Source organism: Puntigrus tetrazona, chromosome 18, assembly GCF_018831695.1.
Source record: "Puntigrus tetrazona isolate hp1 chromosome 18, ASM1883169v1, whole genome shotgun sequence".
Classification (NCBI taxonomy): Eukaryota; Metazoa; Chordata; class Actinopteri; order Cypriniformes; family Cyprinidae; genus Puntigrus; species Puntigrus tetrazona.
In genome coordinates this window covers 9,165,066-9,237,154 of record NC_056716.1, presented here as the reverse complement: position 1 = coordinate 9,237,154, position 72,089 = coordinate 9,165,066, and the positions used below count along the sequence as shown (strand labels likewise).

Sequence of the window (72,089 nt, the reverse complement as noted above, 5' to 3'; positions counted from 1 at the left end):
TAAAGAAACGTGCCACAACAGTTCCTGTAAAAAAGTTCACGCTGAGGCGCGTGCCTGCAAACTATGTGTGATTTAGCAATTTGCCTACTTTCAATTTGCTAATCCCACACGTCCTTTCACGCTAAGAAACAGCCTTCCTCGAGAAGTTTATATAGGTAATGTGTCTCGCCACACGAACTTGTGACAGGGTCTCAAACTCTGCAAAAATGTGTGGACAGAGTTACTTGGTTGACGCTACACTTCAGTGTGGAAGGGTCTCAAACTTGCAAAATGTGTGGCCAAAACAACTGAGTTACTTGGTTGGCGTCATAAATATATGTTGCAAAAAACTGACTTTTAATTTATGGGTGAACTATTTCCTATCATATTAAGTATTTGTTAATTCTGTTGGATTTATTTGAATTATATGATTTATATGCAGAGGAATAGTTTTTTTATATGCAAGAAACTTCTCCTAGGTTTGAATATGTGAAAAATTGATGGAACTAGGGAATATATTGTAACAAATTAGGATTTTCAGTCGGTTCTTTCACACAAAGCTGTCATATAACATCAGAAAACTTACTACAGACTATTACGGTGCACATTTATTATGCACCCAGAATGTTATGATCACACCATTATAATATGTAATCTTAACAGTCTGAAATAGATTATATGAATCAAATATATCAAATATGATCACACTTATAACAAAGTATTACTTATTAGATTTTAAAAATTCATACTTCAGTCATACATTTATTAATTTCATAGCTAATGTTATATAATCACACTTCAATCAGTGATTGAATCAATAATGGGGTTTTTGGACAAAAACCTGTTAAAAAGTTCTCAGAGGGTCTTTCTGTCCATCCACCACCATTCTGTAAAATCATAAGTGAAATTAATGACAGAACTGGATAAATGGATGGATGAAATGTCTTAGACAATTTTGGGTCCGAATGTTGAGCTGCTTTTCACACTCCTACCACTCAGGGGCAACAAAACACTTTGAAAACTACCTTAAAGGACAATGTGGTGAATAAAGCGGGGTAGGGGCATGAATGGAAGCAGAAAACCCATCAAGTGCAGTTCAGAACTGCAGTCTTCATTACTAACCTGATTACCATGAGCCTGCAATAGTTTGTGATGCACCTTTTGAATGCGGTTGCCATGGGAACGTTAGTGATGGTCTTAGCCCTCATAAGCTGCAGTCTCTTTGACAAATTCCTGTAGCCTGAGCTTATGCTGTGCTCTACTCTAGCATATAGCATATAAAAACAAACAAACACACACAAGTACTGTCATTTAGCTAAAATATGGACACATAATTACATGACAAAATCAGTACTCAGGTTCCCTGAGATTCAAATTACAGTGACGTATATGAGAGTGTAAGAATGACTGAATTATTCAGTATGCACATTAAACATTATAAATTGCTGTCGCTATGGTAACGCTGATATGCATTAGCAAGGGCTCTGTTAGAGTTCGTCATAGTGATGCCTGTTGACATTTAGTGCTAAACATGCAGAGAAATTGCTTTTGAAAACAAGATGGTCACACGTGTTTGGGAACTGCATAAACTGACACAGTTTTGCGTTTTCTAGTAGCCACTCTTTCTCTCGCTTATGCAGGTTTGCTTTTCTCCAGTACATGTATTGTGTTTGACAGCAAGTGTTTGCTTGCAATCATTGGCTTCATATTCTGCTGACATATCTAAATCTAAATGGCCTAAATGGAGAATCTCTTGTGCTTCTCTGCAGCTGTAGAATGTCAGAACAGGAAGCCTTCAGACAGTTCTCAGTTTTAAATTAAATAAGGATGTTAGGTCTAGTTTGTTTCTTCTGTGTTACTGAGTAATATAATATAATATAATATTAATCAATCCATGCATTTTGAAAGCTGCCATATGTAGGGTTTTAGGAGCCTTGATGTATTACTGCTTAAAAAGTGATAATTAGGTGTGCTATTTCATTGCATTTTTTTTTTTTTTTCTAGCATTTTTAAAACCAGATTTTTCCATTTTAGCTTATGTCATAAGTCGTACATTGAGTCAGAAGTCAGCTATAATCTAGGGTGTTATTTTTTTGGGTGAACTATTCCTTTAATGAATTAGCAACTCAGTATTTTAGTAAGCTTTTATTACATTATAAGCTTTTATTACATTCACTTTGTCTTAACTTGTGTTCTCTTTGCTATGTGTTTCGCTCCTGCGTGTGTGCCCATATTTGGTTTTCCCATTTTCCTGTCTTGTTTTGTCATTATTGTTTTGGTTGTGTTGCAGGTGTGTGTCTGTTTAATTACCTAGTTAAGTCCTAATTTTTTCCTACTTAAACTCAGAGTTTAAGCGTCTGTGTTCCAGTGATTGTACCATTAAAGACTGTTTTGAGTTCATTCAGTGTTTCCGTGTTTTAAGGAGAGCAATAGCAGTACTGACAGAACAGCCAAGCAACAAACAGTTTGTTATTTTAGTTGTGTTCTTCCACTGAGAGCCCACTACCAGTGTGAGAGGAACGGACTGTCACAAAGCCGGAGACCAACAAGGCAGTCAAGGAAAGAGAGCTAGCAACAATGCCCATAGCTAGGGAGCTAATTGTGGATGGTGTAAGGGTGGAGTGGAGCTCCACCTTCGGTACCTTGTATTATTAAACTCCACTCCTCTGGCTGTGCCACGTTTGCTTTTGGTGAAGTAACTGGATATCTGGGACTGATGGACTGATTGGGAGACTATCCTGGCGAACAATCTGCCCCCTCTCCTCTCTTCTAAGTTCCAGCTGGTCCCGGACAGCCCTCCTTCATCCACACCTAGACAATTCCCATCCTCTTACCTGCTCCAGCCTCCTTCTCCGCTGTCGTCTGGCAGCACCTCTGCTTGTCCTAAGTCCACCATCAATATAGGCTGAACCACCCCATCCTCCAGAGTCACCATGTCCATGAACTCCACATGTCTCTCTCGTCCCTCCGACTCGGCATTGTCTGGCGTCGACAATCCTGCGTCTCAGGACTCATTCCTCTGGCTGTGACGCACTCTGTCAGTTTAAAGGTAGATTTTAAAAAAATATTATAATATGGAATCACCTGGCTTCTCTATAATTCAAATATGTTAAGGAATTGTTAGGCTTCATTAATTAGGATAACACTTCCCTTAACACCCAATATACTTGCCACACTGTTAGATGAATGGAAACTACAATAATATTAATCAGTTTTATTCCAATTCTGAGGTCACCATAGCAACCAGATCCAAACTGTAAACGGATCAGATGGTCACTGCAGCCACCCAGATCAAGTCTATCAAGACCAGATGGTGCATCAGTGCCTAGAGAGCGTCAGCTGAGACCTTAATAGTTAGTTGACCTTCAGAACTGGTCCAAAAAGCTAAAGTGTCACCGTCATGGGCTTTCTCTTGTATCCCCTTTGCACTCTATTCTCACATAAAAGCAATTTAACTAAAATGTTTCAATTCAAGTCTGAAAATTTGGGAAGTGTTATGGGAAGCCTGACAACTGAGTGGGGGTACAAATGTAAGCTTAATTAAAAGAGCAAAGTCAAACCAGGCAGGGTCAAACCCCAGCCAACAACGTCCCTGGGCAAATATCAGGAATCAGGCAAAGTGCACGCAGTGTGATCACAAACCAAGAAAACAGCCAAGGCAAACGGGCAACAAAGAAATGTCTGCTAAGAGTGAAATAAGCAAGGTGTGAGTGTGTGCAGCTTAAATTGTCCCTCTTATGGGTTACAGGTGTGTCATTAAACATTTCCAAGACAGGAGGTTATAAAAAATGTCCGGAATTGAATGGCAAAGGCATAGGATGGGATGGACTGCCATTTAGAGGCTTTTGGGCGCTCCAGCGGGTGACCTTGACATACAGTCATGTTGATAGACCAATACCACAAAATTAACCCCCATGCTTAACCCCCAACTCTAACATGCGGTAAAGTCACTGTAATACAAAGTTGCTTGTAGCTCTTTGCTCATAAAGGAATGACAACAGCAATATGACAAAATACACAATGTATCTTCCTTTGTGTTTGGCAAAAAGATTAGAACGATTGTGAGAGTGATTACTGGGCGTTGATCATGACTGGCATGAGGCCAAGGATTCTGACATCCTGGGGAATCCATGATTGTTCTTTGGGTTTGTATGTCTCCCATTGGACTAGATATTCCAGACAACCTATAAGGTATTAGGAGTCCAGGATCACTTTCATGCGGTATACGGGACCATCAGCAAGACTTTGATGATAATGCATCCCATCATCTGCATCCCAGTCACTCTTGCTTTCCTGGAACTAGTCATTGACTGGTACCTCAAATAGTTCCCATGACCATGAGAAGAGAGGGGGATGGAAGCAGAGTATACACTGGAATGATAGGAGTCTGGTTGGTGGTTCAGTGGATCAGGAGTGATGCAAAGGTGAATGTGTTCTTTAGAGCTTATATGCGGTGGTAGAAACTTGCAAAGCCTTGTAAACCAAGTCAAGTATTGCAATGTGGGTGATGATGATGATGATGATGAATAGTGGGATGTTTCTATATCAAATGCAGAATGTGCAATTATATAATATTATGTTGTATAAAATAATTTGACAATAAATCAAATAATTGAAAATATCAAAAAATAAAATAAATATCTGTAAGGTTTAAAATCTGAAATTGTCACTGAATTTTTCAAGAAATACTATATTTAAACTACACTACTATATACTATATTTAAAATGACTCCCTTGGAATATATTCCAGATTGAATATTACAAAGCACATTCTACAGTGAAAGATCATACAGTATGCAACCCTCTGGGAACGTGAATAATCTTCATCTGATTAATTATTCGCATTATCTACTACACACAAAAGACACAGAGACATGCAGACCCTTAAAAGATAAACAGTGTCAACCTCTGGTTATAAGTGAAATTAACACAAGCAGGTGGTTGCTAATGTGTGCATATCTTATCACACAAGCTAATTTTAAACCAGTGAACCACAGCAACAACAGACTGATAGTGTTAATCAGTAGACTGAATATATATATGTATGTGTGTGTGTGTGTAATGACAATTTGTGAAAACAGCATCAAGCATTAAAGTAATAGTTCACCAAAAAATACAAATTTATTCTTATTTATCCGTTTTTTTTTCTGTTTCAATACGGTAATTTCAGATTTGAGGCATTTTCAAGTGCCTTAAAAATTTTTTTATTGATTTTAATATAGTAGTGTTGCTGTACATTACAGAAGTGTGTCATTAAAATTACATTGCCTGGCCTGTGGAAGTTACAACAGCAACATGATCAAATATCCTAACACTTGTTTCACACTGCAAATGTCAGTGGCACGCAACTGCTTTTTTAGCACTCATATTAGCAGACAAGAGTGTTAGCATCTGATGTGTAAGCATCGCATCAAGCACAATCTGCTTGTTAAGTCTGACATCACACATCATCATTTTGGGGTTCCAAAAGCTCTATTAGATCCCAAAAGCAAACAAAAATAAGCAGTGCTAATATACTATAAACTTGGGCTGTGCAAAACAAATGAAACAAAAATATTCAGTCATTATATCTATGATGAAATCTCACATGGCCAGGCAGTGATTAACTTTTTCTAAATTGTTAAAATATCTGTATTCTCCATATTGGAGCAAGTTAATATATACAACCTTGGTTAAATGCATGTTTGAATACCAATATCTGCAATAGGCTTAAAAAGATGTTTTTGCTGAACTAATGCAAAAAGATGTTAGCTAACAGAACTTTAAAATGTTACCATAATTTAAAAACCTGTAATATTGACTAATACATTTAAAAAACCCAACACATTCTCACCTGTGAAAGGTCATTCATTCGATTTCTTCAAAATTTAAATATCTGTGGTTTTTACAACCAGATAATGTGGTGTCATCCCGTAAAACATCTCTAGGTTACTAATTTAACTATGGTTCCTCAAAGGAACGAGATGCATGATGCTATGGGAAACACCTTCCAGCTTGATGGCTCCGAATCATGTGTAAAATTAAACCACTGAAATGGTGGGATGTCATAGGTGAGTGACGTCACTGGCAAGAAAGCATTAAACCATGTGGAATGCTGCTGGCTTCAGCTTCTGTAATGAAGCAAGCACTGGCAGAGCGCGCAAGTCCAAACCATAAAATCTGACAAACGTATGGGGTAGACCATCCTGCAGCATTGCAAATCTTGGCCAACGAGACCCCAGATAACGGGGCATTGAAGGCCGCCACACCTCGCGTTGAATGCGCCTCGGCAGAGGATCATAAGCCTAATTGATGGCATTCACTATCCACTTGCTCAGAGTCTGCTTAGTTGCAGCAAACCCCTTCTTGGGGGGACCGGAGCAGACAAGCAGTCGCTGGCTTTTTCTCCACAAGGTAGCTCTGTGGACGTACATGTCTAGTGCTGGATATATATATTCAAGCTTCAGTTGGCCTGGCTCCTGAAAGGAAGGAGGATTAAAGGCCTGGATTATGAATGGCTGTGGTATGACTGTAGGGACCTTAGGACTGTAACCTGCTCACGGGCACAGGAACACCTTGCCATGCCCGGCACAATCTCTAAAAAAGAAGGGGCCAGTCTGAAGGTCACCTACTCTCCTCGGGAGAACACAGTGCTAGCAACAGTGTGGTCTTTATCATCAGAAAATGATCAGAGATCACCGCTATGGGCTCAAATGGTGGCCCACAGAGGACCTCTAACAGCACAGCCAGATCCCATGTTGGAACCCAGGATCGTACTGGAGGCCTCAACCTCAGCGCACAACGGAGGAAACGTGTCACCAGATGGTCTGATGTAGGAACAAGGGTTTCCTGCACCAGACTAAGACACATAAAAAATGGCAGGTTCTGTAGTCCGCAGTCTCCTCTGCACTGCATCTGCATCTGTTCATCCCCAGATTTCACTTTTCTGCTTTGACATCTTTTTTTTTTATCTCTGGAGACACTTTTACACACACACACAGAGCGCTTTGCTGAATGGCAGAAAGCTGAAGCCGGCAGCCTCCCACTTGCTTTTATGCTTCCTGGTCAACTGCCTATGATGTCCCACCATTTCATTGGTTTGATTTTATACACGATTCAGAGCTGTCACGCTGGAAGCGGCGTTCCCGATGTTTCTGGAGGAGTCAAATATGTATGCATGTATGTTTGGGATGCCAATAACCTGGAGACAATTATAAAAGCTTTGCTTAAATGTGAGCTATAAATAAACAGTGCTCATATATACATATATAATCGTTAGGGCTCCATTTCCCACTCCTACAATCTCAGTTGTGTTTCAAACTGTATTTCATTTGTATACATCACCCACATTAAATTCCCAAACAGAATCATGCCAGAAGCACAACACATTCCCCATAATAGCTATATTACTACTGATCAGTGTTCCATTTAACATTCCATATTCTGATATGCACTCTCTGTACATTCCCATTTATTGTCTTTACTGCATAGCAAGGAAACAAACTAAATGTAGTTCTTCCATATCTACAGTGCAGAAATTCCTAACACATATTTTGCATTTGCCAGAGCAGCATTTTTTTTAACAACTGCATACACAGTACATTACACAGAAAGATGCCTTTAATACTACTTTGCCTCCAGAAGAAACTGTTAACAAGAACATCAAGGGGCGACCAAAGGAGCAAGCTTGACCTTTCTAGACCCTTTTTATTCACACCGACTTGAATGTGATCAACACTGCCACATGCCAAGGTTACACACACACATACTGAAGGGATCGCTCATAGCAGTAACTGTGTGGATGATATTGTGACACCAAAACCATCATCAAAACCTCATTCAAAGACCCTTGTGGCTCTCTCAGCTCAGTACCTGTAAAGCTGCTTTCATATCTGTGGGCCGAGAGGTGTTTGTGGTAGTCAGAGCCAACCTCTCCACAGGCATCAAAAGAGCCCAGACTATGCCCTGAAAATACAATTCAACTGAACAGTGATCCATGGAACATTTGGAAGACATCCGGTGTGATCACAGAAAGCTACTGAGAGAATGATTTGACCTGAAGCATATATGTCTTAAGGAATCCTCCTTCATGAAATAAAAAAAGTACATTTCTTATAGTTTTACAGTTGGGTGTACTTTGCTGCAGCATGTAACTCAATTAGTGTAAAAGTAATAAGTAATAGTTAAGTGTAATTGTAATGGAATTGGTCTGTCATAGTGTTAAAATATTGGTTATTATTACTGGCTTCTAATTTCCTAATTAGTGCACACAAAAGGCTTTTGTGTACTGTATGTGAGTGCAATTAAGAATTCTTGAATTAAGATAACCAAGCTTTTCGCTCCTAGTCCAAAAAACAGATAATTTCAAGGCATGCCATGTGCCTCTGATATAGTCATATGCTCAGTTATCCTTCAATGCATTATCAAGGCAGTAAATGCAGTTTGTAATTTAATTGAAAACAATATAAGGATAACATTATGTCAGCATTTTAAGTCCATGGTGGCATCATTTCCAGTCTACAAACAGAAGCCGATAAAGTCTCTGGTAACTCTAGGATTGGCATCCTGTATTAAAAATAGGAGAACAAATGGAGAAGGATTTGCGTAGCGGCTGTTCATTTTATTTCAGGCAAAGATGATCCATGCAATGTTACTGTTTCAATATTAGCTATAATTGTAATGCAAAAGCTTTTTTATAGTATCACGATGTTGTTACATTAATGTCACAAAAAAATATTAATATCTAAATACAATATGTTTTTGCAAAAAATTTGAGGTCACTGAATAATAATACAAAGCAAACCATAAAAACCTGAACCATTACACTACTAATGTTCACAAATAAAAAGGATGTGTAGAAGGGTCCTGTTGAGATCAAATTTTCATGGTCACAGTTGTATTTCCTTAGCTTATTCATGCTGTGATGGGAAGCATTTTCTGTGCTTTCATACGAAGCCAAATCTTATCCCAAAGCAAAGCTCTTGTTTCTCTCAGCATTGTCCCATGTAAAATTCATGCATTGGGTTGTAGAGTACAGGTGTTTGCTGCGAGAGGGCATGATTGCCTGCCAATTCAGAACCTCACATTTTTTTTTCTCACTTATTTTCCCCATATTTGTTATTTGTGCCTTCCTTTCCTCTAAAACCTTTTGTATTAAAGATATTCTTGCTATTACCTTTTGCTACTTTGTTTCAAATTTTTACCTTTTACTACTGTGTTTCAAATTCTTACAGCATGAAAGTGGATGTGCAAGGTATAAAATGCTACAAATGCACACATATTTTGTTAAAATATACAGTCGAGACACCATGTTTGAGGTAGAGAGTTATTATAGAATGTTTACAATTTTTGATTGTCGCAGTTCGTTCAGTTGTAAGCTCACGTACAGCAATGTAGTGTTTTCTTGAAAACGATTTAATCAAAACAGCTTGTGACATTACAGAAAAAAATAATTAAATTCTGTTCTATTCTGAGTAATTACACATGTTCTTACATGAAGATAAAATTAACCTATATGTGATGAATAAAGTCCCTGCTATGTAATCCTTAGGTTGTCAAAATTAAAGGATTATCCCTGAAACTAAGAACAGAAGACTCTAAAACTAATATGACGTGGCAATCAAGCTGATCCACATTTGCCACGACTGCCGGTGAATCGAACTATAAATACATGAACGTTCACATATGTTTAGCTGAGCGCTATTAGAAAGGAGAGGTTGTCTGAGAGGAAAACATGCTTCATCGTTCGATAATGAATTGGAGCTCATGGAATGAAGACGAAGAGAGACAGACTTGGTTCTCTCACAATAAACCAATTAAAAATAAGAGCTCGGGATTGCACTGCCATTCATCAAGCCTTACATCACCATGACAACAACTCCCAGCTCCAGCGGCTCATGTGTGTTCCACAGAGACGAAGGAAAAGATATCCATTCTGTATATTAGAGTCAAATCAGAAATGCAACACCTTTGACAGTTTGGCATCGCTACCTGTGAGGTGTCATGAATAGAAAAACAAATTACATGCAGGAGATCAAACCAATCCAAAAATTAGCTGCAAGGTGAAATTGCTCCTCCGGGATGACAGCAGAATTCGCCACACATATCAGGGCTCTGTGAAATCTATTTCTGGCTTTGTAAACTGCAGGCAAGCATCAGTTTTCCAGGCTTTGGCTGCATTGTTGCTCTGCGTGATAAAACATTCTCGCCTGTGGCTCACATCAGTGTGTGTTTCTGTGGCAACAGCTTCCCTCAAATCATGTGTGTGTTTGCTGGTGTGTTGGAAGCATGTGTGTGCGTGTATTCTCTAAGCGGGAAGTTGAAATCCCACACACAAGAGGAGGAGGCGACCATCGATCTATTCTTCCAGAGCTGAGCTGAGAGCTGGGAGGTGCAGTGGGGAGCTCTCGGCATAGCTAACATCCCATCAGATGACTCCCTTATGCTTATCAGGATTTGAATAGGATCTCAGCTCCCTAACAAGCCTCCACAGTCTCTGCTGCATATGTCAAGAGAACAGAATGTAACAGTTCTGCTCTACTGGAGAGTCACTAAGGCTGCTGTATTAAGATGTTGGAGTGCATTGCTTTCACATCATCTTTTATGCACTGGAATGTAACATATTTTAATTATACAGCTCGTTCTTTAATAGAATTTTTTATATAAAGAAAAATTAAATGTTTACCCATGCCACAAATATACCTGTGCTGCTTGTGACTGGTTTTGTGGTCCAGGGTCACAAATGGTTTCTAAACCAGTCTATTGACATAATATTGGTTTTGTATAGCGTATGTTCACTGCATGTGTCTATATGTTCTGTTTATGTCTCCTACACAACTTCAGAAGAAATAAACGCATACATGAAGTATGTATGAAGTATATGAAGTATGACTGAATGTTCAATAAATCTCAAAGCTTTAAAAGCACCACTTTAGAGAGAAAATAGAGGAAGGAGAGTGTAGTTGGGATCCATTTTTGTCAATAAATTTGATGAGTTTGTTGCTAGAATTTCTTTTTTTTACTTTTTACAGCAGTCACTGTAATTTTGCCAACATGATATTTGTCTCGTTATGACTTTTGTAGCTTACAGATATGTCTCTTGCTCTCCATAGCCTCACCCAAATGGTGCAGGCACTCATTTAAAGACAAAACTAGAGCTGTTAGCTCACCTGTGAATGAGAAAACCCTTTCCCAGGTGATGGTTTTACTTGAGCCTGACCAAAAACTATTGCAAGCTGCTATTCACTATTCTAAAATTTGAGAATCCTTCCCCTTCTATAATACTAGGGTCATGATTATACTGAATAAAGGTACAGTGTACCTCGTGTTCGCTGGTTCGTACTGGTCATCCAGATATTAAATATTCATGAGATGAAATGGAGGGAAGTTTTAACGGTTTTATCCTTAATTCCATTCAGTTTTTCAGTGCAAGCAGTGTACTTAAGCTCCCCCGGGGATGAGCATGAGCCGATGAGGAGAGGCAGTCAAACAGAGGAACACTCAGTGTGGAAATGATCCATTTACCCAAGTTAATCGCTGCCTTCTGCTGTTCAAGGCCACCTAATGGGTTTACTAGTGCTCACTCTGCAAAACGCACACACACACACACACACACACAAACACTGCACGCTCATTTGCCTATGCAGTCAACAAAGGATGTATAGTGTACCGTGACATCTATTGTTACTGTGTATGTTAAATTATTAATTTCTAAAAATAAGGTTGCATAAAGCTGCTAATTTTGTGTATTGTAGTCGTGGATTGTTTCCTTATGACACACTATGCTTCATTAATTAATTATTAGGCAGAAATGGATGGCCACCGCTTTGAGAGTGCAGGAGACCCAGAGGGTGTTTTCCAGAGAGTGAATTCCTCATTTTACAACCTCTTCCTCAGGGCATTTGGGATCTGTACATCCTAAAGGGGAAGCTTTATGTAAAGTTCACTATATCTGACAAGGAAGTAAAGCTTAGCATAATGTCGCAGGCAGGATGTTCATTATGCTATCACTTTTTGTATATTAATAATAAAGCTGATACATTTCTCTTTTGTATAGATTCAATTAAATTAAATTGGGACATATATCATGTTATATCTGAGACAGCTTATTACTGTAATTAATAAGTACAGTTCAGGCTCGGAAGGTTTTACCCAGTGGCAACCTACTATGGTTTTTGCATTATAATTGTTATTTGGGAGGTGCCAGAAAGATACATTAAATCTCGAACTAAAACTCATCACGAGAAACTTTAAACAGAGCACACTGCTGGGACATAGATGAATCTCTTCACAAGAGATGTCCAGGGGTGTCCAGTCATGCTCCTGGAAGGTCACCGTCCAGCAGAGTTTAGCTCCAGTCCTAATTAAATCCACTTGAAACAGCTAATCAAGTTCTTCGGGATTACAAGAAAAGTCTGAGCAAGTTTGCTGGAGCAAGTTGGGGCTAAATTCTTAAGGATGCTGACCCTCCAGGAGCAGGAATGGGCCACCAGGTGTTGCATTTAAACAAACTCCTCCTACAGATTTACACAGATTAACACCAAATTTGGTCAGTGTAATCTCAAACCCTTTGTGATGTTAAATCGCGAAGATGTTGAGCTTTTTTTGAATGGTGTGTCTGTGGAGGTCTGACTTGTGATCTTAAAAAGAAAATGTTCGATCTGCACCAAAGCATGTTTGATAAGAGTCCTGTCCTGAACACATGCCCATATTCAGTTATAGTCATAGCGCCACCTGCTGGCAACAGGAAATGACAATTCTTACAATCTAAACTCCTCCTAGAGATTTATTGACATCAACATTATAACTTTTTTTTTTTTCTAAAGGTCTTTGTGATGTTGTGATGAAGATCATGGGTCTAGTCACTCTTGGAACTATGTCATAAAAAGTCAGATCTCCCCAAACGTTCACATATTCGATAAGAGTCCTGTTCTGAACACATCTAAAGGCCAATATTATCATATCACCACCTGCTGCAAACAGGAAATGTTATACACGCATTTAAACATGCAATGTCCAATCTGCACCAGACTTTATATATATAAAGTATTGACCTGAAGATATACACATACCAATGTTCAGTTATAGTATAAGTGCCAACAGCCAGCAGCATCTATCTATCTATACAAGTCTTTTATCCATTGTAATTAATTCCATGCTTCCAAAGCTAGCTACGATGGCTGAAGAATGTTATTCAGAACTTTCATAAAATGTGATATCAGTGATGCTTGATGGTTATTTGCACACAGTAAACAGTGATGTGAAACTCATGTTGAAGGCAGATATGACTGCTATGTTACACTGCTCCAGGAAAGACACGAACTGCTTGACAATAGCTTTAATAATTCAGAAAGCTTGCCTGGGAGATCGTACCTGAACATCACAACCCTGTTGGAACAAATGACGCACACTGCCTTTTTCATATCTGGGAATTTGGGAAAGTTTCCAGTTAATGCTTCATTACATGATATAAAAGGCTAAAGAAAATAAAAAGTGTGCCGTAAATAATTTAGTGTTGAACACTGTTTTAATCGTGTGCCGTAAATAACTACTGGTAATTTTATTAAGAGACTATGCATTACACGCCCCTTAAACTTCTTTATCTATATGGATGCTGTACACGTGAGGCAAGTAGGGAATATAAAGGAGCTCACGTTCAGTGTCTTTAGACCGACTTAATTTAACTTCACGGTTTAAGAAGTCTCATCAGTTCAGCATGACCCTTTAGCTACACAGCATTAATTGAACTGAATGAAGCTTCTTCCCAAAGAAGGTGCAGTGTATGTGACCTGCAAAAAATAAAAAAAACACGAGTCGACCCTTTCATTCACCCAGTCGCTCTGATACAGCTGCAAGCTAATATTTAATGAACGACTTAATAAATATATAAATTCATAAATAAAGCAGAAATACCTCTGCAAATCAGACTACTTTATGTTTGATGTCTTCAACTAAAAATTTCTATATTGTTGTATTCAGGCCACAAGGCAGCCTTCTTGCCCAGAGATTCAATTATGTTATTTAAATGTTAGATTCATACATACCTTCCTGCCTACACAACCTGTCTGCGAAAACAGCAATTTTCAGTTTCCGTGACTCTTGCAGTGTAACATAGTAAGTGTGACAAATGAGGACTGTAGTCATAGCTCACATGTTTAGTCGTTATATGTATTCATAGCAACGAACCTGACACAAAAGCGGCCCTGCTATGAAAATCTACAGAATTTCAGAATGCAATTTTTTTTTTTAATGAGCATCCATCCTGCCGTGTACAACAGTGAGTACAACACGAGTTCTCAATAAGTGATGAGCTATTTGTGAATTATTCATTAATTTGTAAACATGGATGTGCCTTCCATGCTGTTCGCACTTTCAGTTTGCGAAATAAAGAAAGTAAAAGCAGCATTAACATGAAACTTGATGCTACAATTCCCATTATGAACTGTAAAAGAATAGTACACCCCACAATAATAAATACAGTAAATAAATTATTGCATTTATGTAATGAAAAAATTGCTTAATTACGTAATTTTACTTTCTTTATTTCTGCAGACTAACTGAAAGCGCATGGAAGGCACATCCATGTTTACAAAAGAATGAATAATCCATAAATAAATGAACGAATTCATAGTGGCTAATCAAAAACAAAGTGGACTATGCGATTATGTGAACCGACCAAAATTCCTATGTCAATATGCCATTGCATATTGAAAATAAACATTATCCTCTGCCATTAATTAGAGTCGTTTACAAGGCAGAGAGCTGAAACTTCGCTCATTTGCGCGCAAGCTCACGATCATTTACGCATGTTTTCTGTTCGTACGTTCATTGAATCAAACATATGCGTATTTGAGGTCACATTTAGGATGGTTCCTGTGCAACATTTTATAAACAAAGCCCAAGATCTCTATGTGGATCATACTAGCTGTTGTTGGATTAATACAGTAAATAACGAAGGGAATATGTGTTCTTATAGACACGCTACAGCAAAATACAGAAATAACTTAAAACCATTTTTGCTGGTGAAAATACTAATGGTCTTTCTACAAGGCTTTTGCACAGTACTGTATATTATGGTAGAATTTTCACCATAATAGTGAGGTATTTCTTTGAGAATGGCTATATCAATATCTGCAGAGCCCTTTGAGGCTGTTACCAGGTCAGTGGCTTGTTTTTTTGTTTTTTTTGCCTTTACCTGACTCCATACGTAGCAAGACACCTACAGGAATGGTCAATATATTTTATAAATGACCAACCAAGAGCTCCAGCCGTTGAATAAAATCCATTTCGGCGGTTCAATAGAGGCTGGAAACACTTCCTTACGTTTTTCTTTAAGATTCCCGCGCAGGCTGTCTTTGCTGAAAAGCCGCAGACAGATCATGTTGCTTCCGAGCGTAAACGTCTTTGTGAGAAGGAAGACAAACTGCAGTTCGGTAAACGTAATAATGTGGCATGTCGTGACTCTCGAGAGCTGCTCGAGTCGTAAAAAGGCGGCGCTGCACAAACTAGATTTGGTCTGGCGAACTATATCTCAAGGCTGGGAATATGCGTACGGAATAAAGCCTTTTGTGAGCATTCATCAAGGCCGCAGCGATTGTTGCTATGAAACAAGTTGTCAGAGCCACTGGCACTGTCACATCACACACACACACACACACACACACACACAGGCAGATGTGTGAACATTCTCCCCAAAGAGTGAGCAGCGATGTTAACAGGTGCAGTAACCTACAACGCTCTGGAGGTACCACCCCACTGACGGGGTTGGCAGCTCTGCTTCCGTCAGCCCTCGGTTGGGAGTCTGGTGTTGACAGGCCTTGGGGAGGGTTACGCTGCACCCCGCCGAAGAGAGAACAGGCATTTACAAGAAAAAGCAAAATGTGTTTAGTAGGCAGATATTAATATAGCCATTCTTAAAGAAATACGTCACTACTGTGCTAAAAAAAATCCTACCATAATATACAGTACTGTGCAAAAGTCTTGGCATTTTCACCCCAAAAAAATGGTATTTGTGTATTTTGCTGTAGCTTGTCTGTAAGAGCACATATTCCTTTCGTCATTCATTGTATTAATCTAACCACGGCTAGTATGCTCCACACACCGTTTATAAAATGTCGCACAGGAAACCGTCCTAAAATTGATCTCAAGTACGCATACGTTTGATTCGGCGAACGTACGAACAGAAAACATGCGTTAATGATCGTGAGCTTGCTCGGAAACGAACGGTTTCAGCTCTCCGCCGTGTGAACGACTCCTAATTAATGTCAGACAATTAATTAGTTTTATGCCAAGAAATCCAACAATAACGTAACATGAAACTAAATATGGAAAGCGTGTGTTGACTTTAGCAGTTATTTGTTTTTGTTTTTTTGTTAGTTTTTTTTTTTTTTTTTAGTTTTAGTTTTTTCTCAGACTCATGGACTCCACTTAAATAGAAGGAGATTTGTTGGTGTTTAATGTTCTGTAAGATTGAAATTTATAGTGGTTCATGTAATGTTACCATTGTGCTGAATACATACAGTATAAATGCTGAATGTTGCTTTATATCGAAAGCAATAACCACCATGCTATAGCCAATAGTGTAGTTGCTATTTTAAGTGGATTTAATTCTCGATGTGCATGCAGAATTTGGGGTATTTAAATGCATGCAGTAAATTATACAAAATATTAATAAATAAATAAATAAAACACTCCATCGTCTGAGCCACAGACAGGGAAGCATCCTGGACACATCGCCAGTCCATCACGTGTAATAAATTATTTGGAGTGGCAGGCATTCGTGCATACACCTATGAATGGGTCTATAATCCCTCCTCTGGGAAATGTGTATCTCAATTTCACTGTGCATCTGAGTCCCAGTTTTTATTAAACAATATTTTACAAGCTTCAGAGTTAAACCGGACGAGATAACATTACCATGCCAATTAAGAATAAATTAAATTATATACATATTCATAAGATACGGAGTAACCTGGGATGTATCAGGGACTGAAAATCTGCGAAGCAATATTGCGCTGGTAAAATACTGTACCATCAGAGATTTCTTTATAGCTCCCAGGCATTAACTGGCGTCCAAGAATTTATCAGCTTAAAGTGTGCAGCGCATTGCAAAGATACTTTAGGTTCGGCGTCTAAGGAATTATTAACGAGATGACGATCATTTTTCTACAGATTCTTGGGTATAACAGTTTTAATTACATATACTTTTATCGTCCTTTTGATAGCTCTTATCTTAATTTGCACAAGTTACCCCCGAACATGCATGGTGTCAGTATTAGAAAACCAGACCTTTTGACAGGGACATTTGCCCAAAGCAAGGCTAAACAGCACAGGGCACACAGACTAAATGTCTAGTACCTTGAAAATGAGTGTGAGTGATTTTATTAATGAAGGGATACTTATATGCTATCAGTGATTTTTCTCCTGTATGCATGACAGGCTTGTTAGCTGCTTTTCCTTCATGCCACACCAAAATGTAGTTCTGTGAAGAAATTCATACATTCCGTTGGCTGATATTATATGGTTTAACTGAAAATATGTATAAGCTAATTATAAGCTCATATTAATGCAGTACATAACATATAGATTAGCAGTACCCTGAATACAAAGATTGTGGGGGTGCATTCGATCACGTGGCATTAGTGCTGCTTATGTACCAAACTGTTTAATTGCAATCCTCATGAGAATAATACATCTTCTTAATTTTTGTAAAATAAATAAGTTTATTGAACGCAGCCGGTATTTTCTTGACATTTGCACGGGTTATTAAATTAGTTTTGTCACTGACATCCTCTGTGATTTCCTTTCGTGTCATTTTAACCAAATATTTCGAAATATTCTTCACACAAAGCTATCGTATGACGCCTGTTTTCAGTCTGGAAAAAAAACATAACTACTTTTTAATCATGCATTTTCAACATTCCCCAGCCTCAAGGAAAGAGTGAAACAAACACCGATGAATGATGTTTTCAAAAAGCTTCGATGTTGTTGGATAAAAGTCTTCTCATGAGACTGTTTTGGGCATTCAGAGGCAAACAGCAATAGTTTAGCTTTTAAAGGAGGACAGGTTTGACAACAATTAATTACAGAACGTGAAGTCAGTTTGTGTCACAACGTGTAGTTTGTCATCTTCTAGGTTTACTGATTTTTATTCCACATTTTGCACTTTTCAAGCTTTGTAAAGATGACCTCAATATCAACAATGATGTATTTTCTTCTAAAGAAGTGTGTATATGAAGCTTGTGGCGTTCTCTCCACCAAGGTGCATGCATCTTCATTATTGGCTCTGGACAAGGTCTGTGCACTTGTGTACACAGTGGGCTCACACACTCCATTGGCACTTCAAGACTTGCAGGCTGAGGGTGACAAAAAGGCACATACACACACACACACACACACACACACACACACACACACACACACACACACACAATACCCAACTTGTGATTTAAAGATCAGCTGTTTCATAGCATTCAGACTGCTAGCAAACACTGTTCATTAGCCCTGGATCTACATCGGCTATCTGCAAGATTCTTCACTTAAATTAATAAAATATTTAATTGATTTTACACTGCTCCACGCGTCCCCAGACCATAAATCGGACGAGTAATCGTTTAAATGACTAAAAGTAACGTATTAGCTTGCGCTAGTGGGCTACTAACTCGATTCGGACTAAGAAACGCAGAAGGATTGCGCTCGTGCTGATGAGTAATTACGTGGCGATGAGGCTTGTGAGCATGCGCACTGTCTGCAGCACCACGGCGAGCGCGGACAGCGAGCGCCTCACACTCCAGCTCGCGCGTGTATGCGTGAAGATTCAACCGGTGGCTTTTCATTTCCCGACTCCGCTCGCGTCGCGACTCAGCTTTCCCGTCTCGCAAGAACTTCACCGCGTCGAATAAATCCCGACAGGAAAATTTAAAAGAACAAGAACAACACTCGGGAGACATTCCCACGTTACAGAAAGCCGGGTTCGTCCGTGAGAGTGGGATGCCGCGCGCGAGATGATGTTTCTCTGTGGGGGGATTGCGCTTTAGAAGCTCCACAATCCAGAAGGATGCTGGTGGGAAATGCCTGTCGACAGAGAGGACGAGATTTGTCAAAAAGCGCTAGAACTCTTATCGGATCTTTGTTCTAAGGGGGAGGTTCAGAACGAAAACTGTTTGGATTTCATTTATTATTTCCGAGACCTTGCCAGGCCGAGGTATTCGGACTCAGGTAGGCGACACTCCTGCACAAAACGGTTGCATGCGTTTTTGTTTTTTTCCCCGAAAGGATCATGAACTAAGCGAATACATTGAAGTATCATCGCAACTTCATATATTTATTGTCAGGTAGTGGCTTCTTTTTCATTTGATTCAGTATTGACTTGTTGCTCAAGATTTTATCCACTGTATTTACTGTGACACTGTCTTTTACTCGACGTGATATTCGGTGTCGATTCAGTTTGGTGTATAGACTCAAATACTTTTCTCAGAAATAAAATGCTACAATCTGTAAAAATGCTAATGGGACAGCTATTATAATTTCGCACTAATTAAATGAACACGATTATAATAGCCTATATAAACCGTTTATAACATATAACATTTGCGGGTTAGTAAACAAAACATAATAATCTAGCTTGTAGGCATGAGAAATGAATTGAGGTGGTTACAAGGCATCTTATTAAAATGCACATCCTTAATGTTATGTCACTTAGGATAGCCTGACCCACCATTCTCTTCTACTTTGACCGTGTTTCGTCATCATTAACTTTTTTCTTTAGGTAAAGTCGGAGCCGCATCTTCTATGATGAAAATCGCTGCATTTGAGTTAAATACGGCACCCGTTACTTCTCGTTTATGCAGTGTGGATAATCTTAGGTTGAGAAAATACGAAAATCCATTCCAACAGCACAGGCCAAAAGTGCAGCACTGGGATCTGCCTGCTTAGATTTAAACGCTACAGCACCTGCTGAGCAAGAGGGCAGGAGTCTTTTGTGCTACGCCGAGGAGTACCAAGGGATTTGGTAAACGGCGTTAAATCTACCACCCACCAGTTATGTTTTTTTTTCTTCTTCTTCTTCTTTTCTTTTCGTAGAAGAGCTTTTATAATGATTCCTCTGGTGCAAGTTTCATTTATAAAACACAAAATAACCAAATTTCAGGACCAGGTGATGGGCCTCTTCATGAGATACGGCTTTGGTATAGGTCATGAAATTTCGGAAACATGTCTTAACTGCTTGACTACACAGAGCCAAAATGCGAACCCCTTCCCCCAGCAGCTCAAGAATCATAGAAGCTATATCGCTATCTCTCTCGCACTCTCACACACCAGTCCCCTGGCTGCATTGACAGCTGTTCGTGGTCGGTTTTGTCAGTTCACTGAGAGCCAACAGCCTGCACCCTAACCAAATTCAACCGTAGTGTAGCGTTAAAAGGCTACCCCTGAGACGTGCCATTTCGTATTTGCAACAAAAGAGCGACACACTATTGGCAGTAAAACATCAATAACAGTATTCTAATAACACAAATTATATGTACAGGGGTAGACTTACAGTAGGAGTATGTCGAATGCTTGATTCTGATTGGTTGACCAATGTGCAATTGTTTTACAGAAACTTTTACCATTGTGCATGCTTTGTAAATGACTACGTTTGGATCGATCACAATCGTAATATGTATGCGTTTGCTGGCATAGTAAATTTGAAAAGTAGCTCATCTGGTACTTGGTGCTTAGGGTATATATATAAAATGTTTATTTTAATTCTTTTGCAGGTAGACAATGTTTCATTCACTAAGGAACCACCCAAGAATTCACCGATGCAATGCTATAACTACTAGAAAATGAGCAGAAATCCAACAAAAGAGATCATTAAAAATATTTTGCAGAAGTTATGTACAAAGCATCTCCAGTCCATCATTCTATACAATTGCAGTCATCCATTCATACACAAATTAGCATTTGGTGGTCGAACAGTTAGTCTATATATTTTCAGACCCAGTGGCAGAGTACTGTACAACCTCTGCCAAACGTAGGTGTGACCAGACAGCTTTTATATAACCTCAGCGCGTCCAAGCTCTTGCGAGATACTTACGTTTTTATTTGACAAACCATTATTTTGTGGCGCTAGATGGTTCCACTAGTGATTTCAGCAGAACTCAGACGTTAATGAATACTGTGCTTCCTAATACTTTGGATTTGATTGAATAAGCAAAATCAACACATTTGACCAGTTATGTGCCAAGAGTGTTTTTGCTCAATGGGATATCAGGACATTCAGACCAAGTGGCTGTGTAAACTGTAATTAAATAATCAGCAGCATGAAACCGGAGTGGAAAGAAAAGAAGCAAAACAATCATTATCCAGTGTCTCACTGTGTCGGAACGGTTGCCTTTCTGTGAAGCCATGGTAACATTGTTATTCCTTTTAGAGGACAGATGATCAAATGATTTTATAAGAATAGGCTTGATTACACAAGGGGCAATATTGAGTGCCAAGAGCGGTGTCTGTATGATTTTGCAATCATTCAGCATTTCCATTTTTCTTATGAAAGTACTTTATAGGCATAACCAACACTTGGTGTTTTTCAGAGCAGTGTTTGGTTTAGAGAAAGTGCTGCAGCCTAATAAACCACAGGCTGGTCTTGCATAGCTTTATTAAACTCTTACTGGAAATCGTATTTTGTGTTTCACAGGCCTTAGCATGCTAAGGGCGGCGACCACATTTTAAACGTTGTTATTACACCTTTTAGGGTCTAGCAGCCTTTTGGCATGGTCCCTGGAATACCATTGAAATGCCTCTCCGGTAAATCTCAAAAAAAGGAAATGCAATTTGAGCGTTGCTGAAAGGATAACGATGCTTATTAGAGCTTTTTAAGCAACTTGGTCCCAAACTGAACCATTTTAGAAAAACCCTCTTTTGAGCTTCTTAGACAACCGGCAAATTTGCCTTATATAAGCTACTATATATTATATAATTGCAAACAAACATGACTCTAAATTTCTTATTTCTTGCACACTGGTTAGTTAAAATGCTTAACACCTTTATTTCAAAATGGTTAAGTCTTCAGAATTTCCGTGTGTTCGCACAATGTTAACAAAAATGCATTCATACAGGCAGCTGCAGCGCAGTGGGAATCTCTACTGCAAGGCTCTTTGAAGCTCTTTGTGTGTTGGAATGTTTCTATGGGTTACTAGATATGAGCCATTGTGGGGCTTTCACTTTGAAGTGTAACTGACACACTCGGCGGACTGAAATGAGTTGCGCTGCTTTAGAGGACTCTGCTCAGAGACAGCCCAAATCAAATAGTGTTTGGCAGCTGCTGTCTCTGCTGAATGCTGGAGAGATGCGGCGCACAAAAGAAGAGGAAGGGGTGAAAAGTCAGTCCATTAAATAGTCCAGTTGTAGCTGGCGTGCCGATCTATTGACTTATATCGACAGTCTGAGTAACCGTGGGTTTATAGTGCACGATTTTAATTTGGCTGAAAAAAGAGTTGAAGTATATCTACAGGTTTTTTTTACCTATTTGTTTAGGATTTCTTCTAGTCACTTTAAAATGACGCTCCATCATTAATAGCTATGGTAACTATGCAGAAAGAACATTGCAGACACTAACATTAAATTAAATGGACATTTACTAATAGTAATCGTGCATTTACAACTGAGAAGGTTATTTAATAGATAACAAATGATTACTAAATCGGATCATTTTATGAAGAATTACCAGTTGATTACTAATTACATCATTAATATGTTTTTGGGATGTGAGAATTTGTAACGCGGATTATGAAGCATACTCTAAATTGCTGACACTCATTAATATACTGCTTTCTTGTTATATTTCGGCAAACAATTGTTTTATTCGGGATTATTATGTTTCAGGCACAAAATCATATTTAAACGTTTGTCACATTCTACATTAAAATGCATTTGAATTACAGCATACTGTAACACTTAGGGGGAAAATGGTAATTTATGTACTGATAAATTATTTCAGCATTGCTTTTTAACTGGTTTCTCTGAGACTTGGCTGTGCATTATAAACTGTGATCAAGATGGTTTGTTGTTTGACATTCAGTTTTATTTTTGGTATAAATCCATTGTGTAATAGGATAAAAGCATTAATAATACCATATTGTTGTCACGATTCTTGATTTCATTTACGATATTATTACCTTGATCATCTACACTTACAGCTATATAATCGCTTAACTTGACAACAAACATTAAAGTTACAGAATTACAGTTCAATCTGCAATAATAATGAATCCACAGACATGGATTCAAAAACAGAACAAAACGCTTACCTTTCAGTTGGCATAAGATTTAGTCTCAAAACATAGCACTATGTAAAGTGGATTTTACATCCAGCCTAATCGTACGACTGTTTTTCTCGCAACTAGTACGTCCAGCTGGTGCAACAGACCCCTAGTGTGCAAGCTTCCTGTTGCATAATGACATATGCGCGGAGGAAAAGTCACAAGTGAACTGACACTGTGTTGGGGTGGATAAATTAACAGCAGATTTTAATTTTTGGTAACCTTAAATACTCAGTATCACCCAATATCTAAGCTTTGAATGCTGTAATTACCAGTCACCCTTGTGATTGGAATCATGCAGACACATGGTCTGTGCCCCATTTTCTCAACATTTGGAACCCGTGATCAGATTTCCCAGGATCCTCATGTACCACACGCTCTAACCTACTAATAAATGTGGATCAAGAAGCAAGAGACCCTTTAAAGTCTATTACCGTATGCCACTGGTGTAAATTTAACATGCTGTGGAGGACCTGTCTCCCCACCAGAGTGGTATCCCAGAGCAGGAGACTCACAGCAGCAGTGGGCAAGTAAAGGTGTGATCACACTATTCTTTGCCTCTCTGGCCCAAAAGGCATATTTGTACTTGCAGACTTCCACTAGAAGTCTCTTATTAACTTACACTGACAGAATATTCAGCATTAATAAATTAACCAACAGCTATGACATGATTGCGATATCTCTGTACTGAATTGTGTTTGGAGCTGCCTTGCATCTGTTTAGTCGCATATACAACAAGGACATAAACAATAAGACCACCCTGCAGAATTCCACGTTCTGGTACATGTATATCATAACATAAAACTGGCAAAACAAATAGATTAGTGCAAACTTTTTGTGTTTTGCAAAAACTGAACAAATATGATACATACCAAAAATAATTAATAGACCTTTAAACCTATCCCAAAAAGGACATTAGATGTTTATCTTAAGTTATCTTAAGCTTTATATTTGTGCACATAAAGTGTGTCAATGTGATGAAAAATCTGGAATATTTAATTGTTCCTATTACAACATAATGTAACTTAATTTAATGTAATGAGAGGGAATATTACTTATTAAGTACTGTAGCTGTCATATATTTAGAGGTTTTTTCTTAACACAAGAGGTTCTTTCTTTCTTTCTTTCTTTCTTTCTTTCTTTCTTTCTTTCTTTTGCCTGCCCTATTCTCTAGTGTGCATTTTGTCCTATGACAAAAGGTATCTGTACTGTTTCTTGCTGTGAAATACTTCTGTTGTCTACTGTCAATAAATGGACAGATTTTTTAGGTTGTGTCAAGACATTGTGAACTCTACTCTTATTAAAGGGGGTGAAACAACAAAACCGTAAAAAGACACGGGTATGAGGCTAGAGAAAAAGAAAAGAAAAAACATTTGATTGACATCCCATTTTCTGGGTAAATGATTAAGGGGGCTTGCTTGACCAATGGGCTGTCCCATCTCAACTTTTGGCTACGCCACTGAGGAGCTCAATTAAACTGGTTTTGTCTATCCTAATGAAACCTGTCACCTGCTTTGAGTGAACTGTGTGATGGCTCCTTTTTACTGCTTACTCTTAATTAACTTAAGTTCCTGATTTTAATTAAAGTTAAGGGGATTTCATTAGAGCGACTAGTGGTTAGGGCCAATCATCACAGTGACAATACCCAATGTTTCAAACAGCAGTGGCTTAGAACTGGCATTCAGTTAAATGTCTAGGGTTTACAGTGCGCTCAATAAGGTCTGTATTAATGAAGAAAGCTAGGTAAGCAATATCTGGAAATTGGAACTGTACAAAGTGAAAGGAATTGGGTTTTAAAATAAAGCGGGTGGCAAATATTTAAAAGAAGATTCTACTATGAGAGTTTGAGAAAAGGTTGCAAATTACATCAGACAGGAGCTTTACCCTCTTAGACCTTTAAATGATCATTTGATTTCTGAGGCTGCTCAAAAATCTTCAAACTGAATGGCTGTGAATGAGTTGAGCGAATTTACCTTTCTTGTGATGAAATGTTTTGTAAAATATTAGCAATTTCTCCCACACTTCCTGATATTGCTGAGTTCTATGCGTTCATGGGTCAACATATTTTGTTGATCCTGGAACAACATTTAAATCCAAAATCTTCATTTTATATTTGGTTAATATATTGAATGTAACATAATATGTATTATATATAGTTTACTTCTAGGGCATTGTTATAGTTTTGGTGCAATTTGCCACTAAGCAGCAAAAAAATGGTTGGTAATGACACCCAAAAGTTCATTCAATCTGAACAGTGATTACAATATTCTTATTTGGACCGCCCACCAGCAGTTTAATGATACAGATAACTTTCATGTGAAAGGAACATACTTATGTAGTCTCACCCTCTGTTTTGTATTCACTGCATCCTTTCTTCTTAGATATATCCATTAGCCTGCTGTCATTGGTGGTGACCGCTTGTGGCTTGGCCCTGTTTGGAGTCTCTCTCTTTGTTTCATGGAAATTGTGCTGGATTCCATGGCGCGAGCGAGGCCTCTCTCCAGGCACCAAGGAGGGACATCCAGACCCCCCTCATCCTCCTCCTCCACCCCTTCAACCCCAGCCTATCTATACCGAGGTGGACGCCACCCTCGACCGCCGGAATAATGCCAGAAGTTCAGTGGTAAAAGAAACTACGGTGCCGCCCACTCCAGTCTCTCCGGCAGTTCCAGGATCTCCTCCTGCAGTGCCAGTGCCTGAGGCAGCCCTCAAAATAAGCCACACTTCACCTGATATTCCGCTGGAGGTTGAGTCTAAGACTCAAGAGAATGGTGTCCATGGCAACACACGCATGCAGAGGCAAATCACAGATCCCTCCTCGACCTGTGTCAGGTAAGTTAACCTTTTATAATTACTTTAATGGATTCTGCTGAAACGCCAGTCTCTCAACAATAGGACTGGCTGAGAGGTCAATTTGGTGTCTAATCAGAGTTTATCCCTACAGTACATGACACTGACCTCATAAAAATACAGTTTTCATTTTAAAAGTTTTGTGAAATTTAAAAATGACTGCATAAAAATATCAAGAAAGTTCCTCGATAAGGAACCGGAATACTTTAAGTTATTTATTTTCACCTAAATTTGACAGCCTTCAGAATATTTTCTGCTAAGCATACATGAACATATTATATACTAAAACAAAGAACAAGTTTTATCAAACTACTGCTTTTCAAGCAAAATACATTCAGATATCACATTCTTTCACCTGTAAATACTTGGAATAATTGAAATTGTGTTCAATAAACGGAACTAAGAAACAGACACACACACACACACACACACATACACACATTTAGGCTACATACATACATACATACATACATACATATATACCCATATATACACGCATACTCTATTTATATATATAGATTGTACATGACCACACATACATACATTCATATTCATATTAGACAGGTTATTGATCTATTTTACGACATAACCAGAGATGTTTCTGTGTCTGCAAAGGCATCTCTGTCACTGACTAACCTACATAATTCTGATCAGATTCAGAATGGTTAAAACACGATCTACATGCATGATCTACATATATGGTCTATATTGCCTGTGCTCCTTCCGGTATGATTGCCTTTTTGAACTCACTGAGGAAATGCGCTAAGGCTTTCCTTATTGTAACACTCATTGATTCTGTCATTGACATTACTAAATGGGCACAGGGATACTTCTAGAAACCTCTGTCAGTAAATACAATATGTTGTGGCATCCGTAGATGCCAACTAAAACTCTAACACGCAAAAAGGAAGCCATATCGCCCCATATCCAGAATCGCTGTTCTCTAACCTGTGTGCCAAGGCTCACGTAAAATGCAGTGTTTCAATATGAAAAGACATTCTTGTTGGAAATCACAGACGCCATGTCCTCCGGGCTAAAAAGGAAACCTTCGAGTGTGTTATCAGCGTTAAGTTCAAAAGCCAGCATCTCTGATGGCATGGGATGCATAAGTGCATACGGTATGGGCAGCTTGCATGTTTTGGAAGGCACTATGAATGCTGAAACATATGCTTCCCTCCAGATGACTTCTATATCAAGGAAGGCCGGAAAATGCAAAACCACGTACTGCAACTATTAAATTACAAGCATAGCTTTGTAGTAGAAAATTCTGTGTTCTGAATTGGCCTGCCTGCAGACGAACCTTTCATATACAAAGAACATCTGCTGCATCATTATATGAAAACTATGTCAAGGACAACTACAAATTCTGTAGCAGCTGGATCAAACACCAAAATTCCATAAACTCATAACCTTAATGCCCAGATGTTTTTCACCTTTTTTTTTTTTTAAAGAAAAGGAGATGCTACACCATTGTAAACATGCCCCCGTACAACTATTTTGAGACCTGCAGCAGGCTTCAATTTTGAAATAAGCTCATTTTGTTCATTATATTGCAAACTTTCAATTAATTTTTTTAATGTTATCTCTGTTCTATTTTGAATAAAATATTGGCTAATGTGATTTAAAATTATTTTAGTTTTCATTTTATTCAAACATAATTTGGGTTGTATTATTTTGCTTCTAAATAACCAATTTTCATTCAAAACATTGTAGACAAAATCAGTTAAAAATATGCTATTTGACTGCATTTTTTTGTTAGACTGATTATTAATATAGATTTTTATGATGATGTATCAAAGGCCTGTCTGAAAGTATTTGTTTGGTGAGAGACATTTAATTTACTTATCTTGGTGACATATGTTGTATTATTGTTTTTAACTTCTATGTGTCAACAGGCAAAGTTCAATTCGGCGTCAGATGAACCAGTCGAACCCTGACTTCACAGTAACTCAGTTTCAGAGGCAGGACTCTCTGACTGGCATGAGTCTAGGTCAGCTAAAGCCAGAACTCTACAAACAGCGGTCGCTAGATGGCGAGGACAACCCGAAGCAGTCGTGTGGGCAGCTGTGGACGGCTCCACTTTATTCTTAAATATGATTGTGACCTGGAACAGCTCATTGTCAAGATCCACCGAGCTCAAGACCTCCCTGCCAAGGACTTTTCTGGAACCTCTGACCCATATGTAAAAATCTACCTTCTCCCAGATCGCAAAACCAAGCACCAGACCAAGGTGCATCGTGAAGACTTTAAACCCTGTGTTTGATGAAGTCTTCCTCTTCCCTGTGGCGTATGCGGACCTGCCCACAAGGAAGCTGCACTTCAGTGTCTACGATTTTGATCGTTTTTCACGCCACGATATTATTGGCCAGGTGGTGGTTGACAATTTTTTGGATCTAGTGGACTTTCCCAGGGAGACGAAACTCTGCAGGGATATCCAGTATGTGTCTTCGGTAAGTAAATTTTTCATGTCTTCATTGTTTGGTATATAATATACTCTTTGATAAAGAAAAACATCTGTTGACAGATTCAGGCATTACAGAAAGTTATTACCAAATCTTATATATATATATTTTTTTGCATTACAAATGCAATGAGTCTACAAAATGTTCTGATTCACGCATGCACAAATTGAAGCATGTTGCTTGATTGTAATGCATTGCATGAAAATATTTGGTGCTCATTGTTCAGACACACCATTAAGGTCCAGTCAATGATCCATTTCCAGTATTTATACTGTAGCAATGTATGACTGCTTACAGTACTGCTCAAACCAAGCAGCTTCTTCACGTGAAACTTTCTATTGGACAGAATCCTATTACGATTTCACGGAGCAATGGCAAATTTAGAGACTATTTAGATTTATGTGCATTAAGCTGACCCAGAGGTGAATATTTATGTCACACACTCATTCCACGTGCAACATTTGTACTGCTATTCTGACAAATTTCATATAACCCTCATATTTTGCGGTTAGCTACACATTATCGTATTTATGAATGCGTTATGAAAATAATCAAATATATGTGAATGAAATATTTATACGTTATGCAAGAAGCAAAAGTATGGCATGATACATGAGACATGAAAATAGCTACGATATGTAATAAATGGGTTTTAGCAAGCCCATGTCATAAAAAGGTAGTTGTTTTCAATATTCAGCAGTCACAGCACTGTACATTTAGCATTAGTCTTATCTAACACACAGTTCACTGAGACAAACCACTGGTATTAAAATTAATAAAGTAAAATTGGAATGCCCAGTATGACAGCTTTAGCGAAGTAAATCCCACCTTCTAAATAAAAGAGTTAATCAGTTATTGTTACTGCTTGGTCTTAGCAGTACTTCTTGATGTCAGATGACAGTGTAGCTGCAGCTGCTCTTTTGAAAGCTCCAGATACCATAGAAACAACCATCAAATTTTTAATGCTGTCAGAATTTGTGCAGCATTTTCTGCACAGCGCCTGGACCAACCAGAAAGTAAATAAATAAATTAAAAATATCTCATTTGAAATATCATATTGAACTGTGAGTTAAACAAGGAGCCCTATCAAAACGCAAAGTCTAAAGAGCATGGCGCTGGTGCAGTCCAAATTCTACTTTTCATATTTTAACGATGGGAAAACAATCCGTGTGCCCGGGCGCATAGTCAAAATGGGTTGTCCCTATATTTCCCTATAAGTAATGGATGTTTTTGGGCGTAACGCAATAAACCAATCACAGTCTCATCTCCCATTCCCATTAAGAGCAAGTTAAGAGACTCACGCCATGGCAGATCGCTATATACATGACGGAATTTGCTGGTTAAACGACTAGTTAAACGACTAGTTGTGCTGCGCCCAAGTAGTTAGATAGGGCCCAAGTAGTTTTTGAGATTTCCATTTCCATTCTGTATAAATGTCCCCTCATTAATGAATAACTACTCAGGAACAAACGAGTAACATAATACCAGATAAAAAAATTGTAATTAATAGCATAACTTCAAATGCAGTTGTAAATACTATTTTATGCCTCAAGGTGAAATATTAACACAGATTTTATAAATGTAGTTTTAGTTTTTATAAGTATTTAATTGTTACTACTTCATTGAAGAGATACTACTTAACAGCTTGGATATAACACTCATTGAATAACTAGAACAGTGGTTCTCCACTGCAGCTTATTTAACTTGCTTGATTTAGATCATCAGGAGAGGTCTTCATGAACTGAACCAAAGACCTTACTTGAACTAATATCTTTTGCATTTTTTCCCCATTAAGTTCCTCACTTCTTCATTATCTCTACATACTCTTCTAAGATCAGTCCTGTGAGTGTGAGTATCACTCCATGAGGAAAATGGCACTGGTAGCGTTAGGAAAATGGCTTTTGAATTGGCGAAGATGATTGCTTCTGTTCGTTTCTTTGTGTGAACAGGGGTTTACTTTCTCTATTTAGAATGCCTGTACTGCGTCAGACCAACAGGATTTTTCCTCCTGGGTGGCTGTTATTTTAAACACACTGTCACACATCACTGAGAACCTTATGAAGCCGAAATGTGTCCCATTAACCTTTATAAACACTCACCAATGTAAAAATACATTCCAAATATATTCTGGTTTTCTCATTCCGTGATATGTTTTTGTTTTATGGAAGACCATCATCACAACATCTCAACACAACATGCTTTATGAGAAAAAAAAAAAAAAAAAAAAAGATTTAAAACAACACGAGGGTCAGTAGTTGACAAATATTTAGGATATTATTATCATATATCATAAAATGTACAATAATAAAGCAGCGTATATAACATCGCACTATTGTTTTATTGCTGTGTGGTTGGTAAATATTGAGAGCTGCCATGGCATATTGATACGTTTCAAACTTTTATAATTATGAGGAACTAATTCATCAGAATTTTCTGTTCCAAAGGTTCATGGCAAATAATTTGTTTTATGCACCTGCAGCCATTTCAGAACAAATCTATAAAACCATTACCCTCACAACACAAATCACACACCTGCATCAGTTCACATGGTCAAACACATTTGAATAGTTAAAGCTAAATCATGTGGAATGGCAGCTATGTGAAATTTGTATTGAACATATAGAACTGCCTATTGGTCACAGCAGGCTAGGTTACTAAGAACATAAAATCCTTTTTTATCTTGTTAAAGACATTCTTTTTATGAAGAAATATTTGGACTGCTTTTGTCACAAGTTATGGTAAACAGTCAGCCTTTTTAATTTCTACACATGCACAATGAAATGAGCTTCAGAAAGAATCCGCCATTGTAGGCCAAACCCTGATTCATCCAAACCCACTCTGTTCTGCCAGACGTCTCGGCAATACCAATCTGGAGTCTAGTAAACAGAGCGGTTTTTACAGTGCATAAGCAATGAACTGACTCTGATTTCTAAATAAAACCACTGGTGACTTTCTGAAATTAACAGCACACGGGATGCGTTTTGATGTTCAAACTCTGTTCTTTCGCCTAATTCAAAAAGAATAACTAGAGCTCATTTAAAGCTCAACTCAAGCTAATGAGACGGATCTACCCGGTTCTGTCATAAAAATCACAAATACAAAATTCATAGCGCTGGAGAAATTGAGAGGTTTGTCCCAAAGGGTCTCATTCAAGTGTACAGTACATTTCGGTGCCTACTGAACCTGAGTGAATTATTGCTGTTTTTCATTCAGTGGAAACATAAATTATGATCATCTGCTTTTCAGGGGAAAAGAACTAAAGAAATAAAGCCATTAGTTACTTGTAAACTGTGAATATAAGCGGTCATTACTGCAAAATAGACAGCAGTCTGGTAACATCATGAAGGTGTTTATTTTGTGATAATGATGATCTGGCTGTATATATTCCAGCGTGTTACCAAATACATAAATGTTTGTATATTAAATGTTTTTGACCAGTAATCATTTTACGTGAGAAGAGACAGTTTAGGTACATTATCAACAGTGATTGACATTAACCTTTTGGCTCACCAGCCACTGTGGCTATTGGTTTTACGATTGGTTTCATTGGCATAATCTTCTTATTGGGAAATTACATTTTAACTTAATACTGCATCCAAATATCTCCAAGTCATTTGACCTATTTAAAGGGCGTTTTTCCTAACTCTATTAATTCATGCATAATCTTTCATAATTTTTTTATAATTGTTACCGTTACCAATTACACAAAATCTCATAAAATTTTCAATGGAGTTTTAGTTTGGCATAGGAGATGTTTTAATCAGATTAGTTGTCCGGTCGTGCAAGTAAAATTCAATTCTTTCACTTGCCCCTTCATAAAATTGATTTGCCTCAGACAAGCACTAATGTCGAGCTCTATTACTGTATATAAATTCAACCCGCTACAGTGGCTGGCGGGAGTGACTGTGTTACCCACCACAGCTGAAATCCACCCGCATTTAGCGTTAACGTTAAGTGTCCATATTGTTCATATTCTGTGTACATATTATTCAATGTAATTCCTTTTTTTCCTTTTTCTTTGCATACAATGACAATATTAATATCAAACAGCTTTTACACAAATATTTTGTTAAAGGACAACATCAGGCAAGAAATCATCTGTTCTCTGATGAAAAGAAAGAAAGAAATTATTTTATAATGTAATACAGTTTTCATAGGCACCATAACCTACTGTTTATTTAAGTAATTTGTATTGTTGTATATAATGGTCTGTCTGAGTGCTAAGCCCCTAAAGATGAAATTCTAGATATTTAAATAGTTTCAGAGCTCTGTTTTGTAAATGCCATATAATTGATGCAATTAACATATAACAGAGCACCAGCCTATGTCCAAATCTTTACTTGCCAATGGTGAGAGGCAACAATTGCTTAAGAATTAAAATTGCTTTCCAAATACTTGCAGTACTCACACACCAAAAGTGTGAACCAAAGACCATAAAACCTGAACATCGGTGTGGACTTAGTGTACACGCACTCTACAATCATATCCGTGTTTTTATAAATCAAGCGACCTCAAGCTAATTTGCTCTGCTCTTGGTAGATCGCGTCGGTCTTTATTGAAATGATCTGGCGGTATTTGCACACTGCCAGTACATCACAAGCAGAACTTTCCATTCTCATTGTTATTTCTATAAATTTCCGTTTCATGCTAATTCGCTCTGTTTAGTAAATGCAGCCCGAATCTCTAATAACACGACTCTCATTTACTAGTAAATGACGGAGATCATTTGCATGAGTGGCTAATTTAACTTGTTCTCACCGTACAGCAAGCGTTGATCTTATTGCAGTGAACCACACACCTTCTTTAGTAAATAAGGCAACATGTCTATGAAATATCAGTATAAAAAGAGCAGCGGTTGCCCTTGAGTATCTATTTACCCTTTCTAAATGGCAGGACCACTAGCATCTCAGATCCTCCGTGAAACTGGATCATAGATATCACAGGACTAGAATGACCTTTTACTGTCACAACCAGCATGACCCTGGTTATCTCCAGCATGAGCCTCAGGCATAAGAATGTCAGATATCCAATCATAATATCTCACTGCCACCAAAATAAAATAAAATGCTAGTCTCATCCTTTGATACCTTCTGTTGTAAAATCAAGAGTTGAGAGACTTCTTCAAAGAGATTTAAGAGATTTCTACAAATTTGGTAGTTCACTATTGGCTAATCAGAAACCATATTTTTGTCTTCTGTATACAGGTTAATAATTAATATGAATAATACATGTATAATTCACTCTAAAGTGGAGGTCACGGTCACTATTATTGAGTCAAGTTTTATCAAATTCTTCAGAAGGACTTGCTAATTATTTGGAACAGTATTTTAAAGTAAGTAACATGATAATTCTCTAGTAATCACTAAATTCATTGTGAGTTTTTGAGGGTTTTGTAAAGTGTATTATTTACAGACAAGGTGCGACTAGAATATAACTAGGGTTATTGTAACTGGCTCTGCAGCTGTGGAGTAGCTATCGCTAAACAGTGATAAATGCTAGACAATACTCGGCAGTGATCGATGGGAAATCCTGCGCCTAAATAGTGTGTGTCTGATTGAAGCAGCTGCGTGATCAGGTGAGCGTGTGATAAGTGGAATCAGGTGTGTGTATGTCATCAGTGCAATGGGTGATGGGAAGTGAAGTCCAAAGTCAAATACAATCGTGGTGTGGTGCAAAGAGTCAGTGTGTAGAGGAGGTTACATCTGATGGTGAGTGAGTGGAGGTTCGTGGGACCAGAATTATGACAAATGTGTTTCATTGACTGTAATAATTTCACCAAAAATAACAACGCATCTGACTTTATATTCCAGTTTCCATGACTTATGTAAAAACGACGAGGCAATGGTTTAATTATGGTTTTCATTTAATTATGGTTTCATTTTAACGCCATTAAAAAAGATAATGTAATATAAAATAAACAATTCGCATTATTACAAATGCCTGCAAAAGGTACCAAAGCAAGGGTAATGGCTATTGGTAATGTTTTTAATATTGACCAGACATTTAATTAAAATATCCACTAAAAAATATAATAATTGGCCACCTTTTTTGCAATAGAAATGCCACAGCCTATTTATTTCTTTAACAAAAACATGAACATCACAACCCTTACCAAAATTAACCATTATTTTATCGTAGCAAAACTGCTTAATTTTATTGATTTCTGCATGCTTGAGAACGGTCTAGAACTACAATTGTAATTTATAGATAATAAAATTGAATTACAATTTATTTATTTACTTTATTTTATTAAAGTTCTGTTCTCCAAGAAGGATTCTCACCTCTGCTCTGACTGCCTTCGCTCCCTCTGCTTCCTCTCCAGTGACTTCCTGTTTGGTGGCCATATAAACAGGGCCATGCCAAATTGAAAGTATTGTTTTGCTGCTGTGGACTCTACCAAGCATTTACTGTTTATATCGTGTTTTCATGTTGATTGCCATCGCCATAGCTTTGCCTTGTTTTCATTGTCTTTTTTCAGTTGTTACTTTGGATTGCCATCTTGGATTTTGATCCTGGACTATTGCCTGTTGTTTTGTGAATGTGACCACGTTGTGTTTTCATTAAGTCTGAGTTACAGTAATATTTCAGTTACTGCTAGTGGGTTACCATGATCTTCACCTTACAATTAATTATACATTATGCATATTTCACATTGATAATAAACCTTTATTCAGTAGTTCTTAGTAGCTATCCAGAAAACCTAAAACGAAATAGTTATTGATTAGTTAACAGTGAACATGTACTTCTGATTGAATGCAAGTCTGCACACATTTCACAGTTTGTCATAGTTTTCTGCTTGTTTACTCATGCAAATTGTTAAAAAATTGTATGATTGTGGAATTTATTTAATTAATGATACAATTCACAATCACCAAAGCAATTTATCTTTGCTTAGTAACAAACAGTCCTTCTGTATATCAGCCAGATTTGAATTACTTTGAGACACAATTTTTTCACAATTCTCTCGTTCTTAACCACGTCGGTGAAGTTCATATTCCAGTAACTGACGGTCAGGTGTAGATGAATCTCATCAGTTAGATCTTCCTTTTTCAGCGGACTGGAGGTAAGCCATCATTGTGAAGTTCAAATGAATAGGTGTTAGAAAAGCTCCTCTCACATTCACGGCTGAGTTATTTCGAGAGAAAGTGATAACACGGCTGTTACTTTTTAATGCTGCTGACGTTAGTGTTGTTCTGATATGATGCAAATTGCCATGAACAAATTCATGAGAAGGTGGCAGCTTGTTCCTCTGTGAACTCCATGTAATCTAAATTGACCATGTTCTGCATGATTTTCAATGAAAGAATGAATACATGAACAAATGCACGAGTAAATAACTGAGTCAAACATCATTAATATAAAGCAAGTTGTTTACTGCACAAGTAGAATAGCAAATTGGAGTAAATAAATTTTGTTTCTGTTGCCAGGACAATGTGGATCTGGGTGATTTGATGTTTTCTCTATGCTACCTACCTACTGCTGGACGACTGACCATCACTATGATCAAAGCACGAAATCTGAAGGCCATGGATATCACTGGAGCTTCAGGTATGAACATATTCAGAGTTCATTAATATGCCTGTATTTACACATTCTGATTTTTTTTCTCCATAACAGAATGGCTTTAGAGGATTTTCAACTCGCATGTATGTAAAAGGGTTATAAATAAAGATTTAATCGTGTGAGGAAAAAATATTTTACCACCCCACAGTGCAATACATGAAAAACTCGAAAAACCTCACATTTGAATTCATGCATAAATATATTTATTAACTGATTCCCTTTTATAGTAATATAACATGGTCAGAGCTGTAGCTTTGGCTGTATTTCCAGACATTAAAAATAAGGTTCAAAAGGGATTGCAGATAAAAGGTTATGATGTTAAATGTAAATTAAGATATATTATTTTAATATTCTTACTATGATAACGTTGCATATTTTTCTATCCACTTGGGCTCATTTTCTAGATCCTTATGTGAAAGTTTCTCTGATGTGTGATGGACGGAGACTGAAAAAAAGAAAAACCTCCACCAAGAGGAACACATTAAACCCAGTGTACAATGAGGCCATAGTGTTTGATGTCCCTCCAGAGAACATTGACCAAATCAGCCTTCTCGTAGCTGTTATGGATTATGACCGGTGAGAGTCTCACAAATGTTGTATGTGTCTTTTCTGCCCATTATAGACACATGCCATGAGAGTATCAACTGAAGTTAGACGATTGATTTTTCTTTTGTGCTTTCCTTCCGGTTTTTAAGCAAGGTTTAAGTTGCAAAAGTTGCATTTTGTGCTTTCTCGCGTAATTTCTCGTGCTTTCTGTTTACATTCATTTGTTTCAATCATCTGTAAGTGTAGCACTGTTTTGGTTGTTTAATACTGGGATGTTAAAAATGGACATGGACAATTTACTTTATTCTTGTGGACTTTAAATCCATACTTCATTGTACTTTCATTATTGTGAACATGCTGTTTGTTTGGTAATTTTAATCAAACATTATACACTCAAACGCACACACATTTCTTGATTTCTTGTAGAAGGGGCTGTGGAGATACATAATGCAGTTCTGTAAAAGGTATACGATTGCAAAAAGGTAGCCTTATGAAGTAAACAGTATTTTTTTCTGTCTCTTTAACACAGTGTAGGTCACAATGAGGTCATTGGCGTGTGCAGAGTAGGAAATGATGCTGAGGGTTTGGGCAGAGAACACTGGAATGAAATGTTGACGTATCCACGCAAACCCATCGCACATTGGCACCCTCTCATCGAGGTAAGACTGCATGGACTTTCTCATTTAAACGTTAATTCAGGTCAAATTTAGTACTTGCTCATGGGCAGCAGGCCTAACACAACAGGCATACAACTTGCTGTCACAAATGTACATTTTAAAAACAGTTTTTTTGTTTGATATTCTGTTTGAATCCATCTCGTTTTGTGTCAGTAAGGCAGTAGATTTAGAGCCCTAGGATGTATGGATGCCCTATTTCACTGGCTATATGAAGTTCATGAAAAGACTCTTGTTTCAGCAATTATTTAAGCATTACTTGACTGAATGTGGAATCTGAAGAACATACTGTTGGTAACATACTGCTAACAGCTGGTCTTGCCAATTAAAACAAAATCAATTTGAGACTTCAATGCTTTTGTCATTACCCACAACATAATTCACAAACTCAGGTAATTTCTGGCAAAAACTGCTCTCCTGTTGGTCTTATAAATGCTTAGGGGTAAAATGTGAGCCACTATTTGAACAAAAGGATGAGGTCTTTCAGAGAGCAGAAGAGTACTATTGACATTAATGCAGCCAAGACTCCAGATTTACTGAGGAAAAATGAAGTGTAACAAACAATCAATCACTTTTTGTATATAGCGCTTTTAACAACACAGGTTGTATCAAAGCACTGAAGAGTATCAAATAGGAGAACAGAGCGATAGGGATGCATAATGACGAGTTTGAACAATTTGTTATTAAATGCAAAGACAGTCTCTGTAATCAAATTGAAAATATTCACTAGAAATTGCCTCAAGTAAGCAAGTCAGGGGCGACAGCAAGGAACCAAAACCCCATCCATACAGAATTAAGAAAAAAAAAATTGGGATAAACCAGGCTAAGTTGGGGCCAGTTGTTCCCTGGCTGGACGACCAGCACTTAATTTCCAATTCAGTTTTAAACGCAGCTATGTCCGATTGTGTAAGGAACTTATAGTGTGTGTGTGTGTGTGTGCGCATCTAGTTCCATTGATCTGTACACGGGGCTAATCTGTGTGTTCTGGTCTCTGATAAACGTCATCTCTGGATGCTGATCCACCATCTGATCTGGATACAAAGTGAGAAACAAAATAAGAAAGAAACAAACTAATATTATTGTAGATGCCATTCTTTTTTGTGATGTAACGAGTACATGGTGTTTTATGAGAAGCGTTTCTGGTTCCAGCTGATTTAATTAATGCAACCTAGCAATCCTTTAACCGATTTGAATAATAGAAACGTATCAGTTTGTTATGTGTAGACTAGGTTAAAAGATGTGTCTTTAACAATGCATTGCATTGAAAAAATGAATGACTGAAAAGAATGCATGTTTTACTGCGGTAAAATTCAAATATCCAGTGAGTGTTGCTAAAGATTTATGCTTGTTGGAAAGATCCCTTATACCAAACCCAAGCCTGAACCTACCCAATAGTGTTAACAAATGCAAAATGCAGCCATGCTTTTTTAACTTCCTTGATGATTTCATTGAACCGTAGTTTCACAGGGTTTAAGTCATAACATTTTGCAACTAATTGTGTAAATTAAAAAATGTATCCATTATTATTCAAAAATTGGAAACTGCATCAATTCGTATGCATTTTTTTTTCCAGTTATGCAGAAATGTATGAAGAGGCATGTATTTCCAATGAGCCTACGTTGTTCATAACCCTGCTTGTTAACAGCAGGTTTCTTTACTAATGGTACATTATCAGTTGTAGGTTAAACCTTCCTTATTAATTACATGAATATATCTTCAGAGTTTCTTATATGCAGAAAATGTACTGGGGATATCAAGCTTTAAACACTTTTTTTTCTGAAATATTGTTAATCTTTTATCACTCGAAATGGATGTTCTGATAAACATTTGCATTCTCCACACCATGAAGCTGTTTAAGAGGCCCAAAGAGGAAGAAAACATCTCCCCAACTTTCCACCTTTTTTTACCAACCTGTCCTCCAACCAATACGACCATAGGTAGTTGTCCAGATCCTTGAAATACGAACCATCAGAGCTCATGCTACAATTGCTCCTCTATCAGCAACAAAACAGTGTTATAATTGAAGTGCATTAGGTGTGATTGTTCGTGTAATTTACACCTAGTAAAATATGTATGAATTACCATGAGATCGGTGTAAAAAGTTCACACATTGCATTTAAATAGACACACATTTTGATTGGTAATGACAGTCATTTCATGGTGACAAATGCAACAAGACACTGTCATTATTTTTATGCCTGCTAGAAGGTTTGTAACTTAAAAACATAAAAATAGATCATAATAAGGTGCTTGCATAAATTACCTATTGAGGTTTTTCTTTTGGAAGACCCGCTTTTTACACTTTAGGCTTCAGTCTTTCCCCAGTAAAGTCAGCTTTGGACCAGTTCCTTTCAAAAGCTACTCTCGATGCTGCGCTGAATGCGCTAATGAGAACGTCTTTTGTTCGACCGGTTGTTGAAGCACGTGTGTCAAACACGCCAAAGTTTGGCTTATATAACCTCGGTCAGGTGACGTCCTACCTGATCATGAACACCTGGAGGTTATAAATAGATGTGACGAAAACATCCTCAGGTCTTTTGTCTTCAAGGACCGCATTGTGTGTGAGTGTGTGTGTGAAAAAAAAATATATATATATATAAAATATATATAAAAGAGAAAAAAAAAAAAAAAAAAAAGAAAAAAGATAATATGACGCATCAAGAAAGGAGATGCTTGCCTCCGTGCCAGAGGCAGCTCTCCGATGACGATCACCATAATTTTTGTTTGAGTGCTTGGGGAAGAGCACGCGATCCTCGGGCTCGAGGGCGAAAGTGCGAGCACTGTGATTTGTTTCCAATCAAGGTGCTTCGCGCTCGCCTCGCCTTTTTAAAGGAGGACCGAGTGGATCGCGTGCCGATCCGGCTGAGCAGCGTGAGACGGACCAGCCCCTTTCTCTCGCGCTCGCCGGATCGCGAAGCCCTCGCGTCCGTTTCTCTGCGCGCCCAGCACTTCTTCTGAACGGACCGAGGAGACTTCATCTCTTGCTTCTGGGAAGCAGAAAGTGCCACCACAGAGCGCTCCTCCCGCGACAATAAAGCGTCACGAGGAGCTACTCGAGGTGGTAACTCATGCAGTCGAAAGATTACATCTAGACTGGCCCCAGGAGCGAGAGAACCCCAAGCGCTCGAAACTAGACGACAGATTTCTGTCGGGTGGCCGGGAGGGGGCCTCAGCGGCGGTCTCCCCTTCTTTGACGATCTCCACGAGGAGTTGGTGCGCTCGTGGAGTAAGCCGTGTTCGTCCCGTGTCTTCGTGCCATCGGCGTCGATTTATTCGACTATCGTGGATGCGAAGGCATCGGGTACTCGATGATGCCCCAGGTGGAAGAGACGCTTGCGGGCTATCTCTCCTGGGACTTCATCGTCCCTAAAAGACCGACCCTCCCCACCAAGCCGTGCCGTATGACATCTTCGCTGGTGGGGAAAGCTTTCAGGCAGCGGGTCAGGCTGGTGCTTCCCTGCACACCATGGCGGTCCTGCAGGCGTACCAGGCTGATCTGCTGAAGGACTTGAGCACAGGCGGGTCCATAGATGAAGAGGCGTTTTTAGAGCTGCGCCGAGCCACTGTCTCTCCGTGCGACCAAGCAGACGGCCCGTGCCATCGGCCGTTCTATGGCTGCTATGGTGTCCACGGAGAGACATCTGTGGCTCAACCTCACGGGCATCAAGGACAAAGACCGCGCCATCCTCCTTGATGCCCCTGTCTCGCCTTCCGCCTATTTGGCGACTCAGTTAATGCCGTCGCCACTAGGTTTCGGGGCGAAACGTTATGAGGAAGCGTTAGTGAGGTTTCTTCCCGCCGTGCTCAAGAGTCGGGACCGTCGGCCACCCGGTCCCGACCAGGTCCGGTTCCTTTGAGGCGTGAGGCACAGAGGGACAGTGTGGCGAGCCGAGCACCCCTCGTAGAGACTGGAGTGCGGCTCACGCGCTTCTGAGTCCGCCTCAAGGAGACCGGACCTGCGGGCATAATCTCCGCAAAGAAGAAGTCCTGATGCTGGTGCACTCCAGCACCGTGTGGGGTGCCTCCCGGGAGAGGGCGCAAAAATTCCAACAGAGAATAAATGCTCCTTCCCGGCACCCTCAGGAAGCCATTGTTCAATCTCCGCCGCCACTGGTGTTTGAGGGAGCAACGGTTTCAACGAAGCGTTGGATGTTGGTCGCCTCCTGCCACGTTTCAGGGCGCCAACATCTAACAACCCCCAACAAAACGGTGTCAAAATTAGTGCCCCTTTCAGAGAAGCTGGCAGCGTGGAAGCTTCTGCCAAATATCTCCCCATGGGTCCAAAAGACCATAGAAAGAGGCTACAGGATTCAGTTCGCATATCGTCCTCCGCGTTTCAACGGCGTGATTTTCACTTCCGTGAAACCGGAACGAGCGCATTTGTTGATACAGGAGTTGCAAACTCTGCTGGACAAAGGGGCCATAGAACGTGTTCCTCTACCAGACAGACAGTCAGGCTATTACAGCCGGTATTTTCTCGTTCCCAAGAAAGATGGGGGGCTGCGTCCGATTTTAGATCTTCGAGGATTGAACCATCACCTCAGAACATACAAGTTCAAGATGTTAACAATAAAAATGATTGTTTCTCAAATCCAACCGGGCGATTGGTTTGTGACAATCGATCTAAAGGACGCATATTTTCACATAGAAATATTGCCACAACACAGGAAGTTCCTGAGGTTCGCTTTGGGCTTACTTACAGTATCGGGTTCTTCCTTTCGGCCTAGCATTGTCACCCCGCACATACACAAAATGCATGGATGCAGCTTTGGCTCCTTTACGACTCCAGGGCATCCGCATTCTAAATTACATAGACGACTGGCTGATTCTGGCTCAGTCTCAAGAGCTTGCGCTCGACATCGGGATGTCGTCCTAGCTCATCTCGGATCGCTGGGGTTGAGACTCAACGCCAAGAAAAGCGTTCTCTCCCCTGTTCAGAGGACAACATATTTGGGGTCGTAGGGATTCGACCACAATGCAGGCACAGCTGTCTCCTGCACGCCTCGATTCCATTCTGACCACCCTAAAGAGCATCAAGCTAGGCCAGAAAGTCACTCTTCATCACTTTCAGAGAGTTCTAGGTCTCATGGCAGCTGCTTCCACAGTGATACCTTTGGGCCTCCTGCACATGAGATCGTTTCAGTTGTGGCTCAGAGCCAGGATTTCATCCAAGGGCCAATCCCCAGAGGCAAATAAGGGTTACGCGCCGAGGGCTTCGTGACTCCTATCTATGTGGTTCAGACCCGGTTTCTGACCTTGGGTCCCACTCTAGAGTCCGTGTTGTCGTCGCAAGATGCTAACGACAGACGCATCCCTCACGGGTTGGGGAGCGGTCTTAGATGGCCGCCCAGCCCAAGGGATCTGGAGAGGTCATCTTCTCGAATGGCACATCAATTGCCTCGAAATGAAGGCTGTATTTCTGGCCCTGAAATACTTCCTCCAGCAGTTGAGAGGCTACCATGTCCTAGTGCGGGTGGACAACACAGCAGTAGTCTCTTACATAAATCGCCAGGGCGGACTGCGGTCGCGCCGCTTGAACGAGCTAGCGCAGCAGGTTCTGCTTTGGGCGCAGGACAAGTTCCTGTCCTCAGGGCGATTTATATTCCCGGTCACATGAACAGGGAGCAGACTTGCTGTCCAGACAAGCTGTGACACATGGGGAATGGAAACTCCACCCCGAAGTAGTCAGTCAAATCTGGGAAAGGTTTTACGAAGCAGAGGTGGACCTCTTTGCTTCACAGGAGACAGCACAATGTCCCCTCTACTTCTCTCTGACTCATCCAGCTCCCTGGGTCTGGACGCGATGGCCCATGTGTGGCCCAGAATGCGTCTTTACGCATTTCCTCCGATTGCTCTGCTCCCGGAGTCCTAGCCAAGGTCCGTCAACAGGGTCTCGCCTCTTTCTCATAGCGCCCGTTGGCCAACCAGAATATGGTTCTCAGATCTAATATCTCTCCTCGACGGCTCGCCGTGGGCGATTCCGGTGAGGAGGGACCTTCTCTCTCAGGCACAGGGGACAATATTTCATCCCCGTCCCGAGCTCTGGAATCTTCACATCTGGCCCCTGAGAGGGACCAACTAAGTGATGCTGGCCTTTCAGCCAATGTAATAGAGACTATTCTTAGTGCTAGGCTCCTCCACTAGAAGAACATATGCCATGAAATGGCGCATCTTCGAAAGTTGGTGTACAACACACCATGCAGACCCAGTTTACTGCCAGATTGTTTCAGTGCTAGAGTTTCTGCAAGAGAAAATGTCCTCAGGCACACATCCTAATACTCTCAGAACTTACGTGGCGCCATTTCGGCTTGCCATGCTCTGATTGAAGGGGCTTCCGTGAGGGAAACACCCTCTAGTTGTTCGCTTCATTCGAGGAGCTAAGAGGTTGAGGCCGCCCAGTAGGGCGACAGTTCCTTCATGGGATCTAGCTATAGTGCTTGAAGGCTTGGTGGACACCCCTTTCGAACCACTAGAGTCAGCGCCTGTCAGGTTTCTGACCCTAAAGATGGTTTTTCTAACAGCTATTACTTCTCTGAAGAGAATTGGGGATTTGCAGGCTCTGTCAGTCTCGCCATCCTGCCTAGATTTTGCCCCTGGGCTGGTAAAAGCTATTTTGCATCCTCACCCTAGTTATCTTCCGAAAGTTCCATTCTCGACTATAAATCCAGTCATCCTTGAAGCCTTCTGCTCTCCGCCATTCATGACACCGGAGCAGGAGAAACTTCACTTACTGTGTCCAGTACGTGCTCTCCAGATCTCGTCCACCGCACTAGCCAGTGGCGTAAGTCAGAGCAGCTTTTTCGTATGCTATGGTGGCATAACCGGGGCGGCTGCCACTAGACAGACTATGTCACACTGGGTGAGAGATGCTATTGCCCTAGCCTATGAGGCGCGTGGTCAAACTTCGCCTCTAGGAGTTAGAAGCTCATTCAACCAGAGGGGTTGCATCGTCGATGGCTTTAGCAAGAGGCGCCCTTGCAGCAAGTCTGTGATGCGGCAGGTTGGTCCTCTCCGCACACATTTGTTAGATTTTATAGTTTGGATGTCCATGCTACTCCGGGCTCGCATGTCCTTGAGTCGACATCCCAGAGTAATGTCTGAGACCTCTTCAGTGTTGCGCTTTACACACTACACAACGCTGGGGTCCAGACACTCCTAGTGCGTGGCGTTGGTATTCTCACGTTCCCATTAGCGCATTCAGCGCAGCATCGAGAGTAGCTTTTGAAAGGGAACGTCTCGGGTTACTTGACTGTAACCCTGTTCCCTGAAAAAGCGGGAACGAGATGCTGCGCCTCAATGCCGCACTGTGGGCGTGACTGGACGTCCTTTCAGACAAAAATTTGACCTGAGGATGTTTCCGCGTCACATCTATTTATAACCTCCAGGTGTTCATGATCAGGTAGGACGTCACCTGACCGAGGTTATATAAGCCAAACTTTGGCGTGTTTGACACACGATGCTTCAACAACCGGTCGAACAAAAGACGTTCTCATTAGCGCATTCAGCGCAGCATCTGCGTCCCGCTTTTTCAGGGAACAGGGTTACAGCCAAGTAACCCGAGACGTTCTCCTCTCTCCACACAACATGCTCATCAGCAAAGGTGAGCTTAGCCGATTCTTTCTGTTTGTGAAACTATGATTCGCCAAAACAGCTCAAATGCTCATACGGAAGTTAAAACAGAACACCTACATTAACAAATGCTTTTTTATAGCACTTTTTGCATTTGTTAACACTATCGGGTATGTTTGGGGTTGAGGTTGGTGTAGGATATATTTCTAAAACAATAGAGCATTAACCTTAGCAACACATCACGGATAGACAATGTGAATTCTGACATTACGCAATATGTACCTCAGGCAGCATAAAGACGGCAGCAATATGGGTCTGTACCAATGTAATAAAAAGTGCCACAGTCACGTGTTTTAATGTGCGTTTTAACACCACTTTCTGGACTTATCACTGCTGAAACATGCAGTAAAGTACATATTTGTGGTGTAGCAGGAATGCATGCATTTTCATAAGCCTGGGTTGGATGATTCTCCATTGAGTGTCTTGAATGAGTTGGTGTCGTTGTAAAGCTGCAGTATTCTACAAATCACAAATTTGGAATGACCAATGGCTAAAAAGGTCATCTCTTTGGCCTTCATTTAATCACCTTAGAGCACCCTGCTATTTTGCAATATCAGTGAAAATTAGAGGATTGCTGCCAGTTAAATAATGTTGGTGATATAATTAAGGAAATTAGAACCAGATTAACACCAGTAAATTTGGTGTCTGTAAGTTTTCTCTAATTTTTAATTTATTTAATTTGTATTTTTATTGTGCTTCAGAATACAATGTATTCATGAAACATGCTTAAAGAACGGCCCTTCTACTCCTGAAAGGATAAGAGAGAAAATAAGGTGAAATTAGAAGCATATGTCTCATTTATTTATGGGTTTTGAATTTGACTACAAAAATATATATTAAGAAACACATCAACCATCGAGCCAACACACACACACACACACACACAAGACATAGCTAGGATGCGCTGGTCTTTTGAAGCAGTCTGATCTACTGTCAAGGTCACTGTCGTCCTGCACAGGGAAAATAACATGTTCAAATAATAAAGCCACTCTTCATCTGCTACTCTGTTCTTCTGACAAATAATTCAGGTTTACATAGGGGAAAAAAAGAATCAAGCACAATGAAACATTACTGACCTAAAATAATTTTCTGAAATGCTCTGAAGACTCACTGTCTAGAGACTTTATTTAAGGCAAAAATCCACTGTATATATAGCTCTGTCATTTGTGGCACTGCAGGGAGCAAGAACAAATAATTTCTCTCACAGCAGATGGTTTTGAAGGCTGAGGTGAAGAGTACTGTGAGATCCTGTTTTTGTTTAGCTTTTGTCTATTAAAAGGCCAACTTATTTTTAACTCTAAAAAAATCCCCTCTCCACTCTCTCATTACAAATCTCAGCGCAATATAAATAATTAAAAAGACCATAAATTTAAATATCAAGTTGTTATAAATTAGCATCATTTAATTCAAAAATTATTTCAGAATTAATAAAAATGTATATAACATTACATTTAATGTCAAAATATTCCTGTATTTATAGATTTTTTTTTGCTTGACCTATAAACCTCGCATTGAATGTACGTGTCCAATTCAATAATGTCAAAGCAATGCAAGCGTGGCTAATGACGTTTTGAGTGCACTAAGATAAATCTTTGTTCTCCTGCACTCTCTGCAGTATCACAGTACTGGAGGGGGAAGTCAGGGAGGTTCCTGTAATTCCCTGAAGGCCCCTCCTTCACCATAGCCTGAGGTCCAAGGTCTCATCTTTAGAGCAACAATAGAAGAGAATCCATGCACAAGATGTTCTGTCCTGGGATCCAGAGGCCCAAGATCAGAGAGCTCCAGTTGGCTGTTCCTGACACCTGAGGGAATGGCATGCCATTTTCTTCTACCTGTGCACCTGGAAAGCCCTTCCACTGCATGGGAATACTTGATTGTTTCAGCTGCATGTTGAGTGGTCACATACTGTATGGTTATTTTGTGCTACTCATGGTGAATTGGAAAAGAAAATTTAGTGGAAAAAGTGGAAAAGAGTATTTTTACGTTGTTCTCGAGTTTCGATTCCAAGTAAATGTTTTCTGAATCAGTCTCGGTATGTATTTTTCAATGGAGTGTCAGTGCGTCACTCAATGCTCTTAAGGATAGAATGTCAATTTCCCTTTTTCATTTATACCCCTCCCACAGCGCATGAGTGTGTTTCGGTGTGGTAAAGTTCAAGATGTTCTCCGTTTCTTGTTTGAAATGCTCTGTGGATTTTGTCATAAAGCGTCATGGTGGTGAATCGTTTACAGACTTTGCAAGTAAAATGTTATTTCTCATGTTATTAAACATCTATTTCTTACAAAACCAATCTGGATTTTAATTATTGAAATCACTGCACAGTATAGGGTTGTGATGATTCCCATCTTTAGATTTAGTTTTAAAAACTACATGGATTAGCCATTTTAAGTGTTTTTCTTGTAATCCCTGACCAACCTAAAGAAAAGGATGTTAATTACCATATTAAATATATTTTAATGAAACATTTCCTTGTAAGATTTGTCTCACGTGATATATATATATATATATATATATATATATATATATATATATATATATATATATATATATATATATATAATCCTTTTTTATTCTTACATTAGATTTTTTTCTAGAATTCAAAGACATAAACCTTGTACAATATGTCAGTTTAGGAATATCAATATTGTCATAAAAGGCACAATTGAACCACAAAAAAAAGAACAAGCTGTTTTCCCTGCGATGCCTCCAGAGACTACTGAAACCAGTTAATTTTCCTCTATCGAGTCTGACAGAAATTCTTTGCCTTCATACAGCTCAAAACAAGCGTGCTCATTATAACCAAAGCAACAGACATGTTGGAAGTGCTGTGTTAAGTGTCACAGAGATGGTGCAACTCATGTCAGATGGCTCTGATTCATGGAGATTGATTTAGGCATTCATTGATCTGTTTGCTTTGTCTCCAATCACACTCCGTTTGTTCCTGTCAGAGTCCCGAGGACTTGCTTTCATCAGATACATCTGTTTCCTTTAGATAGAGAGCAGCTTTGGAGAATCCTTTGTCACAAAAATAACAGGATTGAGCAAAAACCTCTGCTTCAGCACCTTATCTTATCTCATATGCTGCATTATATTCAAAGTTGGAGGTTTTCTTATTTGATATCTCTGGATTTCAATAACTTGTTTTCCAAAAAAAAGGGTAGTGTTAGTTTTTATTTTATAGGTGTGTTATTATCAGCAAAAATTACACTCTGCTAGAAAACTGTACACTGCAAGAAAATAAATAATAATAATAAAATAAATAATAAATAAATAAATAAATGTCAGGCAGTTTACAGCACTTAAATAACATTTACTAGTTGAAAGCCTGTCTACATGTAGTGTTATATTGTACTTTGAATTAAACAGAATCATATCATTACTGAACATTAATAATGAAAACAATTGAACCATACAGCCCCATTAATCACAGACTGTTTTATTAGGACTGTATTACATTTACAGAAAGTCCATATTACTTGTAGCAGATTATAATTATTATTATTAAATTATTCTTTTGGAGTTTTAAAATTTCTACATTTATTTAGAGCACCTGGTTAAGTGATATTTTGATGTGTGCATACTAAATCGAATAGACGTTTATTCAGATTTCTCACCATTTTTTCTTGTATAATGTATTATATATATATGCATTTCAAAACCATTCTTTAAAGAACTTTATACACAGACATCCCGATACATTTTAACAAACCATCATTGGCACTTATTTTCATGCATACATACATGTGATAAAGAATCTTTTTTATTTACCAATGTGTAATAGCGTAGGCAGCGTTACAATTAACATTTACTATGAATAACATAATAAGAACACACTTTCATGTGCCCGATTTAGTCACCAGTATGAAATTTACCGTGATCTGTACTAAATAACTAGACCAGAACTAGACCAGTGGAATCAAAAATGTAACTCAGCTTAAATGTCAAATAGATTTCTATTTGTTTTGTTGGTTTTGTGTTCTATAAGGCACTTATTCAAGGTTTGTCATGGGATTAACAGGTTGCTCATTACTCATGCACTATGACCCAGCAACAGTGCCGTTCTCTCGCTCTAGCACTCTGATCACGTCTGTGACATTAAAAGGTCGTGGGTCAGAGATGTAAGTGCTGCCCAGAGACTCTTTAAAACCTCATTACAGTCTTGTTAAGGGTAGTCATTACTGTGTTGTAGAAGTGGAGTGAGAGTTGATTTTCTTCCATTATGTGTGTGTGTGTGTGTGTGTGTTGCTTCACATGATCAAGAGGTTAAAATAAATGTAATTCACTGTCGAGCAACACTCAAATTCTAACCAAAACACTCAGACTACGATGAGTCACATTGCATTCATGCTTTCACGGGATGCTGAGTTATAAACTATCAGTAGTGAAATAATGTGCTAAAATGACTACTTACAATAAACCGATTCAAAGTCACTTCACATTAATGGTGCTTGTCAAGGCAAACATCGCTGTTACAATTGCTCATACGGGGTTTTTTGTCTAGCATGAAAAATAATAATGATGTGGTGGTGGCCAAGAATAAGCAGGACAGTTGTGGGCAAAACAGTGATTTTATTCTTCCATCAAACAAGGTTTAAATTCACAGGAGCAGATATAACTTAAATCCAATCAACGTAGTCAAACAGACTAACTCAAGATTAAGAAAACGACTGAGATTAAACAGGCCTGCAAAAAGAAATAAATCCACCCTGCTAACAAAGCGACAAACCAAAACAAAAAATGGAAAAAAAGATGGAAGAACTGAACTGAGCTCCGACAAACTACAGACTGTCCCCAAATAACAGGTGACCTCAAGATATACCCATGTAGCCTCTACCAAACAACCAATTGGCTAAATTAAAATAAACTTATAAATAAACCAATAACCTTAATATTGTGTGTGTGTGTGTGTGTGTGTTTGTGTTTGTGTGTGTGTGTGTGTGTGTGTGTGTGTGTTCTTATAAATAATGGGATTTAAAAGTAACAAATTACTAAATAAGTCAACAACCAATAAACAGAAAAGCAACTTTCATTAAATGAAACAAATAACCCAGTGGTAGAGGCTAATCATGTGAGGTGAGTGTAAAAATTAGTGTGTGTGTGTGTGTGTGTGTGTGTGTATATATATATATATACAAAATATCATAAAGTTGACTTTTTCTCACCTACAATAACAACCAACTAGAGGAAGAAACTGGATACAATAAATGAAGACCAAATCATGATAACTGGCCGCAGACAAAGTTTGGCTGTTTAATATAAGCACTGTTAGACTGTTAAAGGCTTAAATAATGTTTAGTGAAGAGATTAATACTTTAGTGAAATCAAACGTGGAAAATACAACTATATATGGCCTAGTTGTTCATATCGCATCTAGTGACAAACAACCTAAAACGGTAATGTATTTAAAATGCATTCATTTCATATTAATCAAAACCTATTAAATTTGCTGACAGAACTTGCTAAAAGAGTTTGACTGCAAGATGACTTTAAGACATATATATATATGCAGAAATAATTATATATATATATACACACACACACACACACACACACACACATACATACAATATGAGATTTTTTTTTTGTAGTTGGTGTCAATCTTCTGGTTATTGAGCCCTGCTGTTGACACAGTCGTGATGGAGGTACATTCATTATCTTGCCTTGACTCACAGCTATCATCTTTATTGTGTGCTCCTGTGTATGTGTGTGAGGCAGTGCATGCTCAGCCTCTCTGTTGCCAGGAAACTGAAGCCTGAGCCTGTGAGACACATGGGGGAGGGTTAGAGAACACTGGTGGAACTGGTGGAATTTTGTACCGGTGTACTGTGAGGATAGTAGGTTTAACGTGCAGGTCAAACTGTTTGTTTTTGGGAAAATATATTTTAGGACCATTACGACTTTTTTTCATTAATGCATTTCATGACAACCACACAACTGCCATTTAACACTAACCACTTATTCTCAGACATGTCAGAATGTTAATTTTTGTAATGTTTGTTTTTGGTTTGCTACAAATCGCTTAATTATGGAAATAAAACACTCAATATGCTCATAGCCTCCTAATTCTGATATCCTTTACCCTTGTTTATATCAATAATCATTAGGCAGTTTTGTGACCCTGTGATGAGATTCCAATGAGAAACTAATTTTAATAAACTGTCAGTTGTTAACTAATGAGCTAAAATGACTACTTACAATAAAAAGGATTGAAAGTCACTTCAAATTAATGGTACTTTTTAGGCAAATGGGTCTACAATTGCACCACACATGGCTAACAATACATCAGTGGAGATGCTAAGGATGCCCTCTAATCAGCCTGTCCCAACAGCCTGAAGCTAAAAGCTCAAGATCAAGCAGTGTCAATGGGACACCCTTAAATGTGCAGCCTTTCATAAAGAAAGTCCAATCTCTGAGGTTTCTGTATTCTCACCTGTAGAAGAACTTATACAGTTATACCTCTAATACAGCTATACAGAGTATATGTCATATCGAAGGAAAGGAAAAGGAAAGGACGTGTGGTCCCAATTTTTGAAATTTACCCATGCAAAAAAAAAAAAAAAGCTAGTATGTCTTGCTGATATGAATAGCTCACATGTGCTCGGGGTTTGATAGTGATAAGATCACATTAGCAGTGCAAAATGAAGCATCTGGTGTGTCAGAGCATTCACAGTTTCTAGCACGTACCTCGAAAGTGTAAGACTCCAGTAACTGGGGCAAAAGCAGAATTTAGTGTCCTGGCTAAAGGTTTAATGCCTGATCGGTCATTAGTATGCTTCAAGATCTAGCACCATGTTAAATATGTCTCCAATTTCAAGTGATGGCTGAATTTTGACAATATTCATAATTAAAACTGATAACAGATTTTGAGTGTATATACATTTTAGATATTTGATTGTTCTGGAAATCCTATAATTTAAATTTGTCATTTATTATGGACCTAACATCACTCTGTTGGCAGTTTTCCAAACCATTAGGCACAAACTCACTGGTTCTGATTTACATAGTGGATGAAGAGTGATCATTATACCTTCAAGCGAGCTACACCCTCCATGCCTATAACAAAAAGTGCATTTGTCTCTATAATCACAAGAGCTTCATCATGTTCAATTATTGATAGACAGAAAGCAGAAGATCCCTAATGACCAGACCCCCAGCAACCATTGGTACTCCAGTGTGATCTATCCCAAATGCAGATTTGCAGAAATGTTACTCATTAATCTACTTGAAAAAAAAAAAAAAAAAAATAAATAAATAAAATAAAATAATATATATATATATATATATATATATATATATATATATATATATATATATAAAGATATACATAAGAGATCACGTTAAATATAAGAATTTACTATTAGTCACGTTAAGTTGTATCACAAACTATAAAAAAATAATAATACTTAGAAGCAAATTACAAAAGACAAATCTATGAGGAAAAGATGCATAATGACTTTTAGAAAGATACATGGTAGGAAGTGTGTAAAACACTATTTAACACACGCTCATTAAGGCTACAGAAGGCCCTGACTGATTTGCTTCTTTTTCCTTTAAATAGTCAGACCAGATCAGTTGTTAAAACCATAAAATATCTATTGGGTTTTATTTCCCGTTCTCCAGGGTTGCATCTGGCTGAGACGCACACCCCTCCTCAACAGAACACAGTTCAACAAAAGTTTTCAATCTTTCTCATAATACACTTAACTACTATGAACTTGAAACAAATTTACCAATCACATTGAGGCCTTTTAAGACAATACTAATCATTATTATTATTATTATTAATCTTTTAGATACAGTAGATGCATTTTATAAGTATAGCAACTTGAGTTCTTTAACACTCTTTAAAAAACCTTTTTTTGTGACCTGGCAAGCATAGGCCCAGTAGGGAAGGATAGGTGAAAGGGCAGATGAGCAAATTGTCTTTCCCCAGATCTTCTTCACAGATTAGAGGGTTTATTGTTTTATTTATATGTGTGCTTTGAGAGTTCCTGAGTTTCTGACCTCACAGGGAATTAATTTCATATGGCAATAATTTCACTCCTCACAAAAGCAAACCTCAAGAACTTGTGTTGTGGAAAGATTTGTATGTGAATGTAAGCATCTTGGAGATTGATTATATCAATCAATCCCCCAATTGGATTTGTGAAACAGTCAGTTTTATTGTAAGCATTTTGAAATTGTTCTTAGGTACTGGTTCAACCCTGGAAAATCTAAAATTGGACGCAACCCCACCATTTTTTTGGAACCAGAAAAATAAAGGCTGTAATAGCCTGACTCTCTTTCTGGCAAAGGAACACATTCTATAATCCTGTGTCAATAAATGCACTTCAGTTTCATGAATGACGCACAACCTGTATTCTTTATCTACAGTCCTTACTACTCACAGAGAAATATTTGGCAGTGGTTTCCATGCTGGCAATTTTTTGAAAGGGGCACTCATTTTGACACTACACTTTGTTGGGGAGATGTGAGATGTTCAGTGTCCGGAAGCATGGCAGGAATCAAATGTCTGAAACCAAATGAAAACACAACCGGTAGCGGAGATTGTACTGTGATCCCCTGAGGGTGCCAGGAAGGAGCCCCCTACTATCCGTTGGAACTTTTTGATTTTTGACACATCCCCATAGTCCTGTTTGCACAACCCTCAGGACTTTTCAGTTCTCAGACTCAAATGTTTTCAAATTCTTTGCTCAAATTACCTCCACTTTTCCTTGTCAAAAAATAATGGCCTCCAAAAATCTCCATCCACTGAATTAGCTCCATCTCTCTCTCCTCTCCACTTGTAGCTTGTGTGTGGTGAGCACACTGGTGCCGTTGTCCTGTGACTTACATTGCATCATGTGGATGCTACACACTGGTGGTGATTGAAGAGAGACCCCCCCCCACATGATTGTGAAGCACTATGGGTGTACAGCAATACACAATAAAGCACTATATAAATTCATTCATTCATTCATTCATTCTTTTTAGACAAAATAACCGTCCTTTCTTTTCGAGGGATGCACACAGCTCACCACACTCAACAGGCACGACAACTGAACATGGTGAGGAAGAAACTGGCCGAATGCTTCCTCATGTCTTTTAGCCTAGCAAACCTGGCAACAACAATTCTCACAGGGGTTTCAAAAATAGGCCAGAAGGTGACATGGAGGTATCAAGGAGCAACATCTTGTCCATCTTGTGGTCAAAGACACTCTGTAGTCATAGAGGGACCAGTGTTGCATTCATGCATTTCTTGTATGTGCGAGGTGACAAGGCAAGGCTGAATGGAAGAACCTGATACTGGTAATCTTAACCCGAAAGCAAACCTCAGGAAGTTCCTCTGTTGTGGCAAGATTTCCACGTGAACGTCCCTGAGATCAATCGTCACAAAACAATCCCCCAATTTGATTTAAGAAACAATCTATTTGATTGTAAGCATTTTGAACTTGTATGCTCTGCGGTTAAACCCCAAAAGATCTAAAATTGGATGCAACCCCCTATCATTTTGGAAACCAGAAAATAATGCCTGTAATAGCCTGACTGTCTTTCTGGCAAAGGGACATATTCTATGGCCTGTATCTTCTCCCCTGGAGAATTGCACACCCGCTCATTAGATAGTCGAATAAATTGTTGTCATCGGTACAAAGATGCAAGAGGAATACAGCTTACTCCTTGAACGAGATAACTCATCATGGAGATCCAGGAAATATGGGAGAGACAGGCGTTGGTATCTCTCCTCCCAGGCCAACCTGACAGAAACTTGTCATTGTTAGTGTCTGGGGTTCTCTTGCTCTTGTGGCCAGTCCAATTTAAGCCAGGTCACAGGCTTAACTTGTGCACAAGGTGGCAAGCATCTCCTTATCGATGCACTAGACATGATCTACTATTTTATTTTTTTTCTCTTTTCAAAAAGATAAAGGACAGTGATACACTGGACAATGCACACACATAATGCGGTCTTGAAGACAAAGAAACAAAGGTATATCTGTTTCTTGTCTCACGTCTCACGTGATAAAATGACATCACCCACCTTGGTTACTAAAGGCAATTCTTGTCGTGGTAGAACACATTTGCAACCCGATGTGATTTTTACCATCCCAAACATAACCGACTGTGTTTTTGTAAACTTATGTGTGTTTTTACTCAGATGCCATGTGCACCCACTCTGTATGTGTGTTACAGATATTTGCGCTCAGAAATCAGAGGTTTAAACCAACATGGCTTTTAAATGTGTGATTTCAGCACAATATATATTATAATCAAAACCATGTTTTTTTGTTTGTTTTCTTTTTTATCAGTTAAGAGCTGTAAAGACGCTTCTCTAATCTTGAAAAACAGGGCAGGGTGCATCAGCTTATTTTCATCTAATACAGAGTGTTTCTTCTTCCACTTAACATAGGCATTTTCAAAATTATATATTAAAATGATCTGTGGTGTATTTCTAGCTGAAACATCATAGACGCATTCTCGTGTGGGGACACCTGAGACTCATATTTCATATCATAAAAAGGGTCATAAAAGTTGCCCTTTAAGTTTTCAACTGCATCTTAATTGAAATTAATTTTTTTAAAGTTATTTTATAGGCGTTCAATGTTTATTATTTCTCAAAACTAGCCAAAATTATATGAGTATCATTGTTATTATTGATAATATTAATTTGTTTATACTTTCTATACAGAAGAGGCATAGTGGCGTTTCAAAACTAAGGAAATATATATTGGTATCATCATTTTTCAAGTGATCTGGAAAATATCTGCTTATCGAATATCGATTTAATTTGATTAATTGCTCACAATACCCAGACAGACAAAACATATTGATTGCTCACATTTGACTGGAACAATATCACAGTGAAGAGACGTTTACTTCAATGGCTTAAAAGCTATATTTTTCTGTGAAGAAAAGAGTGAAAATGAGAATAGACAACAAGATATTGAGCTACTTGATGTTCATGTCAGTGAAAAGCTGTACTGCAACCTACTACTCAATTGTGGATTTGAGAGATATTACTAACAGACCTATCAATGTCTGTATAAAACACGCACACTCAAACACACACACACACACACACACACACACACACATAACACAAAATGACACTGTGTCGTTTCTAAAGTAATTTTTACTGGCTTCAGATCTTAAGTTTCAATTGCCATTTTGATTTTCCTCTTTGGCCTTAGAACCTCCAATAATGAGCTGATGAGTTTATTTTTATTTTTGCTTGAAAAATGCGCTGTTTTGATATGCCTTCAGGAACAGGGTTGAGAAACACTGGATTACACTTCAGTAGCATTGGATATTACTGCACTACAGCACATTCTTTAATTGAAAAAAGAAAAAAAACTACTATATATGCCTTCAAGAGGCATGAAAACCAACCTGGACGTACCAAGCACTGTGGCTGGGTCTTTTATGTACGATGTGAAGACATAAAAGAACAGCAATAAAAATACAACTGCATAATAACCTTTGACCTTTCACATTCAGACAGACAGAGAGATAGATTTACATTTTTACATCAACTCAATCAAATCCAAAAAAGAGCTATGTAAACATATGGTGATCAGTAGCTGATGGAAGTCTAACTGTTATTTTATTTTCAAACATTTTAACTATTACTTGTTTCTCTCAGTTTTTATTATTGCAATAGCCAAATCCATTTGTCAGGTTGTACCTAATACCAGCAAAACTATCAATAACGTTCAATAAACGTCCATTAATTTTTGCTGTACATATTCAGAAAACTATTCACAATATTTCTTTAAACCCATAATGTCCAAAGCTAATGGTACTCTATATAGCCCAGTGGTATGAGGGTGTATAGCCTGCCATGTTATGGGTTCTGAGGACCCTTCAGGGGTATGGCTCATTGATTTCCTGTACTCTGTCGGGACTATTTTAGTGCACTTCACACAAGCGAGAAGGTCAGTGACATCATACTGACAGAGTACCACAAAGTAACAGAGACAGGACACTCCAAGAGACACAGAGGCCATTTTCAGGATGATCCAGCTAATGCTAATGGGTCGATGACAAACAAGGCTTCTAAAAGGTATTTAAAAATTACAACAGAGGTTTTTGTATGCTTGGTTTTTTTTTTTCAGGAACAATGTGTTTAAATGTAAAAAGTGTCATTTGTAGCATTTCTGTATTTTTGCCAGTAAGCCCATTTCCAAGTATTTTATTTTAAACTTATCAACTGAACACTATTTTAAATAGCTTCATTTTTACCTTTATATACAGCTAGGTTTATATTTTTTTGGCATATATATTTTTAGTGCATTTTAAGTGAGAAACGACAAAACAGTACCACTCTGCGTAAAAGCAAATCGAAATGGCACAGTTGCATCAACAAATAATTTTTTATATAGTACTTTATATAGTATGTATAGTATTTGTTAACACTATTGGGTAGGTTGGATTTGGTGTAGGGCATATTTCTAACATGACAGAGAATTAACTTTTAGCAACAGTAAGCAGATATTTCAATTCAGAACGGTTGTAATAAATAGCAACATAACAAAACTGTGGTAATCGGTCTTATATTTTCTATTCAGTGGAATAAAATAAGGCTTACAATAGGTGAGTAACAATTACCTTAGTGGGTCGAGTGTAGACAGATTTTAGATGTTGTGGTGTGGTGTGGTGCGGTGCTGTTCACCTATTGAGAAGAAACAAAGCCACCTCTGTGTCCGGTAGCAGGCCTTCTGCTCAGTGAGTTCTCTCCAGTGCATTTTGAACAAAAATACATATTCCTCCTTTAAAGAACAAAATCAGATGACTTTTAAGACTAGTCTAAACCTTTTTATGCAATTGGCCCCTGGAGTTGATTCTAAGTATGTCAATTTCGTTCGGTAGCTCTTGCTCCGAACCACATAATGTGGTCAAACAAAAAAAAAAAAATAATGTTTAGAAAGAGCACTAAGAGTGGCCAGATAAGCAATTTGGGATCAGCAACATAAAAAGGCCTGGATGCTCACAAATGATAACATCCATTCATGTGAAGAACACTCTCCAGAAGGTAGGTGTGTCACTCTCAAAATCTATACGGGAATGTAGTGCAATATCCTGGAATGGTCAAGTCATTCTACTGATTTTTTCTACTATAGTGCAATATCCTGGAATGGTCAAGTCATTCTACTGATTTTATAACCCAATTGAGCATGCGTTACACTTACTAAAGACTAAACTAAAGGCAGAAAGACCCCAAACAAACAACAACAACTGTCTGCACAGCTGGATTGTCTCTGCTGTAAAAGGCATAAATTTCAGTCTATTTTGCAGCTTATTCTGGCGTGGCATGTCAAAGAGACTCCTGTGCTATTACTTATACAAGAGATAGCATTAAAACCTTTTTGCCAGGATGTATTGTAAACTGTCTAGACACATTCATAGTGATGGCAGTTAAAAGAATGATTTCACATTTGATTTGTTCTCGTGTAAAAAGGATGTTACAATATATGCCATTTCAATCAGACTTCAGAGTTTTCCATTAATTTTCTTATATTTTCTTATGCTAATGTGGAGTGATTTTTCAGTTTGCACTGTGGCCGCTATAGATGATCGAGATATTGCCTTTACTTTGAATTCCCATTTGAACTGGGTGATATTTTCCTGTCATTTTGTCAAAGTGTAATTTGGAAAAAAAGGAAAGAATAAGAAAAATGTTAGTAAAAGTAAAGTAAATTGGGTCACTGGTACTGAAAGGTATGGCATACTGGCAAAAACACCAGCATATAAATTTTATATATACATCAATTTTATATATATAGCAATCAAACAGAAAAAGTAAAAAAATAAAAAAAAATGCATGGCTTGAAAATGTTACCTCGTTAGCAGGCCTTAAAACTATACAAGTCTGCAAAAATGTTATCTTCATGTTCTCAAAACAGCATCTGTCTCCCTCTAGAGGAAAACCACTATTAGCCAGTACATACATAATTTCTTAAAACGCTCATAGATTACTTGTTTAGATCTTCCTGGATCTAAAGCATGATATGTGTATGCATATGTAATGTGACACTTACATTATCTGTCCGATTGCTTTTGTCTTTAAATATGGTTTAAGTGTACAGATACATGCATGTACATATTTGAGAAAGTTTGTTTACATATTTAATATGTATTTATATATAATATGATATATATTTTATGTATATAGAAATATATATATATACACATGTAAATACACATAAATATTTTCAAATTATATGCTGAATGTTTCCCATTGTATCCCGAATGTTGTTTTTGTTAGCACGTTCTATTGCAGTGAACCAGAATAATTTCCCCTTTCCTTCATGGGACAGTCGCATGTGTGTATAGGAAAATGCATATTTTCAATTCTGCTTTTGGTACTTGACACTTCTTCATTGGTCATTTTGTATGTTTAAGATAGGCTACAAGGTTGAGAAGCTTAATTAAATGTAAAATGTTTTTCTCTATTTTGCAATAGTTGAAGACTGCTTTCCTTAATTATGATATCTCGGCTTGACTGGATGCTAGACTCATGAAAAATTTTTCTTTTCTCTGCTTGTTCTGTCATCTGGCACACAGCAGCTGTCCACTACGGTTTGTAAGGTCTAAATAGACAAGTTTTAAATTATTGTTCTGCAACCGCTGATACCACTGCTATGGCTGCTCTAACACACTCCTGATGGCCTGCCAAAATGGCGGAGTTTAGACTGAGTGATGTCAAACTCCATTGCTTTATAATGAGTCTTCCGAGGAAAAATGTCTGATCTGTTCGATCGCTGTCTCCATCCAGAGTAAAACTCTTCCTGTGTGTGCAAATTTTAAAAAAAATGCTGAAATAGAAAGCCTCACCTCAGCTTTGGTTGGCTCTTGTATGTCTCGTGACTGATTGCATTGCATTTTCAGTGATTAAAATATTGTTTTACCCTCTTCTTTGCATAAGAAACATTTTATGGTTTCAGAAGACTAGAATGCAACACGACTTTATAATGCTTGTCGTAGGCCTGTAATGTTTGTAATGCTACACGGCTTGTAAAGAGACATATCATGGGTCACAGGAAGGGTGGGATGTACTGGCTTGGGATGTGCATAATCAGTTATCTAAACCAATGAGTGCATTTTGGAATGGGCTTAAGACTGCAGGAGCTCTCACATGCTGTAGAGGCTCTGTAGCATTTATTGGATCAAGGCCTTTGGAACGATGAGCTGCAGTTGGGTGCTGGCTGTCCTCCCTCTTGATCAGTTGGTACAGCACGCCCTAGTGGTTGATCATTGTGATCCGCTTCGTGGGGTATAGTTGGGAAGCGTGATGTCATCCTTCTGTGCACTATTGACTTCCTTGTTGGAGAAGGGGAGAACAGAAAAGATATGGGTGACATCAGTCCTGATGATATCTTGCTGAAGGAAGTTCCTCCCTCAGTTTGGAAACTACACCATCCAGCAAGTTCTATTTAGTGACTTTCTGTTTGTTTGTCATGCTGGTTCTTTGCTTTGCTTGATGACGGTGCATATTCCACAGCTTCCCACATATTGCCAGACATTCAGACCGTAGGCCACCGGGTGACCTCCAGGATGCTGAGGAGAGTTTTCAGACATCCAGTTTTTTAATCATTATTCTGGAGAAAAATCTACATATTTGCCCTTGCTGTAGAAGTTGGGGCCTCTCTTGGCTTATTGTGGTCCCTGCAGTTGAAAATACCCTCTCACTAGGGGTGTAGGAGGCTTGAGCACAAAGGTAACACCACATCACTGGATCTTCAGCCATGGGAATGGGAGGCAGTCTTTTGTAGAGTTCAAACTCTAAGTTGTTCACTAAGTTTGAGATACAAGGTTTCCCAATTGGATCCTCAATCTCAACTCCCTGTTCTGACAAAATAACCTCTAAGGCATTCCTTTTTATGTGCAATGGAAGAATAGTCTCCTCCATTTTCTCACCTTCTCCTTCAAATTCCTCTTTTTCCTGTGTCTGTCATCTCATTTTCGTTTTTCGTCTCAAATTGGCCTCAGTAGTTTTCCTCCTCAGGCTGTCCCTTTGAATCTGGGACCAATTGCTGTGGCCTCATGCAGAAAGGCATAGATGTCATTATCCTGATAGAGCTGGGAGGGATTCTCCCTCACCTTCTCTTTAATGGGTATGAACTGTCCACAGGTTGCTTTTTTCTCACATGACACACACAGCGTGACTGTACTCTTTTGAGTTTTGAGTCTTTTCGAGTTGAATTAACTCCTCAGCCTTATGGAAGTCCTCATCCTCCTGACGGTCCAAGTTGTCCTTGGTGATTGCTTTTTGAAGTCGTGGGTCCAAGGCTGCTGCTTGTATTGCTGGATCCTGCTCCATGAATCTCTCTATCATTAGGTAGAGCAAGTTATATCTGGTCTTAACATCAAGGATGAGGGACTGTTGGAAAGCCTGAGACAACAACAACAACAACAACAAACAACATACATTTAATTACCACTTAATTATTGAATTAAATTGTTAAATGTGTAAATTTCAAAAGAACATTTAAATTAAACAGACTTACCAAGGAGCTGCTGCTTTCCCATCAACACTGTTTTGGAAAGGAGGACCTCATGAACCACACAACCACAATTTTGTATATTTTCTGCTAAATTCAATGCATGTGCCAAAAATCCTATTTTTAGGATAGCAACATCCATATTGCCAGCCTTATCAACAGTCACAGCTACACTGTCAGAGATCTCCTCTGCCACTACTTCACCGCTTTGAGATTGGTATGCTGCCCTGGTGTGGAGGACCTTCAGTTTTATAATGCCTGGCTTGTGCAGTGCAGATGGTGGTCCTGACAGAGACTGGTCCACCCATCTGATGTGACTACCAGCTTTGGCAAATCCTTCTGCTCACTGATCACATTGGCCTCTTCGACGTCATACCAGAAGGGGAATTGATGTGTCACTGAGCTAACTCCTGGAGGATGGAGTACATTTGGGATTGAGTGCTTTGCACATGTCCCTTACAGTAAAAAATATATATAAACAATTAAAAAAATCTTTCATTTGTTATATATATATATATATATATATATATATATATCATTATTGAATTATTGTTGCTGTTTATTTTGTGGAGCGGTGGGATTCATATACAGCCCCTTTATAATTCGACACTTTCCTACTATATTTAATGCAACTCTGTATATATACTGACAGCTTGTTGGATTCCACTGTTGCAAAGGGATGTAGGCCTTTCACTATGAACTTGGTCAAGGCTAAGTGGTGCTCATTCAGGCATCAAGGAGCTTGTCTTTTGCTTGGACCAGATGTAGGAATAGTGGGTTGGTTCACTGTAACTGCAACCTTAAAAAAAAAAAAAAAAAAAAAAAAAAAAAAAAAGTAAAATGCAGCTGAACAATCAGCCTTGGCTAATGTTTATTTTTATTATGAACACATTCACATAATTTAGTTAACTTTGATTGAGATTAAAAATAATAGAGGTATGGAACCTCTTTCAATGTACACAAAAAAATCATCACTACAAATTCATTTTATGGTAAGCTCTGCATTATTATTTCTTAATAAACAGTTCATTATTATTTACCAGTGGTGTAATAGCATTTTTATTGTTGATTATTTTAATGTAATTGAATGTGTGTTTTTATTAAATTATTAACATTATTATAACACTAATTTAGAGAAACCTTATGTGATGTTTATGATGTTATTTTGGAAGACTGCTAATATACATACCTGAGGAGAAGAAGAACTAGTAGCTAGGCAGTCAAAAAAAATATCTCTGTCTGCACATAATGCACTTTAGAAATATATTTTTATAGATTGCTTGTACTTCAAGCTAAAATCTTGTTGCACTTAATATGCAATAAGCATTGTCTGTAACTTAGTACCGGGACTGAATAAATAATACTTAATGGATAATATCCATACCTAATGGAGAAACTAGTCATATGCTTTTTTTCAGGTGTGATGTTTTCCTAAAAAAACTCTGATCTTTAGTTCCCTTTCAGTCGGTCACTCCGAGTCACGTCGGATGACCGACGAATTGGGATCTCGCTTCGAGAGACCAATCTACTTCGAGTGTATCTAAACAAGCCAATTGAAGATTGGCATGCGCTAATCGCATCCAGCTGCCGCTGATCACAGCGCGTGTATAAATAAGCAGCGGGTGCAGCGCATATTCAGCTTTTCGCCCCGAGCCGAGCGTGACTGTTCCGCTCAAAAGGCGATCTACGAGTGTTGGAGTACGGCGTTTCAGCGGAGGTCGTTTTCCTGCGTCGAGTGGATTGCCACAATCAGGCTGCACTACCCCCTGTTTGTGTGCCAAAACGGCTATCCCCTGTTGCCGCAGCACTAAAAAGAGCATTCGCGGGTGCGTCTTTTAAAGACGACGTTACGTCTGGCAAACTCGACGCGTCTTGGAAGACAGCGTGGGTCTTGCTTCAGACTCACGATACACCCGTGTGTTTCTGGATCGCGGTTGTTACCTGGTGTTAGGTGATGGTCACAATCGTTGCCTCGTGTGCCTGGGCTTAGCACGCTGAGGTGGCGGTTGTGGATGAATCATTTCCTCGCGGGGAGATGGTCATCTCGGAGTGATGGGCGGGCTCTGTCGCCTTGAAAAAAGGAGGCGGAGCTTGTGTTTGCTCGACTTGGTTCTCATTCTGGCTGCAGACAGGTGGGCTCCATTTCGTTGTGACACAAAGCTTAAACTCTGCAACCAGTGGAGCTGCAAAGGGGCAGTCTGGACCCTCACGTGGGGTATCAGCTGTACCCTCTTGGGCTCCCCCTGATGATCAGAAGTCAATCGCTGCATCGGAAGGTGAGCCAGACATTTCTGGAAGTGAAGATCCGGTTGCTCTCGTCTACCAGGCGTTGAATGTACTGGATACAGATCTAGAAATGGTGGCTATGCTTGCCCAGGCCGTCGAGGTGATCGGGATCAAGTGAAACCTCCACTGCTTCCGGGCCCTCGAGGCTGGACGATTAGTATTTAAGGGTGGCTTGCGCTGGTTCTCAGGGCCCCACCCTGGTACCTTTCTTCCCGGAAGTGCATGAGGAGCTTACTGGGATGTGGAAAGCACCTTTCACTGCCAGAAACTGCCCCAGTGGCTCCTCCTCCTTCACCACCCTTGACAGTGGCACAGCCAGGGAGTTCTGGTGATCGCCCCAGTGGAGCGGTCAGTTGGGATGCAGCTGTGTCCCAATGCCGTTTCCGCTTAGTGCGGTGATCCTGTGCTCCCCTCCGGGCCTGCAGGTACTGGCGTCGGCTCTGAGCGGCGGTGCCTTGTGCGGCCTGTGGACAAGCTGCGTCTGCAGTACACGCTTTGGCGTTGTTGCAGGTTCATCAGGCCAAGGCACTGAAGGATCTGCACAGGGGTGGTCATGACCTGGAAGTTCTGAAAGAACTCTGTATCGTGATGGACCTCGCGCCACGAGCGGCGAAGGTCACAGCGCGGTCTCTGGGTTGTCGCGATGGCCACTCACGGTGGTCCAGAAACGCCATCTGTGGCTGTGTCTGAGTGCGACATGCGCGAGGTAGACAAGACACGTTCCTTGATGCCCCATGTCCCAGACCGGCCACTTGGCGACGCGGTGGAGAACTTTGCCCAGCAGTTCTCCGCTGCCCAGAAGCAGACTGAGGTAAGAAACATCCTGCCTCGGCGTGCAGCTGCTGCCTTCACCCAGCCGCCCGGCGGCCCACCTCCAGCCAGCTCGTCGCCGAGGTGCCCCCTGCTGCCGCCACCGCTCCGTGCAGTCAACGCAGCAGCCCCATCTAGGCAGCACCGTGGAGCTGGCAGCAGGGCAGCCACCCAGCCTGTCAGGCTCCTGCCAAACCTGGAGGAAAGCGCAGGTGCAAGAGGCCCTCAGATCCGGGGATGGAGGGAGCTGCTCTGCCGGGCAGAGAATGTTGCCGCTACCTAAAACCTCGACAAGGGCGGTTTCCTCTGTCTCTGGGTCCCCAGGGAGAGCGAGGAGTTGAGCGGGCCAGTTCCGCGCCACTCCGCGCTCTCCTTGGGCTAATATGCAGCAGTGGGAAGACTGGGAGGGCGAACCAACAGCCTACCCGCCTCACTTCTGCGGGGATGCAGGTAAGAGTTGCACACCTCAGACCCGCTTGGACCCGGCCACGAGGCGCCCGAGCGGGTCCCTGCACTCCCCTCGCTGCCCCATCGCCTGCGTCGGGTGGTTCCGCTCGAGCCGCTAGTTCGGTCTCTGGATGCCTGGTTGAATCTTCCCAGGCTATCCCGGTGGCTCCTGCGAACCCTTCGACTTCGGCTATATGATTCAGTTCATCCGGCGTCCCCCAAGTTCAGTGGGATCCGCTATATGTCAGTGAACAATCGTGTGCCCCTGTCTTGTGGGCGGAGATTGCTGTCCTTCTAGTGAAGGCACGATAAAGCCGCTTCCTCCAGCCGATGTGAGGTCGGGGCTTACAGCCCATACTTCATAGTGCCCAAGAAAGCGGTGGGTTATGACCAATCTTGGATCTGTGAGTCCTGAATCGAGCACTCCCGTTCAGGATGTTGACACAGAAACGCCTATTCAGTGCGTCCGTCCCCAGGATTGGTTGCAGCGATCGACCTGAAGGACACGTACTTTTTAGGTGTCGATTCTTCCATGCCACAGGCCATTCCTGAGGTTGGCGTTCGAAGGTCGAGCATATCAGTACAAGTCCTACCCTTCGGGCTCTCCCTGTCGCCACGCGTCTTCATGCAAAGTCGCGGAAGCAGCCCTTGCTCCACTGAGAGAGTAAGGCGTTCGCATTCTCAACCAACTGGATGACTGGCTCAGTCCGGGCTCAGTTGTGCGAACACAGGGATCTGGTGCTACAGCACCTCAGCCAGTTGGGTTTCAGGTCAACCAGGAGAAGAGCAAACTCTGCCCAACGCAGAGGATCTCTTTTCTTGGGATGGAGCTGGATTCGATCGATCAGATGGCACACCTCACAGGAGGCGTGCCAATTCGGTGTTGAACTGCTTCAATATGTTCAAGAGCAGGATGGCGGTCCCACTGAAATATTTTCAGAGGCTCCTGGGGCATATGGCAGCGCGTACAGTGATGCCGCTGGGACTAATCCATATGAGACCGCTTCAACATTGGCTACGATCGAGTCCCGAGGTGGGCGTGGCAAAGTGGCACTCACCGGTTCAAATAACACCGGCCTGCCGCCAAACCTTCACCCGTGGTCAGACCTCTCGTTCCTTCGGGCGGAGTGCCCCTGGAGAAGGTCTCCAGGTATGCTGTGTTTCACGGATGCCTCCACCACCGGCTGAGGGGCCACGTGCACAACGGGCATGCAGTGTCAGGGGTTTGGGCGGGCCCTCAACTGCAATGGCACATCAACTGCCTAAAGTTGCTGGCAGTACATCTCGCCTAGGCAGTCTCGAGAACTGCCTTCGAGGCCAGCATGTACTAGTCCGCACAGACAACATACTGACCGTTGCGTACATCAACCAACAAGGTGGTCTCGCTCCGTCGTCGTATGTCGCAACTAGCCCACCACCTCCTCCTCCTATGGAGTCGGAAGTTCTGAGGTCGCTTCTGCGCCATTCACATTCCAGGAGTGTGCAACCAGGCAGCCGACGAGCTGTCGCAAGCTGCACTACCCGGAGAATGGAGACTCCATCCCGGGCGGTTCAGCTGATTGGGAGCGTTTTCCGAGCCACTCAGGTAGACCTGTTTGCCTCTCCAGAGACTTCCCATTGCCCACTGGCACACAGCTGGCTGCGGGGCCTTTGCAAGTATGTATTTCCCCAGTGAGCCTTCTTGCACAGACACTGTGCAAGGTCAGGGAGGACTAGGAGCAGGTCTTGCTAGTAGCACCCTACTGGTGAAGACTTGGTTCCCAGAACTTGTGCTCCTCGCGACAGCCCCTCCTTGGCCGATCCCTCTGAGGAAGGATCTTCTGACTCAGAGATGGGGCACCACTTGGCACCAGCGTCCAGACCTCTGGAAACTCCATGTCTGGTCCCTGGATGGGATCTGCGGAGGCTCTAGGTGACCTACCTCAAGAGGTAGTCGACACCATTTCTTCGGCTAGAGTGCCGTCCACGAGACAGGCCTATGCCTTGAAGTAGAGCCTGTTAAATCGAGTGGTGTTCTTCTCAGGGTGAAGACCCCGGAATTGCCCTATCAGTCGTGCTTATCTTCTTGCAGCAAGGGTTGGAGCGAAGGCTGTCTCCCTCACCCTTAAAGTCTACGTGGCTGCAATCGCTGCAAATCATGACCCCATAGATGGGAGGTCTGTGGGTAAGCATGGCCGGATTATCAGGTTCCTGAGGGAAGCCAGGAGGTTGAATCCTCCACGGCTCCCAACAGTACCCTCTTGGGACCTGTCTGTAGTGCTGACAGCACTGCAGTAGGCTCCGTTGAACCCTTGCCAGCAGTTGTGCTAAAGTTCTTTTATCTATGAAGACATTGCTCCTGCTCGCATTGGCCTCCATCAAGAGGGTAGGGGACCCGCAGGCTTTTTCGGTCGACGATTAGGTGCCTACAGTTTGGGCTCGCGGATTCCCAGGTACCACTGAGGCCACGGCCCGACTCGTGCCCAAGGTTCCCACTACCCCCTTCAGAGACCAGGTGGTGAACCTTCCAGCGCTGCCCCTGGAGGAGGCAGACCCAGCCCTGGCGTTGCTTGTCCCGTCCGAGCACTCCGATGCTCACGTTGACCGGACACAAAGCTTCAGGACCTCAGTCCAGCTCGTTTGTCACAGAGGCCGGCAGAAGGGGAGTGCCGCCTCCAAGCAGAGGATGGCTCACTGGATAGTGGACGCCATTACCCTAGCATACCAAGCACAGGGTATGCCCTGCCCCCCTTCAGGTTGCGGGCACACTCAGCAAGTGTTGCATCGTCCTGGGCGGTGGCTCGTGGCACCTCGCTGACAGATTGTAGAGCTGCGGGCTGGGCGACCCCAACACGATTGCTAGATTCTATAGCCTACGTGTGGAACCGGTATCCTCCTGTGTTCTCACCTCAAACTGGTAGAAGCACTGAGAGGCCCGTTTGGTCGGCTTGTTAACCGCTCCAGAGCGTCCATACAGTAGACCCTATCGAGCTCCTCCATTCCCTCGGCAGCCAGATGTTGCGGAGCATCGGCGCCAGGCCCTCTCGATGAATCCGTGAGAACCGGTGAGGGCTGGGAGCCATGTAAAGTACCCCAAGAGGACTTTATGTGTGTGTATTTCCACGGCATAGCCTTAGAGCCCCGTGTTTCCCCGGCAGACCTTCTGCCCGTCTAAGAGGGTTCAATCACCTCCAATTTTCCATATGCAAACTGAAATACTGTCCATATGCGTATTCGTTCCGAGACCTCCTACGGGAGGCTGGACTTCCGCCGTCCTGTTCACTAGAGCGTGGGGCGTTTCCCAGTGTTCAGTCTTACGAATGGGTAGTGTTACAAAAGTAGCTGGCTTCTTGTGGTTGAGCCCGGCCTACGCCCGATAGACTGAGGGGGCTTGTGGGCTCCCACAGGACACTGGAAGAGGCAGCGTCCATGGCGTTTTGGTAGGGATCCCAATTCGTCGGTCATCCGACGTGACTCGGAGTGACCGACTGAAAGGGAACGTCTCGGTTACGTATGTAACCTCGTTCCCCTGAAGAAGGGAGCGGAGCGTCACGTCCCGTCGCCCGCGGTGCTGCACCTCTGCTGAAGGGGCGGGTCACTAGCTTCGGCTCCTCAGCGAAAACCTGAATATGCGCTGCACCGCTGCTTATTTATACACGCGCTGTGATCAGCGGCAGCTGGATGCGATTAGCGCATGCCAATCTTCAATTGGCTTGTTTAGATACACTCGAAGTAGATTGGTCTCTCGAAGCGAGATCCCAATTCGTCGGTCATCCGACGTGACGTCTCCGTTCCCTTCTTCAGGGAACGAGGGTTACATACGTAACCGAGACGTTCTTTCCATAGATTTTCTACTGGATTCAAGACAGGTGATTGATTAGGCTATTCTAGCAGCTACTTTCTTTTCTCTAAACCAGTTGAAATTATGTTCTTTCCATTTATGGCCCCAACAGTGCTCACTGGATCATTCAGAAGTGCAAAAATCCTTCTGTAAGCAATGACATTAGTAATTTTTGCAACAATAAGGTTGTGCAAGTCTTGAGAGAGCTCTTTGCTGTTACACATTATGAAATGTTTCTTGTGTGATATGTTGGGACATGTTAGCAGCATTAATTTTCACTAACAAGGGGAAGGAATGCTTTCTAATTACTGCTAGAATTCTGCTGGTGTCTTAGTTTTTATACTGTACCTTTTTGCACTTCTCTTTATACATGTGTTCGTTTTTTATTTCTGTTTTCTTTGCATGTATGGACTGTTATTGACATCTGGTGAAAATCTCATGTGGTCATACCTTTACATGTGTGTGTGTGTGTGTGTATATATATTTATATATGTGTGTGTGTATATATATATATATATATATATATATATATATATATATATATATATATATATATATACACACACACACATCATAATGTCCAGTACATCCCATCTCATCTCCAGCTCTTGGACCAAACACAGAATCACATTAGGGATCCAGCTATTGAGGTACTGGTCTTCCTTTTCTGACTAGTTCAACCTCCTGCTGTGTGGTGTCTAGGGCATTAGATGTGCCAAAACACACTGGTATTATATGCTCATTCATTGAGTGGCAGAGGCAATGAGACATATGACACAACAAGTGATAAATGGCCCAGACATTTAGGGCGCACAATTAGAGGTGGCTGGACATCTAGCTTTTCAATGGTCAGTGTGTGCCTTTGATGGATTTCACATCTGTATCAAAGCAGCTGGGGAATCCCATGCCCAGTGCTACAGATACCACAAGCTGTTCCCCTCAGTCCAGCTCTAGGCTGAATGTGACAACAGAGACAGGGTTATTGATGTGTTCACTGGTTTCCCAGTCTCTGGACATGACTCCAGAATCATCTGACACGAAAGTATGACCATGTCCTGGCTCATACTCTTTATCGAGAGTTGTTTGACAGCCCCGGCTCATCACAGGCGAAAGAGGCCATGGACATGGAGGCACACAACACTGGAAAAAGAACTGATGCCTCTGAAACAAAATCTTATCCTTTAGGGTGAAAAGAGCCATGATCCAACTGCGTCATCTCCCACACAGCTGGTGTGTTTTTCAATTTCTACTCATGAATAATTAGTTAGAATATGTAGAAAAAAATGTGTATTAATCAGAAATGGCTTATATTTGTTATAAGTTGTTTTTATGGTGTTACTTTGTCCTCCAGTCACATTTCAGAAGAAATTTATGTTTGTTTTAGAAAAAGCAGTGAGAAAGCGAGCACATTAAGGTTTCGAGGTTTAGAGCATATGTACATTCTTGTGTACATAGAAAACATTAATAAATAAAAAGAATTTAAAAAGAACATCTGCTGGATTTCACAAAAGAAAAAAAAAGTAATGTAGGTTTGGAACAACATGACGGTGCATGCATAACAATAGAAGTAATTTCTGAGTGAATGTTCTCAGTTTGGAACGTGCATATGTATCCTGTTATTTGAGTATGCTTATGCTGTGCTTGCTTATTTCTGTCTGTCTCTAAACAGAATCAGACTCAGCCTCTCTCCCGTCCTCCCTCTCTCCTCACTTAAACTTGCTGCACACATGTTTTATGCCTTTCCTGCCACAGCCTATCACTGAGAGCGGTACTAGTGCAGAAACTCAGCCTTAATTCTATTGTCTCAAAAATAGCGTTGCTTTTTGTTTACAGGGTATTATGGAAAATTACTACTTGTCGCTATACTGTGGCATTCAAGAGAATGGGGCATTCCCATAGCGTATTTTTTTTATTGTTTGTGTGTGTAGACTGGGTGTAGTGATTTTTTTAAGGCCTCACAAATGTCAGGTGCGTGATGCTTGTTACAGTGCTAAAAATCTAAAAAGCCAGATTATTTGTTTACCAGAGTAAATACCTTAGGTTGAGTTCATGTTGACATTGCAATCTTATGCTGTGTCATTTTTATACCAGAGAAATAAGCTTCCTAACAAATGAACATGCTGTCGTGTATATTCAATCAGCAGGGAATATTACAAAGAACAATTAAATACATAAATATAGGTATATATATATATATATATATATATATATATATATATATATACATATACACACAATAAATAAATAAATAAAATCACACTGTCACCCTGCACACTGTCACCCTGCTGCTGCAAGTTTACATGTGCCAGGAAGATTCATAGAAGACTCATAATGTTGAAACTGTTATAACCCATGTTATAACAGCAGGCTGTCAGCATGTTAATTATTGATCTATGAAAGACAAATATCACACTGTGCCATCATTCATTAGTCAAGTAACACTGTTATTGTTAAGCGTTAAGGTTGATATTTGAACAAACTCCTAAATCTGCTCATACTACTTGAGTGATACGTTACATTTTCATCAAATACATCAGACTTGGGCTAATGCTTTTCTAAACTACCAGACAATGAAGTAGATCACTCAAATACTTACAGTGAAATAATAATATGATTCATAGGGACAAAATGATTCTAAAGATATCTAAAGTTTCTTCGTGAAATCTAAAAATGCAGTTATAAAGTTTCATTACTTTCCACGTTATAGGTGTGCTCATTTTTAAGGTTTGACCCCCTGACTAACCTCTGCATACTGATGGCTTGGAAGAACGTACTTTATGTGCAAACACACTTCAGATGTGCCACACCCCTGCTGAATCTCCATTGGTCAGAAGGACCCACAGCAGACTGACTGATGGCCACATAATGAAAGAAGGCTCTAAAGCCATGAGCCACATCCATAGTGAATATAAAGGGAACATTCGCATCAACATCTGCTGTTTTTGATGACTTGAGTTGGGATTTTTTTTCTTGTGAGGGTGGATGCCTGTACTTGTCTGTGTATCTTACGGTGTTAAAGTAGAGAATCGGGTAATTTGTCAGAATGACATCAAATGTTAGCTTTATGCTGGAGGCCGCCTTAGAGCAGATGGATGACATCATAGCCGGTAAGCTCCATAATTCTAAAGATTAATTTGTCTGTTTTAGTTAATGTCTACAAGTTTTGCATATCTTTGTTCTTGTTTTGTATGGTTTTTAAAGTGTTGGTCACACGATGCATGTTCATATGGTGAATTTTGTCCGTGCATGTGTGCTTGTAGCCCCTGGGA

The 72,089-nt window shown here is 40.0% G+C and overlaps 1 protein-coding gene across 1 annotated transcript; it reads left to right on the top strand.

Annotated features, from left to right (window-relative positions):
* Positions 1 to 18,436: 18,436 nt before the first annotated feature.
* Positions 18,437 to 47,268, top strand: syt9a (synaptotagmin IXa). The gene is given in 9 exon segments (XM_043264813.1): positions 18,437 to 19,173; positions 25,640 to 26,090; positions 28,004 to 28,151; positions 28,153 to 28,347; positions 28,349 to 28,558; positions 35,998 to 36,118; positions 36,538 to 36,709; positions 37,209 to 37,338; positions 46,598 to 47,268. Coding segments are annotated over 9 exon segments (1,644 nt in total). The 5' UTR covers positions 18,437 to 19,025; the 3' UTR covers positions 46,667 to 47,268.
* The last annotated feature ends 24,821 nt before the right edge of the window (positions 47,269 to 72,089 follow it).